General features: G+C 47.2%; 1 protein-coding gene and 1 non-coding gene across 2 annotated transcripts; both read left to right on the plus strand.

The window, feature by feature from the left end:
- The first annotated feature begins 25,966 nt into the window (after positions 1 to 25,966).
- Positions 25,967 to 57,085, plus strand: LOC146785331 (zona pellucida sperm-binding protein 3-like). Its single transcript, XM_085636455.1, has 9 exons — positions 25,967 to 26,397; positions 29,087 to 29,208; positions 38,106 to 38,209; positions 38,290 to 38,467; positions 39,299 to 39,419; positions 39,504 to 39,595; positions 39,725 to 39,819; positions 56,185 to 56,280; positions 56,923 to 57,085. Exons 1-9 carry the CDS (start codon positions 26,014 to 26,016, stop codon positions 57,060 to 57,062), a joined length of 1,332 nt encoding a protein of 443 aa, XP_085492581.1. The 5' UTR covers positions 25,967 to 26,013; the 3' UTR covers positions 57,063 to 57,085.
- LOC146785332 (U6 spliceosomal RNA) lies at positions 34,261 to 34,367 on the plus strand. The gene has a single exon (XR_014971185.1). It is a non-coding gene; the product is annotated as a U6 spliceosomal RNA (small nuclear RNA).
- Positions 57,086 to 72,089: the final 15,004 nt, after the last annotated feature.

Genomic DNA, 72,089 nt, shown 5'->3' on the forward strand with positions numbered 1-72,089 from the left:
GTTAAGGAATCACATATTTTTTTTGCAATTCCTACATGCTTAGCATTTTGAGATCCCCAAATAGCGAATCGGTAAAATTCACTATTTGTGAATCGCAAAATGCAGGCTTGATGCATGTGCCCCTAAGTTGTTTATTACATTTCACCAGTGGAGTTAGCTACCAGTTCTACACAGCTCTATGAGCCTCCTACATTTGCACAAACTGCCTCAAGCTACTTTGTCAACTTTGATGACTTTTCTTCAGATTCGTCTGACCCACTTTCACAGAGTGGACCAGGGGCACTTTTAATTTGGCTTAAAAAGACATACTTTATCCCACCCTGGGTAAACATTTGATTTACAATTTTGTTACTTTTCCTATTCCTTTGGATTGGTTTTTTGACTGTCTTTATCTTGCCTCTGAATGGATACTATCTCCCCGAACTCTCTGCTGTTGAACTGGTAAATGAAGTTTTGAAGCCTCATTCTTCATCACACAAAGTGCGAAGAGACCTGCTGTCCCTTGTGAACATTTTAGCTGTTCCAGTTAATGATGCAATTGTTTGGGATATAGTGCCCTATGATATTTTGAGACCGACAGAAACTTCAGAAGTCCTTTATGTATTTCGCATTATGTCATAACTCCTGCTGGTATTATCTCTAGATGATGGGGACATTTGTCTATTAAAGCAAATGCTTGATGATTTATAACATTATACTGTATTTGAAAGTGAAGATATGTATACTGTTACATCTATTTATGATGACATGTTTTGTTTTCACCTTTATGGTCACCATTATTTACACAAAGGAGGTACTACATGTACAGTATTTAACTACACACAATGGGATGATTGCCTTACACCGCCAGTGGGTAGTTGCACAGAAATTTGCATATTTTTTTGGTCACAATCCTGCAGACCCAGAATCCTATAAGCTTCCCCATCCCTGGCAAGGAAAAATATACTACCAGACACAATGCTAATTTATTAGGCTCCTTTCATTTCATAGTTATCAATACAAGGGTATGCTTTTTGGAAAGATAGCATTGATTTGAAATCCATCTAGGGAACTAAAGATTGGCAGGTAGAGAGAAATGAGGCTTTGTTTAGAGCATGCCTTAACCAACAAAATAAGTGATTTTCCTGCATAAAACAGTGCAGCAAATGTTCTGTCTCAACATGGCCAAGATAAAGGATGAGAATACATCAAATATTCTCACAGTTGCACATTTTGAGAATTGGAAATAATTCACAAACTACATGGAAGAAACATTCAACAACATGATTAGGAATAGCACATACAATTCTTCTAGTTTCAATCCAGAGTAATGCCTAATGTTCACAACAGAGGCTAATGGACGTCACAGACATTTTCTTAACAACATGAAAGGGTTTAGGATCAATAGACTAGACCCACGTTAGAATGGAGTGGAGTGGAGTCACGAGTGGTAACAACATATAGCGTTGGAAAGTTATGCCTAGACTAGCTAAGACATTCAACATTAGATGAGGTGATACGTGTCTCCAGTTGCGGCGGCATGACTTGTGGGTGAGCGGGCGGGTGGGGGGGTCACGCGGTGGTTCGCATGGGTGGAAATTTAAAAAGAAAAGGAACAACTTTTCTTAACGGGTCCTGCCCCGCATCCACTCATGGATGGGTCCTGCATTTTCCTGCTGCTTTCCTGCTCTCCTGTCTCTGGCAGGAACAGGAAGAAGGCAGCCTCCCTCCCCTCCCCTAAGCCAATCACAACACTGCAACGGACCCCTTTGTGAATGCATCCACAAACATTTTTTCAGAGCAGGCAGTGTTCCCAGGGACCACTACCTGCCCTTAAATAATTAAACAAAAACATTTCTTTTTTTTGTTTTAATGCATCCCATTTTCCTTTAAGGAAAATGGGATGTATTTGTTTTTATAAACAACTTTATTTAAAAGCAGTTCCAGACATGGAGGTCTGCTGACCTCAGCAGGCCACCATCCCTGGGAGTGCCAGCCATTCCCAATGGGGTCGCAAATTGTGACAGCCTCATTAAAATGCATGAGGCATGCAATTTACGACCCCATTGGGAATCGCAAACAGTGTCTCAGACACTGTTGTACATTGGCAATTGCGACTCCCAAATTGCGACTCGCAATTTGGTGCAATTTGCGAGCTGCAATTGCCAATGGTCGTACATCCGACCCATTTGATAACTGGATCTTGTGCTTTAGGCCTGTCTGGTTATACAGCATGCAGCCTGTGTTCCTCTCTCATGTGCACTATCAAGTGTGCCCTGGATATAAACTTTGGAATGCAACCAGTTCAACCTATGGACATTGGATTGCTGGTGGGCCTGTTAAAAGCTCACTTGCGAAGTTGCCCTGACATATTATGCGCCTCCCTAGGATCTTCCAGGTCCTGGAGTTCTGGATCTTGGCTCGTCCTCTGTGGATGCACTACTAGCTGTCACACCTTCAGCGGCTGCTGAGGGGGGTGGCTTGGACCATGTTTGTCCATTGAAACTTGTGAGATGGGGGCCAATGGAAATATCGTCTGCAGCAGGTGGGAACAACTTTTTTTGTCTGCTTCTCGGAGCATTTTCACTATCTAGCAGTTTCGAGCAGTGAAGATTTTTTTTTAATGTAGCAATGTTTTTATTCACAAAATTGCTTTTAATGCAGCCTTTTATGCACTTTTTTATATTATCTTTTTAATATGCTTGGCTTTCTTTATGTTTTTAATATTAAAGGAGAGTTTGACCTTATATTTTAGCACATGTGTTAGGAAGCCACGTAATTCCACTCCACATATCCACACCACACAATTCCACGCCACACAATTTAACAACCAACTAATTCAATTCAACCCACACAATTCCACTCCACACCACATACATACACTCCATAACACATATGTAAAAAAACATTACCATTTAGAATACCAATAGCTCTAATTCAAAGAAATGCAAGACCTATTGAATTTCCAATGCTTGTTTTATTTTCCTATGTCTCAAACAGACAGAACATTTCTGGATAGGCTGCTGAAGTAATTGGGTAGAAAGAGCTTTCTGCATCTTTTCTTTTACAGTTTCACAAACTTTATTAGAGGGAACAGAATAGGTTTTAGCGGCAGTTAAATCATCTAGAACATTATTCTTACCCTACGAAGTTATGGAAGCTGCCTGTGATATAGAACAAGGGGATGCAAGTGGTGCCTCTTCTGTTATTTCTTTACTAGCAGAACTTAATGTAGTGTAATCCCTAATTGATGGGTATTTAGGTGTATTTATTGGGGTTGCATGAATATTTATTGATGACTTCAAGACAGAGATTAAGATATTCTTTGAATGTTCCTGTACAGCTATTTAGTGAGTACCTTAACGACGGAGGATAAAGTAGACTTCATAAAAAAACATCATAGTAGAGATGGCTGGATCCACTATCTCAGGCTGAGCTTCAGTATCTCAAGCAGCAGGTAGGTTCCAGTTAATCTAACAGGGAAACATGTTTCATTAACAATAAATTAGACTCAGAAGCCATTCCTGGTGCTAGTGGTCCAACATCTCATTCCTCCCAGTTATTTCTAAGTGGCATGTGGTAGCAGGAGAGATAAGGATGGTGTTTGTGCTTCGCAAGCTTTGTTCAAACTTGGACATGACAATGGACCTCTATCTTGAACTGAGGCTAAAATCATACCTTCAGAAACATTAATGAGAGTGAAGCAAAATTTGCCCCCACAGGAATGACAGAGACATTTTAATGCAAACCATAAAGGTGTATGAACAAATGTGTAAAGCTACAATTTCAAATAGAATCAGTTACGCATAAATCAGTAGTCACCTGAATATAAAATATATATATCTCCCACGTAATGACTTATTGTATAATAGGGAAGTGGGATCCTCTAGTGAGTCAAGAGCTGCAACAACATTGAATAAGACCAATCAGAAAATACGCCTCATAACCGCATACAACAGACAACATTGACAGATCAGGGCTATCATCAATAAAAATTGGCCAATAATAAGAACAGATGTGATACTAGGAGAGGTATTTCCATCCCAACCCGCTCTGATGTTCAGGAAAGCCAAATCATTGCATAAGGCCCCACTTATAACCAGTCCGGAGATACCATTGGGGGATGCCAAATCTAAAACCATGTGGTTGGGACCAAAAAATGGCTTCTTTAAATGTAGCCCATGCAGAGCGTGCAAATTTGGCACCAACACGACTCATTACTCTTCTGTGTTTGGCCCCAATATAAACCAGCTCAAAGAAAGATACAACTGTTGCACAGAATTTGAAGTTTATGTTTTAAGTTGCTCCTCCGGGTTACAGTACGTAGAGAGCACAAAACTGCAAGTACATGTGCGAAGCCTTCAACATCTTAGAGCTATATTTAACTCGGACATGTCCCATCTAGAGGCTAGGCACTTTAAATCATTGCACAATAACGATTTAAGTTGTTTGAAATACTATGATATTGGTGCAGTGCCCCTACTAAGAAAAGGAGGAAACAGGGAGAAACTGTTGAGAAGGTTAGAATCCAAATTAATTTTGGAGTTAGACAGACGGGCGCCAAATGGATTGAATAATGGGAAGGAATGCCACAATTATTTATAATCACTATGATCTAAATTCTGGGGTCCAAATAATTTCACACATTTTTTACCCTCATGGATATGAGATATAGCCAATGGAATATAACAGTTGTACAAGGTAGTACGGTATTTTTTATTCAATAGTATTTTTCATTCAAAATTATTTTTAGAAGTAGTCGCTGAGATCAGTACACCAAATAGAGTAGTAAGCTCAGGGAAGTAACATATTATCTGCTGCTTTCCTTCCCATCTGTTATAAATTACAAGATTTTAATCCCAAGCACATTTGCACAAACCCATTCACTTAGGCACTTTTTTCCAAAATGTTCTTGCAAAGATTGTTTTAAGCATAATATTTCAGTGATATGACCTATAAGAGATTTATTGTTATACAAATACAAATTGTTCTTAGATTCAGTGGTTAGGACCTATATTTGTCAAAATCTTTGTTGTTGGGGCTTATTGAATGAACAGGAATGTTTAGGAATTCATGCATTATGCACTTTACTAAAATCTCAGGTTGAAAATTGAACTGTATATACAAAGGATATATCTGCACTATGCACTTTAGTATAAATCTATTGTATAATCAAGGGGGAATTTTTTATTCGAAGGACACACAAGAAGTAGCCAAAGCAATATGTGTTAGGATTTTTTGCACTTCAAGCAAGAATGGTGATGTGTTCCTGCGTGTTTAGGCAATGTTGATATCCATATGAACTAATATATTTCGGCAACTATGTTTCAATCAGTTTAGAATTTTTATTAGCACATGTGCACTTTATTCATTAGTGAAGGGTTAAATGTATGTAAACCCCAGCATTCTGCTGGGAGAACCACATATAAAACAGCATTTATATATATAAAAATTCGACTGTGACTAATTTTTAGCTTTTTTTTTAGCTTATATAGCCATTTTAGCTTTTTAACTATTGATGTCAAACTCATACCAATATGTGCATTTTTTATTATGGTATATTAGATCAAATCAGGTCATAGTCTGTCTTTCATTATGTTGAGTGGCGGTCACATGGTATGTGTTGCACTATATAAGCTGGCTTTGTAAGTTTGTCTTATGATGCGAAGAAGCCCAGGAGGTGGGCGAAACACGTCATCTTGCCATGAAAGGGAAATTTAAAAATGAAAAGCACAAAATTGGTGTCCGTGTCCCACTATCTGCTGGCAGCACTGTGGGAAAACTGTTGGAATATATATATATATATGTATATTCACTGAAAAAACCATAGGTTTTCAGGGGCGTTATAGTTAGATGGACTTTTCACTCATACAAAACCATTGAAATTCCCCTGTTATAGTTAGTTCAGCTAACTATAACTCGCGCGCCCGCAATGCACTGCTGATGACGTCACATATTACATCACTCATGACATGGTCAGTGACATCACTGATGACATCACTGATGACATCTCAAATGACATCACTGATGATATCACTGATGACATCATCCAGTGAATGTGTGTTTTTCTGAAAATTACATATGTTTTATATATGTATATCTCAAGGTCGATGGAAGAATAAATGGGTATATAAGTGTCTAAATGGATGATTTGTTTTTGAAAAATTGATTGTATAACTGACTGATTAAGTGTATCTTAGTGAATACATGGCTTAGTGAGTAATGTTTAAATATGTAAATATCTGTATCAGTCTCACGCGTTGTGTATAAGTGGCTGCATGGGTTGGTGAGTACCTACATGAGTGTCTATATAGGTTATTAGTTGTTTTTTTGAGTATCAGTATGAATGTCTGAGTGTCTGTATGGTTCGGTGGGGGGTATTACGTAGTGCATAGGTGCATGAATGAGTGACTCACTGTTTGTATGTGTTGAAGACAGCATGTGTGCAGGACTATTGTGACTATTGGTGTATATAAGTGAGTATATGTGAGAGTGAGAGATTGGAAGAGTTCCTGTATGAATAAGTATGTGTTTCTGTAAGTGATTGTTTAAAAGACTAAGTATGTGTAAGTTTCTGTAGAAGTAATTGTGGTGGTGTGTGTATAACTGTATATGCAAGTAAATGGATGTTTGATTCTTTATTAACATGAGTGACTATGTGTGTGAGTAACTCTATGGATGAGTGGCGTTGTGTAACAGGATGTATAGGTGTATGAGTACATATGATGAGTGAGTACATATATGAATGACTGTATAGGACTGTTGGTGAATGAGTGGATGTGTATGTGGATCTTAGAATTACTGAATAGGTTGTTGTAACTGGTATTGGTATGTCCATTGTTTTGAAAATTTTAGTTTCTATTTTTGAATGTGTGTATCAAAGGTTATATTAGGGGGAGAGGAGGTCTGCCACTCTATCACAAGGATGATGTCATCAGTGATGTCATCAGTGATGTCAGGAGTGATGTCACAGACCATGTCATGAGTGATGTAATATGTGACGTCATCAGCAGTGCATTGCGGGCGCGCAAGTTATAGTTAGCTGAACTAACTATAAGTGGGGAATTTCAATGGTTTTGTACGAGTGAAAAGTCCAGCTAACTATAACGCCCCTGAAACCTATGGTTTTTTCAGTGAATTTCTAAGGTTTTTTAAATGCTAATTCCTAACTATAACGTGCCTGAAACCTATGTTTTTTTCAGTGAATTTCAAAGGTTTTTTTAAATGCTAATTTCTAACTATGCCTATAGAGATAGGACATGCGAAGAAAGAAAAAAAAAGGCACAGAAAGAAAAAAAAGAAATGCAGAAAGAAGCAACAGAAGTCCTCAAAGACGAAGAAAAGTGCAGGAAGAAGGATAACGTGCAGAAAGAACAAACAGAAGAGCAGAAAGAAGCCTTGTTGCAAAATCATCCTGTACCCTCAACTTTTTCAGACGGATACTGGTGGTAACTGAGTCTGAGTAACCAGTCCTAGAGCCAGTGCTATGTTAAAAGACACTCAGAATATAGTGAAAACACCTACATACACTAGGGAACTCTATGCGTTGGGGTCCCCCTGTGATTAGCATGACCTCCTCTGTAAGCCCCAAGTATATAATAGGACAGGGGATTAAAACTACCTCTTAAAATGCGCCACAGGGCGTGTTTGCACACGTCTCCTCAGGACCCGTCCCCTCCCTTCCCCACTGTGTAAACACGCCCGGTGGCCGTTTTAAGTTGGGAGATTAAGTCCCCTTGAATCCTGAGGGTCCCTAGGGTCCAACTAGACCACTAGGGACCTCCAGTAAGTGCCACAGAGCTGCGTTGCAGAGAGATGTAAAAAGGGGCATGGCCTAGACCACTTCTCTGAAACGCAGCGCAGTGGCGCTTACTGGAAGCACCTGGTGGGCTAGTTGGCCCCCAGGGTCCCTCAGGATTGAAGGGAAATTATTTCCCCAACTTAGAACGTGCCACAGGGCGTGTTTGCACACGTTAACTCAGGCCCCGTCCCCTCCCTTCACCACTGTGTAAACACGCCCTGTGGCCGTTTTTAGTTGGGAAATTAAGTTCATTTGAATCCTGAGGGTCCCTAGGGTCCAACTAGCCCACTAGGTACCTACAGTAAGCACCACAGAACTGCGTTGCAGAGAGGTGTAAAAAGTGGCACGGCCTGGACCACCTCTCTGCAACGCAGCTCAGTGGTGCTTACTGGAAGCACCTGGTGGGCTAGTTAGCCCCCAGGGGCCCTCAGGATTGAAAGGGAATTATTTCCCCAACTTAAAATGCGCCACAGGGCGTGTTTGCACACGTCACCTCATGACCCGTCCCCTCGATTCCCCACTGTGTAAACAAGCCCTGTGGCCGTTTTAAGTTGGGAGATTAAGTCCCCTTGAATCCTAAGGGTCCCTAGGGTCAAACTAGCCCACTAGGTACCTCCAGTAAGCGCCACAGAGCTGCGTTGCATAGAGGTGTAAAAAGGAGCGTGGCCTCAGAACACCTGTCTGCAACGCAGCTCCCTGGCGCATACTGGAGATACCTGTTGGGCTAGTTGGCCCTCAGGGACCCTCAGTGTTGAAGGGGAATTAATTCCCCAACTTACAACTGGCCGGGGGGTGCGTTTGCAGAGTGCTGCAAGGAGGGGGCGTGGCCTCCGGCGCGATGCCGGTCTTTTATTTATTTTATTTTTTTAAGAAGGAGGGCTGTGTGTCCCCCCTTCTTTTTCTAATTTATTGGCCCTGGGGACCCCATCCCCCAGGGCCTGCACCATAATTTTTTCTGTTGAAAAAAATTATTTGGAAGGGGGCCGCGTGGCCCCCCTCCCAAGGCCTTAATCAGTCCGGGGACCCCAACACCCGGGTCATGGCCTTTTTTTTTTTATTCTTTAGGAAGGGGGCTGCGTTGCCCCCCTCCTCAGGCCACTTATGGCCCCGGGGACCCCATCCCCCGGTGCCAGCCTTTGTTTTTTATTATTTAAAAAAAATATATATTTATAGAAACACCTAGGACATGCTGGACAAACCGTATGTACCTATCACCATGACGATTTGCGTGATATTCATTAAAAGGCAACTATGCATACAATGAATCCACGTGGAATGTATTTACACCGCTAGTGAAGCTCTGACGTGTCTGACGCCCTACCGTGCCTAATACCGGCGCCCCCGCCGGTGGGTAATCTCCAAGTAGACACCCTTGTTGTTTATTTATACAAACATGGGTAGCTATTGACGGGCACATTTAATACACATGCACACCAAGCTATTCAAAGGGGATTCAACAAACATTCGACCAAACTATGCAAGAAACCCCCCTCACAGTTAATAAAACACACATCCACCGCCGGATGTGTAAAACTTTTTATTTTACTCTCTGGAAAGGAGATGAACCTCACTTGAGAGTCACAGCATGCTCCTGGCTGAGCCCAATGCTGTGTTACACCCACCAGTGCCCGCCGAGTGCCACACACCTCTGTGTTGTATTCCACCAGCTAGTGCGTATGCTATGACACTCTCTAGCCCATGTGTACTGTAATACCACCCCGTGAATATGTCATGCCACACTTGCCTTCGCACGGGTTATATTGCCCCATCTAATGTGCCTTCCTCGATGCCAATGTTATAACGCACAGCGCTATGCCATACATATTACAATCTGGGATCCATATCTTTGTCACAGTGCATATGCAACGTTACACTCCCCAGCACATTTTTTAGATTACAACTTTAGAGACTAGTTAGGTTACACAACACTGTCCTGTGCATATTACACTCCAAGGCGCATATCGCATAGCATGCGCTAGTGCCTGTGCTATCTCGCACACTTATCAGGGAATCCCCAATGCAAACCTAAGAGAGGGCAGCCTCACAGCAGTGAGAAACTAAATAGGCTGTATGTCACCACCAGAACATGCCACACAGTTAAGGCACATGTCCTAACTTTTACCTACACCGCACCTTGCCATAGGGCTAGCTAGGGCCCGCCTTTGGGTGACAAAGGGGAGTCACAAACATGGCAAACACTTTATGTGCCATGTCACAGCTGCAGTAAACTGAGCACACAGGCCCTGTAATGCCAGAGGCCTGAGACAGGTTTAAAAGGCTACTTTGGTGGGTGGCACAAGCAGAGCTGCAAACCCACCAGTAGCATGTAATTGACTGGCCCTGAGTATATGGGATACCATTTTACAAGGGACTGATAGGTAAATTAAACCGGTGTAGACCAATCTTTCAAGTTTACCATAGAGAGCGCATGCACTTTAGCACTGAATAACAGTGATAAAGTGCCCAGAGTCCTAAAACCAGCTACAACAGGTCAGACAAAATACAGGAGAAAGGCATAAAGTTCTGGGATGACCCTGCAAAAAGGGCCAAGTCCAACAGTAAGGCACAAGCTAACCCCAATTTAACCTATGTTCAACCCCCAGGTAGCTTAGCTCAGAGCAGTCAGGCTTCAATTAAAGTCAATGTGTAAAGTGTTTGTGCAACACTTCAAATAGTAAAACAGTGAAAACACCACAAATAAAGATCCCACAACAGGTTAAAAAATAGGTTAGAATTTAATAAATAAAACAGGATCAAAACAACAACAATCCAGTCAGTAGAACCAGAGTTATGAATTTTTAAAGAACAAATTGTAAAATAGCTTATAAAAGCATAAAGCACCAACTACAGCTATCTGGTCGCACTGGACTGACTCAATGTCAAAAGTTCAGGTTGACCATGATGGAGTGTGGTTCAGATACAGTCCCAGATGAATCTCAGTGAAGCTTTACCTTCTCAAATGTTGTGCTAAGAGTCCTTGTAGTGTAGTTCCTATTTCCCTTATAGGCTCTGCGCATTGGAATAACATACACTATAGTTGTGGCATAGGACTGAGGTCAGTATGCCCCTATCGAGTACATTAAACTTAATTACTTTGTGTGCCAGCTAACTCAGAGGCCACTAGAAACTCCTTGAATAAACAAGAAGGGAGTAGTTTCTGGCAACTGCATAAACATGACAACTTTGTTTCTCTTAGAATCTGAACATGTCTCAGAATCGTGGAAACAACAGATAACAGTTTCACTCAATCAATCGTGCATGCTTAGTTTCTTCAGAGTTACACAGAAAACAATAGACGGGCGTTTCAATAAAAGGATTTATTGAACAGTCTTGTTTCTCGTTTAGGAGATATAAGCTGTTACAATCGCAAGACAGTATGCAAGATATTATATGTACAGCGTAAGCAGTAAGAAGAAATAATACTGCAACAGCATTTTCTTCTAGCTATGAGATATATTCATATACACATAAGGCTACATGGCTACACTGCTACATGGTTTAGAGGGCCGTTTTGGGTGTATATGCTGTGATTTCGCTTCTCTGGTCCCGGCCAGACCCAGCAACCCCCTTCCCTGTACTTTTGCGACGGTCTTTCTGCTCAATTGTCGCTCATTAGCCAAACACTTTGCTTATGTCCATTACCTCCTGGACTACAAGTCTCCTGATGTCCTATTTCTTACTGAGACTTGGCTTTCAGAAGACATGGTGATGAAGCAAGTACTTGCTCTCCCGGAGGGTTATACGATTCACACCCTTAATAGATCTACGAGAGGCGGGGGCATTACGGTCATCCTTAAAACTGGGTTCCCATGTACTTTCGTTAAGCAGGCTGTTACTGACTGCGAATGCGCCTTTTTTAAAATCACCCTCAATTCCAATTATACAATGTCAGGTCTATTGATTTACCGTCCCCCAGGTCCGTCCAGAGGGTTCAGAGATGCCTTTTCCGAGATAGTCAGCACTCTGGCGGTTAATGCCTGTAACTTTTCTGTTATAGGTTTCCTTAATTTACATCTAGAAAACCTCTCTGATCCTGATGTGCTATCTTTCCTGGCTGACCTTGCTGCGTGTCATCTCGAGCAACGAGTCTCAGGCCCCACGCATTCGCTGTCCATCTACTCAACCCTGTTTTTACAAACATACCCTCCCTTGTGGTTCAACCCCCTGTTCCGATGGACTGGTCTGATCACTATCTAGTTTCCATGGTGATTCACAATATTTTGCCAGCGCGCAATTTAGTAAACACCTCGTCTTTTAAGCGCCCTTGGCATAAATTGAATTGGGAACATTTTCAAATACATCTCGCTGCCACCTCCCCGGTTGTTCCGGCTGACCCTAACGAGGCCCACTAGATTTTTTCCAATTGGATCACTCGGCCTTTGGACGTCTTTATTCCTGTTAAGCTGTCCATGAATCGGCATAACAAATCCCACCCCTGTTATAATGCTAAACTAGCTGTCTTACGTAAGACCTGTAAGAAGCTGGAGAGAACCTGGCGACGGGACTTTGATCCTACATCCAAGGTTCTCTACCGCGCTGCCGTTAAGCGATACCACAGGGCCCTCCATGTTGAGCGTGCCGCATTCTATGCCGAGCAGATTAGCGGGAGTTCCAATCCGGTTAAGAGGATTTTTCTAGAGTGACGAAGCTTAAAACACAAAAGGACGCTGAAAGTTTAGTCATTACCTCTGACTTGCAATGTGATGAACTGGCCAATTTGTTTGTTAAGAAGGTCGAGGATATTTATAAAAGCTTTTCTATGGTCCCTATAGGCCCTCTTGAGACCTCTTGCAACCTCATTGATGGTGTCCTTGAGGTTTTTCCCCCCATCACTCAAGAGGTTTTACTGACACTTTGCTCCAAGGTGAAGTTGGGCTCTCCTGTTGACCCTTTGAAGCCTGACCAATTTCAAAAAATCCTACCTACCATCATACACCTTTTGGAAATGGTGATTAATGGGTCCTTGAGCGCAGCGGTTGTGCCCAGGGCTTGGAATCAGGCCAGGGTAATACCGCTGCTCAAGAAACCTTCTTTAGACCCCCAAAAACCTGAAAGTTTTCGACCCATTTCCCTGTTACCTTGGATTGCAAAGATCACAGAGGCCTACATTAATTCCCTTCTCACGGAATTTCTTACTGTAAATCAGAGGCTTGACCCCTCTCAAAATGGGTTATGGCCCGGCCACAGCACTGAGTCAGTGCTCCTGGCCGTGACTGAACATCTGTGGATGGCTTTAGACGCGGGGCAGACGTCGGCACTGATCCTTTTGGATCTCAGTGCCTCGTTTGACACGGTGTCTCATGTCATTTTGCTGAATCGTCTGTCTGAGGCTGGAGTCACTGGTTCAGCTCTTAAGTGGCTGTCCTCCTTCCTCGCTTCTGGTACTTTTCCTATAGGCCAAGGGGTCCCACAAGGCTCGTCCCTGAGCCCTCTGCTCTTTAATCTTTATGTTCAACCTCTGGCGGGTGTAGCCAGGAGCAGAGGGCTGACCATGGTCTCTTATGCCAACGATACTCAGTTGGTGGTGGCTCTCTCGAGTGACCCCGAGCAGGACGCCAGGAAATTTCAGGGCGACCTATTGGTGGGTGCCGAGTAGATGACCGCCAACTGTCTCCAACTGAATACCAACAAGTCAGAAGTGTTGTTGGTGGGAGGGAACCATGATTGTTGGAGCGAGCTGTGGTAGCCCAAGAGCTTAGGTACGGCTCCCATCCCTAAGCTTGTAGTGAAGAACCTGGGGGTCTGGATGGACAACTAACTTAATTTTCAGATTCAGACAAAAAAGGTGGCGGGAACATGTTTCGGTTTGTTGCGCGGGCTCAAACCCATCCTGGCCTTCTTTGATGCTATGACCAGACAGATCATTATTCAGGCCCTGGTCTTGTCTAGGCTCGACTATGCTTGCTCGCTGTATTTGGGAGCTAATAAATCTGAAATACAGAGGCTACATAGAGAGAAAAGAATGCAAGATCTCTTCTGGGCTTGCGCAGAACTTGCACAGTGACCAGTGCCATCCGTCGCCTCCATTCGCCTCCATTGGCTGCCTATGGCCAGGCGAATTGAGTTTAAGGCACTGTGTATTGCCTTTAAAAATTTGAAATTGGCATCCCCACAAATTCTGCCTGATCTTCTTTTACCTTACACTCCTACACGATCACTTCGATCCATGGGACAATGTCTGGTAGTGATCCCCCAGGTGAGAAGAGTCCATGCCGGCGGGCGCTCTTTTCGTAATAGAGCTGCCATTCTGTGGAACTCTTTGCCGGCCCACATTCGTGGGCTTACTAACTATCTTCACTTTAGGAAAGCCATTAAGACATTTTTGTTTCCTCCCTTGTAGGCCTCCTTCGCTTTTGTGTGTGCTACTCTCTTGCTGCTTAGCGCCAGGACGCCTCTTAGCTGGGGCAGCTGTTGTGCTTTACAAAACTCTTAACATAACATACATAAATAACATAGGCTAAAAAGTGGATACTCGTTTTGTGCTTCTAAATAGTTCTACCCCGGTGTACCTAACCTAAGTGTAGTACAAGGTAAGAAGTAGGTGCCGTATTCTATGGTATGGTAAGCTATAGTTTTGTATATGCCAAGAGTCCCTCTAGGGTCTAGTCAGCTCCATACCTTAGAATGAGAGAGGTGGGAAGCTCTTTCCGGGTCTCTAACTCCAACACCCCGCGAAGGGAGTCAGATCACTGGAAGCTGGATTCTCTGCGAGGAGGGATGACAGCGTCTGGTCTGTGCGTCAGGCGGGGACTCAAATTCTTCCGTACTTGCCGTGGCGAGCCGTATCAAGCTGTGCAGCCGAGCCGTGGTTTGCCATGGTAAGGGAAGGTATATTTATACCTGGAAGGTGCTTAGGAATGTTAGCATTGACGTAAAGTCAGGCAGAGGAAGACGTCATGAATGAACACCTAAGGAATAGTAGTTCATGCATAATAGATGAGTTCTTGGAGAAATCAATAATCCTAGCTAGGGAAAGATCCAATGGCTTAAAGGTCTGGTTTCTTAGAACTCGTTGTGAGGTGGGGATGGACGGATGTAGGTGACCATGCCTATATTTGGATAGCATAGCTAATGCCTAAATAAGGACAGGGATTTTATGCCTAAATAAGGACAATAAAAATAGCCTTTGTATTATCCATAAAAACACATTAGAACACAATCACATATTTCACACTGTGACACTGGCACTTGTCATGACTTTATAGGCATTATATAAACCACTAGGCCAATCGGGTCACTTTATTAATCACATAAATCACAGTTAGTTATGGCGACCAGAAACTTCTGGTAAATTAACTTTAGCATAACACCTTATTCGCATAAATCATCAACAGTACACTATGTTAGAAACCGGTAAATTGCACACATTAGAAACACTTCCCCACTGGAAATATCCCTTCAAAAGGCAACAGTACATCAGGGCATAACACAGCACAGTATGGCACTAAAGTGAACACCTTAAACACATGTGATCAGGACCACACAATCATGACACTGTACCTGTGGTGCAAGAACCCATGTAATGTATCACCGTACACAGTAGTGCACTTCAAAACACCTGTCGCAGTGGACATATTAGGCAAAAATATAAGGTAAAAAACCTAACAACAGTGCACCGTAATAACCACTTACAAGGTGTGCATACTACTGCATCAGCACACCAACCAGTGAGACACCTGCTCTCTTCATTAAGGTACCTGGTGTCCTTTGTATAGGTTTCTGGACCACGTGCCCAACTATACCAAAACAATGTGGAGATTCTCGTCCCTGGGGGCCTCCCTCGAGGTCGCACCCCGTCCTGGGGTACAACGCCTCAAGCAGGGGGGCATGGGTACAACTCACCCTGTCTCTGACGAAAAATGAATGCCCCGGTGCTGCAGTTACGAAGGCAGCTACCCGCAACGATACTGCGCAGCTGCGACAATGTCAGGAAAGCAGAGCAGTCCTGCTCAGGGGCCTCAAGGAAAGGAAAACAAAAGGGGGATCCAAGTCGACCCGGGACCCAAACATCAGCACGCTTTCTCGGTTCACGGGCTGGGGTCATATTCAGCTGCTGCAGGGTCTCCCTCACTGTGGAGGTGGGGCGGGGCGGGCCGGCCCTGGTGCAGCTGACACGGGTACACAGAGCCCATCCGGCCTCACGTTGCACTGGAGCCCTGATAACCATGGTAACCAGAGGTCGGAGGCCACAATGCTGAAGGGAGACTTCAGGCTGCAGGACAGGATGGCCTCGGAAAGCGAGGCAAGCTTTATTCTGTACCAATCGGCAATCTCAAGCCAGGTTCAATTCCTGCTCTTTTCTGCCCTCGGGTACTTTTTTGGCAGGCAGTGGGGGCTCAGTCCAGCCTCCAGCACACAAGCTTCCACGAGTAAGTAAGTAAGTAAGTAAGTAAGTAATTTTATTAGCATAGTTACTTAAAACCATTGCTATACAAAATAGATTAAGAGCAAGTATAATAAAAGTACAATTCTAAATAGAATCAGAATAAAAACAATCGCATTTCCTTAAACCGACTGTACACACGGCAGCTTCTTGAATATAAAAGTTTTTTTTTTTGTTGTTTTTTTTTTAAAAGATTGATCAACTTCATGTTAGTGGGATTATTTCTTCTTTCCCGGTTTCCTCATGAGCTCATAGGGTCAGTAATGTCAATCGACAAGCAATGTTAAGACGATAATACAGGGACCAATATAGATTAATTTTTGGCATCTTTTTTCCCACTGCCTTCATAAATTTTACGAAGCTGCAGTTCAAGCGAGGATTATGGGGAGAAAAGCAAGCGAGAACTGCCTTCCTTCGTGTGCGGATCCCTTGCTGATTGAAGTGGTGTTTCAACAAGTGTTTCCGTTCATCGTGTAGTTTCTCACATGACCAGATCAAGTGCAGCATGTCCTCTTGCCCCAAGCCACATAGCCGACAAAGAGGATCAGTTTTTATTTTAATCCAGTGTGGAAGGTTTTGAATGCAGGGGAGCAGGCCCAGCCTGTGCTTTAAGAAGCACATTTTGGCGGATTTAGAGAAACCCTCACCAAAATAGCTCTGTGGTGCCTTCGTTGTATACGAGTTTAGGATCATCCAGCCATGCGTTCTTTTAGAGAGGGCTGCCTTGTCTAGAACCCATGATAGTTGTTTGATCGATTTCTTGACCAATTTTTTGAATGTTATGTGATCTACTGGGGTATCCCAGAGCTGCTCTAATCCCGTGTTCTTCAGGCTGTCCCGTAGGAACTTGGCTGCTGCTGAGGACGGGTGTTGGGCTAACTCCATCCACAGATGTTCATTTAATGTTCCTTGTTTCGATTTCCTCACTTTGTCCCAGGCTATCATATAGGCTCCCTGCCTTGCTAGGACCTGTTGATCAATGCCAAATTCAAGCCTGATTTGAGCTGGTGAAGTTTGCTTGGGCAGGCTGAAGATGATTCTGTAGGCAGCTGTTATTGTATTATCAAGGATCTTGGCGTCCCTTCCTCTAAGTGCCTCACTCCCGTAGGTAATCGTTGGGAGAAGTTTAGCGCGGATTACTTGCGTCAAGGGCAGAAGAGACGGGCCAGAAAGTTTGTTGTTTAGAGACTTCAGCAAAATTGCCAAAGATATCCCTTTCCCTCGAATGCTCATTCTTTGGGTGAAAAACTGCCCTCCGTTGTCAATCTTCACTCCTAAATATTTATATATTGGAGTATCTCCAATTCTTATCTTTTCCCAGTACCATGATGTTAATTTGCTTCTTTTCTTGCTGATGGTCATTGACTGGGTTTTCTCCAGGTTTATTGTAAGCTCATTTTTACTTGAGTAGCATTGTGTTGCATTCAGGAGGTGCTGAAGTCCTACCTTGGTATAGCTTATACGGACGATATCGTCAGCATAAAGTAGACAAGGTAGTTGCAGTCCTCCTAATTTGGGAGCGTGGGATTTGCAGCCATTTAAAATGGGGACAAGGTCGCTTAGGAACAGATTAAATAGGGTGAGGGCCAGGACGCAGTCTTGTTTCAGGCCCTTGTTGGTCGGTATGCGCCTGGACAGGACGGATCCATCCCCCACCTTTATCTGTACCCAAGTCTCTGTGTGAAGGTTAATTAGCAGGTCCAAAAGGGGTCTCGGTATCCCCCAATCGTTCAGTTTAGACCATAAAAGGTTCCGATTTATGTGGTCAAAAGCGGCCTTGTAGTCAATAAAGCAGAAGTGAATGGGCATTTTGTTAGATTCTGCCTTGTCTATTAGCATGCCCATGCTCAAAATGTTAGTCATTGTGCCTACTGCTTTGGCAAAGCCTGTCTGGTTAGCCGGGATTAAGGATCTCTCTGTTGCCCAGGCCATCAGCTCTTCTAGAAGGATGCCTGCAAAATATTTTGCCTCATTCTCAATTAAAGCCACCAGTCGATAGTTTTGAGGGGAAGCCTTGTCTCCTGCCTTATGAATTGGGGAGATAATTCAGCCCTTCCAGGAGCTTGGCAGGATGTTGTAATGTCTTATCTCCAGAAAAAGCGGTTCCAGGGCTGCTGCCCAGCCTACCACATCTTGTTTATAGAGAATTGGCGGGATTCCGTTCGGCCCTGGTGCTCCCTCACTTCTTCCCTTCTTGATTAAACGCTGAATGATGTTTTGTAAGTTCAGCAGATTCTCTCTATCGTTTCGAATCTGCCATTCTGTAAAGCTTGTATTATTGCTCGTTAGAGATTTTTGAGTGTCAAACTCGTGGTCCTGGTTGTTTCCCGCAGCCTGGTGAAAATGGGTGCCAAGATAGTTTGCCCATTTTTCCTCTGTGTTGTTGGATGAGACCCCATGGTGCGTAGGTCTTATAAATGAGTTTATTAATTTCCAGAACCTTGCCCCGTCGTTCCGTTTGATGTCAGAGTGAAGTCTCGCCCATAGGTTATCCTCAGCGGATTTATTTGCTTCCCATTTTGATTTTTTCAGTGTTAATTTTAATTTCTGTAGTTGATCACGCTTTGCTAAGTCCGTAGGTTTCTGTTGAAGTTCTCTCATAATGCAAAAGATTGAGGTTTTTATGCCTCTGATTTTTCCTTTATGTTCTTGAGAGAATTTGCTCGATCTTTCATTGCCTAATTGTGACTGTGGCTTAGGTCTTGTAGCGTACGTGGACATAGTATTTGTAAATTGTTCCCATTTTGTGATTTCGCTGTATCCAGTGCAACTCCCAAAATGCTGTTTTGCTCTTTCCACTAGAGTTCCGTCTATTGCTGCTGAATACTTAATTTATTTGAAGTTGACGGTGTGGATTGACTCTTTTGGTTCTTTCGAGAGCTCAAAGTTGGGTTTTGCAATCTTAAAGGTGGTTTCTTGGGGGCAGTGATCGCTGTCTCCGCTACGGCCTATCCGGTATGATTTTAAAAACTGGAATAATGGTAATGAAATGAAGGTATAGTCTAGGATGCTGCTTGTTCTTGTTGAATGAAAAGTTGCGGCTGGGGGATTGTCTCCAGAGGTCCTTCCATTTAAGGCCCTGATGTTAAAGTGTACCAGATCTTCCAGAATCTTATTACCTAGGTTTGTTTGCTTGGAGATTTGTGAAGTCGCTTGTGATGGAATATCCCAGATTGCATTTTGGATTAGTGGCTCGTCTTCTTGCGTAACACCCATTAGGTTAAGGTTGAAGTCCCCAGTGAGAACAACATTTGTTGTGGGTCTTTCCCTTATGCAAGTCTCCATAAAACTACAAAGGTTTTTAGCTGCTTTTCTTTTCCTTCTCGGGTGAATGTAGACGTTAATTAGAGTAAAGTCATTTTCAACGGAACCTGTTATAAGTTGTGGCAGGTGAATATTTACCGCCAGCAAGGCTGTAAGAGTTGGTCCGACTTCTTTTGCCGTCAAAATGCTTGTGGCCGCTATATAAGTTGCTAGACCACCTTGAAGGTGCCCGTATTTAGCTGACCTTTTTGCAGCGGAAAAGAAGCGTAAGTAGCCATGAAGGTGCGGGGGGTCTGCAAGCCATGTTTCTTGGAATGCCATGACATCGAAGTTTCTAATGTATGTCATAAACTCTGAGTCAGATATTTTGGAGGCCAAGCCATTAATGTTCCATGAACATGTTCTCAATGAGTCATGTGCGGCCTCCCCTGGCTTGAGGCCAGTTTGTCATTCGTTATTATTTAAAGTTCTGGCTATCCATCTTGAGTCAGGCAGTCCAGATAGTTGTATGTGTTCGTCTACTATACGTCGGGCACTATGATTATGTTGATTGACTTTATTGCCCCCTGGCCCTACCGCGCCTCTCAGGACCGAATTTCTAAGGCTTTTCGTGGTAGCTAGTTCTGCCTCGTTTTCCACCGGGACAAGAATTTCAGGGTATCTAGGCTTTATATATGGTTTTATTGTGATCCCCCAGTTTTTAAAGGTTTCAGCTTCAGCATATATTTTTTGTGAGATTGCCAAGGTTGTCCAAGTTGCTTTTGTTTTTTCTCTTCCTGTGTACTCATCGACTGCAAATTCAATGGATACCAGGTCTGAGCTTTTTACTTCTGCCAAAGAGGGGATATGAGATAGCAGCCGTAAGATGTTACCCCTGTTCAGTATATCATGTCTACCTTGCGAGCAGTAGTTCGGGTTGAACCAAACGGCGCCTGTTGCATTTCTTCCACGAGTAGTGTTGGACAATGCGAGAAGAGCTCCTCATGTGCTTGGACCCGGCACCAAATAGTTTAAAGGAAGAGGGGTCTCCAGACTCTGTACAGCGCTCCCCCTGCACTTATAAATAACAGGGTGGGAAACCACAGCACTCACCACACACTGCTTCAAGTCACACAGGGCAAGACACAAGGCCCTGGGAGAACACTGGGGGTGCCGAGCAGGAAGCAGGCTCAGGCCAGCACACAAAGGTAAAGTCCAGGTGTTGGTTCTCTGCCAGCACAGCAATCCTCTTGTCCCACACAGTGTCCTCTGTTCCAGTTCCACCAGTTCTAGTAGCCTCTACATACATGGGGTCACAGACCCAGTACTTATAGTACATGCAATCTTTGTTCTACCCTGTCACAGGGCCCTGAGCCCAGTTTAAATCAGTTCTGGGAGCACTTTACAAATATAATTACAAGACTCCCTATTCAAAGTGTAAGCCCTGGTTCCAGACACACCACAGGGGGGCAGAGCCATCGTTGTGGAAGGCAGGCACAGCCCTATTCAGGTGCAGGTGCTACTCCTCCGACCACTCCAAATGCAGACCAGACCTATTCAGGTGCCAGGGGAAACCACTCCCGCTACTCTAAATTCAGCCAAGGTTTATTCAGCCTAGATCTGAGTCACCCAGGCAGGGCAGGACACACCTCCCAGGCAAGCACAAAGACACATAGCACATAGAAATGCCCGCTTCTAAAAGTGGCATTTCTAAAATAGTAATAACAAATCTGCTTTCACCAGTAAGCAGGATTTATCACTACTATTCCAAACATACCAAACTTGATCACACTATTCCTCTCATGTTAGGAATTACCACTGAAGCACATATCAGGGAATCCCCAATGCAAAACTATGAGAGGGCAGCCTCACAGCAGTGAGAAACCAAATAGGCTGTATGTCACCACCAGAACATGCCACACAGTTAAGGCACATGTCCTAACTTTTACATACACCACACCTTGCCCACAGGGCTAGCTAGGGCCTACCTTAGGGGTGACAAAGGGGAGTCATAAACGTGGCAAACACTTTATGTGCCATATCACAGCAGCAGTAAACTGTGCACACAGGCCCTGTAGTGGCAGAGGCCTGAGACAGGTTTGAAAGGCTACTTTGGTGGGTGGCACAAGCAGCGCTGCAAGCCCACCAGTTGTCAGGGCCTCGGATCCGCGGAGACGTACGATGCTCTATGGGTTTCACCTCCTGATAGCTCAAAGGTCTGAATATAGCCACAGACTCTATCGAGTGATCAGTTGAGGGAAGGAAAGGAAAGGGTCTGCACGGAGGGAGATCTGAAATGAGAAGCACACAAAGATAAATACACCCTGCAGTGAAATGTACTTTGGCAGACAACCATATGATACACACAGTAATAAGTCCCCTTCCCAAATACCTGTAAAGGAAAATAATGGCACGTTTATCCAAGATATAGTCTCTGCTAAGCCACTGCCTCTACTTTGATCTAGAGATAGAAGAACAACATTACTACAGACATGGTAGCGTTGCCCAGCATGAAGTTAGTATATCTTTCATAAACATTGCATACTTAGAGACGCTTATTGGCTTGGGACAGGGGATTTGGAGCTGTCATCCGAGGAGCTCAACAAGCCCCTGCTATAGAAGGTAATAAACAAACAGTGGTACAATTATCCTCGGTCCGATAATAGATACAGCACATAGTTAGAATCAAGCAGTCTATGTCTCTCCTATGGTAATCAGCAGTTTAAATGTTGTGCCTTCACTATATGAACGACTACCAAGAAGATATCACAGCGAAAAAGATGGTTTTCAAGCTCCACAAGAAACCAGCTAGTGTGTCACATGTACGTTTACACTGTCCCGGCTGTATTACTATCATACATGCCCAGGCACAGAAGATGCTACAATGGCAGAACAAACAATAAAGTAAGGGCCGCTGTGAGGCTGCACGACTGTTCCTTTCGTGCGAGGTCCCTCTGAAGTCGAGGGCTAGATCAAAAGGACGGTATAAGTAACACCTCCCAACCCCGCAAGAGCCAAACCTAGCTCATCCAACGGGGTTGCAGAGCCCAAATCCTGATACAGACACAGGGCACGCTGTTCCTAGCGCTTACGGGAACTGTCACGAACGGGAGAAAAACAACCCCGCAAGAGCCAATCCCGGCTCGTCCAATGGGGCCGCTTAAGATCAGCTTCCGCTCAAGAACGGAGCGAAGCACAAGGGGAGAGTGAGAAGGGGAAATCGGAAAAGGTGCAGGCGCACCCCTACCAGATCCTTGACGCCTTCTCCGCCGCAGGTAACATCCAAGAATTAACGGCACAGGTCTACAAAACCAGGAAGTACTTATCCCAGCATCCAGCATGCGTCGTGACATCACCGACTGCACGTTCCCCCATGGTATCATGGGATGTGTAGTTCCGTGCAATGAGAGCACTGTAGGTGGTTGTTGGCGTGGCGCGTAGAGCAGGCCGGGCATACAGGACGGGTGGGGTAGCGCTTCTTGAGCCACATCCAGGTCCAGGACCTGAGACGCACCACTTGGGGGTCAGGAACCCACTGCAGTTGAGTCCGGGAGCTGGCTGGGAAGCCTTTTATATCCCTGAAGCTCAGATCAGGAAGCAAGCAGACTACCCATCTGAGTCACTCTGAGTTCCTGGGATCAAGATGAAGTTGCAAGTCCAGTGCTTTTTCCCCAGGCAAGACAGCAGCAGACAGCAGGCCAGTACAGTGGGCAGCAGTTTCTTTAGAGCAGCAGTCCAGCAGAGTAGCAGTCCTTGTAGCAGCACAACAGTCGTTCTTCCTGGAAAAGTTCCACAGGTCCAAAAGTGTACTGAATTGTTGGTTTCTGAGGTCCAGTATTTATACCCAGTTGTTACTTTGAAGTGGGGGGAAACTTGTAGAGGTTTCCATTTGAAGTCCCCATGCATCCTGTCTTCCCTGCCCTGGCTCTAGACTAACTAGATGGTGTATGCGGCTCTTTCTGTGGAGGCAGGACACAGCCTAGACCAGTGTAAGTGCACCTGTGCCTATTTCCTCCCACCCATCCTCTAGTGATGGCCCATTCAAGCACACCTAAGCTCCTTATGGTGTGTGGCTGTTTAGGAGGAATTCACAAAGCTAAGCTGTCAGCTACTCATAGGCATGTGACCAGTGAAAGGCTACAGGCACTATATGGGAAAGGCAAGAAAATGCCAATTTTCCAAAAGTCCTTCTGTCGATACACCCACTTTGAATGAATATAATTAATTTTGTTAATTTGTCTTCCTGAAGCCACTAATAAGGGCTTTATAAATGTATTTATTTGAGCCAAGAAGATTTTTTTGTTGAAAAAAATACATTGTAGGCACTTTTACCAAATATTGATTTAGATTTACACATGCCTCCAAGGGTGTTTTTGGTTGCCCAACTGTTTGTCAGTATTAATTTTCCAAAAGTGGCATTTTCAGAATTGCACTTTAAAATCCAACTTCACCATAAGTTAGGATTTTAAATTGTGATCCCAGAGACACTAAAAATTAACTGGTTATCTCTTCCCATCTGGAAATTACACTTATATAATGTACTAAGACAACTCCAATGTTATCTTGGGAGAGATAGACCTTGCAGTAGTAAAAGTAGTAAAAAACTAAATTAAGAGTTTTTCACTACTACAGCATGTAAGTCTTAAAATGTCATGTCCTACATTGCAAATACAGTGCCCCCTGCTCTTTGGACTGTCCTTGTTCCTGGCAAATAAATGACATGTACTTGATGATGGTGAGTTGTGAAGCTATCATGGGTTCAACCAGGAAAGACAACATATGCATGAGTAATGCAGCCCCAGGCACCACGGTCAACTTGCACACTGTCAGAGTGACAGTGGTGTTGACTGGTATAATGGTATACCCTGTGCCAGGGTGGCTGATTTGCCACATGTGTATGTATATGCATGTTGGGTAAACATGTAATTGAAAAGACTTCACAGCCAATCTCAGCCTGTCCTGCAAAAGTAGTGGCATAGTAATGTATTGCTTAGGCTTACTAGTGATGTATCTCATTGCCTGTCACAAGAAATGGGACTGGCTGTCATATGAGATGCTAGACATCACTCCTGGTCCTCTAGAAAAAGTTCCCTTGCTGCACTGCGTTATGTGAAATAATATTAAATATGCCCCTTAGTTCTACTCTTGCCCCTCCCTTTCTGGAGAAGATACTCTCCATAATCCTCCATGATTGGTGGGCTGCTACAGAATGTGTGTGAATGATGTTAACAAAACGCTCACCCTTCTTAGGTCCACGTGTAAGCAATTCGGGCTTTTTCTATTCTGGAACGTGTCTTCCTCATTTATAAATGAGCTTAATAAGAATATATATAGCTGAATAAAAATAAAAAACCTAGACTGGAAACGCTACTCGCCCATGAAACAGGGAAACCTGAGTGTTCTGTTTTAGGAAGCTGTTGACCTAATACTATAAAACGTGTCTCACTACAACTTTGAAAAGAAAACGCGTGCGTTGCGTGTATTCGAATTTCTCCGTTCTTTCTTATCCACGCCTTGTTCATGCACCTTTGTATTAAATTTCTTGGAGCCGCTGAGCTCTGTACCTAAGGCCAGGAACTCAGCCCAGTGCTCAGCCTATCATAAAGCAGAGCATGGATCCCAGCAGACTCCCTGAGTTCCGAAATGGAACTTAGTGAGCAAGAAGCAGAAGGTCGTGGTGCCCATGCCCTCATGCATAACTGCAGATAGGGCCTAAGCCAGGTTTTAACGCTTCAATCCGTTCTGATGTTTCAGCCTACAACAAATTGCATTCTGGGACATGTAGTTTCGCTAGCAACGCTGAAAGCATGACAAATTATGCTAGCTATGAAACGTTTCATTGCTAATGATACTACACATGTAGTGGTTCGTTCAAGTAGTTCTGCCCACAATGCCCACCTACACACCGGTGTCTGCATGCAACAGAGTGCCAGCTGCAGCCTACCATCTCTGCCCACATGGCGACAACACCCAGACACCAAGGTGTTAAAATAGTAGCCTTTTTAAAGTCTGTTTTACCATCGGGCCACCTTTCCGGTGTTTTCCAGTCTTTTAATGGCCCCTCCGTTGTGATATTTCAGCAGTGTGCTGTCCAGCCGCTCATGTGTTTTTTTCCCCCTCTTTTCATTCTGAGGCCTGTTGTTCTGCTTGAACGTGCAAAGCAGTAAAGTACTAAGTGTATCAAGGAGTAATTAAAAAGTCAGAAATGGCTGGACTACTCACACTTGGCAGGTGATAACTCGAAAGCTCTTTCCCAGCCGCATTGATTTTTGTAACCGGTCGGCTGGGACTGGAAATCTCCACAGAGCTTTGTTAACAGCATCCGTTATTGGTGGTAATTGTTCAAGTGTTAGCTAATATGTAATCTTTCTTTATGAAAGACATCGTCTCGGTTCCCACTGTCAATTACTTTTGGAGACAACACTTTACTTTCAGTGTTTCTCAGCTCGAGAGTCGAGATCCTTACTGTGACCTGGAACTACAAGGGCCGGGAGTGACCTGGGCGCGTGTGAATTGGCGCCAGGTGAGGGCTGCGCTATAAAGCTGGGTGAAAGGCAGGCCCTACTCTGTCCGAAGGCTCGGTCTGTTAGTGCCTCGCGCCGCCAGCATGGGACAGAGTGTGCTCCCAGGGGTTGTGTTTCTGTGCTTGGCGTATGAGGGATTCTGCGCTAGTTCCTGGGGGGAGTCTTCTGTGGGAGGCTGGTCTCAGCTGGGCCTGGCAAGGAGCGGCCGGGCGGCTCCAGGGGTGTTCTTCAATAACCCGTGGAGCCTGGCAGGGAGCCGAACTCTGCCCCCCGTGCAGCCGGTGTCTGTGCGGTGTAAGGAGGCCAGTATGGTGGTCGCTGTGCAGCGGGATCTGTTCGGTACGGGCAAGCTGGTCCAGGCAGCTGACCTTAAGCTGGGGACCGCTCTGTGCAGGTACACGTCCCTCGGTGCGGATAACACGGTCTCCTTCCGGATCGCGCTCCAGGCCTGCGGTAACTCTTTACAGGTCAGTCGCCATGGCACCGCGCCGACCCTTGGCCGATTTCGTAGATTTAATTTGCATTCTGGCAATCGTAGTTATTTCTAAAAGCTCACTACAATTCCCAGAATGCCTTAAAAAAAGCTCGTTTTGAATGAGCTGCTTGCGTATTGATCCGGAAAACTTAAGACGCATGTACTCTCTTAAGTGTTTACCACGCCATGTCCTACTGGCGTAATTAAAATTTACGCCAAAAGGGATGTTGAAACGCGACTCTTGTCAGCCGTGGATTAGATGTATCGGTACCTGCTCAGAATTCCCGTTAGCTCTTAAGTACAGACCTAAATATGCTCTCTCCAAACTGGAAGAAATAAAACTAGTTAACGTCGGTGGTTCTTAGCTGTCGCACTACTGTGCAGCCTGGGGTATTTCCTTCTTTGTAAGAGGGCCCCAGATCTGCTGGCTACGGCCCTGGGCCTCTCTCTCTGCACCCTGGACCTGGCTTGGTACTTTTACTTAGACATGAAGGCCAGAGTGACGATTATGTATCCATAACTGCTCCAAGTCCAGCTCAAGTCCCATAAAAGCACCCCTCTTTGCAGGTAAAGGCTGCGGCTATCTCTGTATCCATAATGTAACGTAGACCTGGTTTAAGAGTTACCTACATTTCTAACTTTATTTAATTACTTGCTTAATCAACCGTAAGTCAGTTATATCATGTGACTTTGGGATAGGGTAGGACGGCCCTATTATAATCAGTCACCTCTTGATACTCTTCCGGAGTCCCATCTGACGAGTCATCTCTTCAGTACCAGCAGGCGCCAATGGCTGCCCAAGTTCGACGCCCAAAGAAGCCCTAAATGGAATCGCCAGAATGATAAAATAACCCCCACCCTCCCCAACCTGATTCATAGACCCGTCCTAGAGCCCTCCCAGTGGTCTTGTGTGGGGTACTATCTGTGTGCAGGGGAGCTGGTGGCTGATGTGCAATATTACTAGTGAATATTGTTTATTGAAACTGCTTTAGCGTTAGCCATCCTCTTGGTCTTAAAATGGCCAGCCCAATCTCCCTTTACTTGAGCTATTGGCGCCTAAAACTAACTAAACCGTGTGTTTTTTTTTTTCTTTCTTTCGGGGGGTGGATCTCTCATCCGAGCGTGGGATAATGGAAGTTTAATCTTGACATGTTTCTCTTACATGGATTGTTATGTTCAGGGAGGTGTTCCCCAGGGCTGCCATTTGGAAGGGTACCCACCCTCATCAGCAACCTTTCACTACTTGGCCACCTGCCACCCTCAGAGGCTAACACGTGCTCTGGAGCTTTCAGCACTTGCCCTAGTCGTCGTTAGATACTTTCGGTAACTGGGGCTAAAGTATTTGCATTACTTTAAAAAAAAAAAATAAAAAATAAAAAAAAAAATGGGTTAAATATAAACCTCGAAATAGTTAATTTTACTGTGTTGTAAGGATGGACTCCTAGATAAGGTTACCATCTGGCTGGTGACTCGGGGCTCTAGTGCATCTCGGATGTGTAAATTGGTCACCAAGTGGAGCTCACATTAGTGAGTCACAAAAGTAGACTGCGCCATTGCAACCAGCGTGTCTCCAGTTGTATTGGTAAGGGGCGGGTAGACAGGTCGCTTGCTTTATCAAGAGGCAACAGGCTGATGCGGACAGCCCAGAACTGACAATAAACTCGAAAGCCAAGAACAGCGAGTAAGAAAATCAAAAGCCGAGCTGTACATCACAAGAGCAGTTGCCAAGACAGGAGGCAATAGACGGGCCATAGTCCCCACTAGGAGAAGACGTCAAAGCACATGCTTATTGAATAGGCCGCCAGGCAGCAACTCGGCTTCACAGTTCTAGTGCAGATCTCAAACCATCTAAGAGCCAAAAAGCCAACAGATGGCCCTAGCCAGAGCTGGAGATGGGAAGCCTGAGACATACGGAAACAGTCTACAAAGATACATAACTGACTGTCTAAAAGCAGATGCAAAGCACACATTCTTAAAGACTCTTGGATAAGACTCCCAAAAACCTTCTTTGCCTCTGAAGGCTTTCCCAAAGTAGGAGCAGATGGGGGCCCTTCCTTCCTGGAAAGTAATAAAGCCATAGTTGGATGTTTGAATTAATCTCGGCCACTAATAATTTTGCGGAGTGGCTTCCCAGATTTGTTTTCTTTTTTTTTTCCCCACCGTGCTCTGTTGGATAAACCCAGCCATATTCTGTGTCTCATGCACCAATAGGAACGGTCCGGCCCCAACTGCCAAGCCAGGTCCCCTCTGCACTGGAACTCGAGCAGCCCTTCAGTTGGGTGCGGTTGGTTCAGTGAGCACAAGCTGGATTGGAATTCTACTCTAGTGATTGGACTACCCTCTAGCATTCTCCTGTAACCTTTTGTGTCTAATGCTTACACATGCATCACATCATACTTTGTGAAGGTGCATGAGACACTTTAACTTGTGTAACCGGTCCACCTTTACATGGGCACTGGCTTCTTGCAATCTGTTCAAACATTAGGACTACAGATTTTCTAAAAATGAATCAGCTCCTGGTTTAGTTGGATTTAGTATTTAATATCTGAATTGGGTGATTTTTGGGAGAATTTCTTTCTAGCAAGAAATTGAATATCTTTTCATTTCATGACTTTGTTGCAATTGTATAATTGACCATAATTTAGAGTTTTAACTCCTTCCATGTTGCCCACTTTGTCCAGGTGACAGCAGACTCGTTAATTTACACCTCAATTCTGTCATACAATCAAACTCGGTCTGAAGGCAGCGGAGTAATCACCAGAACCAATCCAACGTCAACGGTCATTCAGTGCGTGTATCCAAGGTAAGAAACTGGCAGATGTCCTACACCCAAAGCCGCAGTAAGATTTCAGATGCCTACACTGCTTTGAGTCAGGCAGTCACATTACTCACTCTTCACATGCTCACATAAGTACCAAAATAAGATTCTTGGACGTCTCCACTCTGGTGCTCTAGGGCACTGGTCTAGAGTAGCTTATGATGTCTTGCTCCAGTTGAATGAGGGATGCTTCTTTCATGTCGGACTGTTCTTGAAGAGTGAGGTGAGGGCCCGACAAACTATGACTGCCTTTTAGTACTCTGTTTTAGTGGTATTGAGATATGGTGACTGCCCTGATTTTACTGCCTTGAAATGGATATGATCTAGAGTATAACTCTGTTTTGAATCATTTTAACCATTTTATTTATGTACTTTTATGGCTACTTGTGTGACCGACTAAAGATCTGTGAACTGAACATTGCAAAGACCATCAATATTTGAGCAGATCTCGCAACTCCCTGAATAAACTCTAACACTATAAACTAGTAGCAGTAACTGCTTTGGGCTTGTATTTGTTTGGTTTCTTGAAGTGCTTTTTGAACCAGTGCCACCATCACCTGGGAGGTCTTCAACATGCCCTCCCTCCCCCCCCCCCCCCCCGTCCTCCTGCAATCAGAGGAGGTGAAACCTCCAGGATATCCTCCTATGAACAAATGCAAACACAACTACTTGAGGCTAAAGAAGTCACTGCAGTACGATACCTGATCAGACTTCTTGAGCAAAGGGTCCAGATTTTTGAGAGGTTGTTTCACCCTGAACTTATCCAGGCATGCCTCATCATTTGACCTCTCAAACTGGAGTTGGAACTGTGCCACTTCAGTGGACTCAGCCGATGGAAGCTGATCTTACTCCTGGGACTTCTAATACAGGACAATACCTTGGGTCCTCTTATTTTGGCATGAAAAACTGGCTTAAAAATATCTAAAAGTATACTCAATATTACTTTATTGCAGAGTACCTCTGGTATGGTTAAACAGTGAATCACTTGATTTCAGGGAAATAACCAGCCAAAACCATAGACCATGACTTTACCTCCTGCTAACAGGTGCCGGTCACACTAAGTTATACTAGTCAGTCCAGAGGGACTCTTGTACCCAGACATCTCAAACTAGTGTTGCTCAAACATACTACAGGTGTAACCTCTATGCAACACCACGGCTGAAAGACCACCTGAGACGGAGGGGTATCTACAGGCACTTATCTTGCAAGGAAATGACTGAAAAATGTGAGATGAGCACAGTCTGGACATATAGCCTGGACTGAACGCAACAGTTAAAGATTCACTGGTGAACAAAGTGTGATTATATACCACTGAAGACCAGTGGCGTTTCCTCCATTGGGGTGTCGGTATGTCGCCACACTGCTTTCTCACTGTGTGAGAAGCAGAAACCTAAAATGGTAAAACTACTGGGGGGGGGGGGGGTGTTGGAATGCCTAGCCCACTGTTGTAGGCCCTAAGAAGGCCGACCAAACCAGTCCTGTGCACTCCCTTTTTCTGTGTAGGCTGCATGCACCTTGCATAGAGAATGGCCTCCATACAGGTGCCCGACTAGGCGCCGTCTGCACCAATCACAATGCTGCCATTGCAGCGTTGTGATCGGATTACGGGAGGAAGGCTGCCTGTGGAAAATGGAACTCAGACCCAGGCAGGAGCTGAGGTGGCGCCACGTGATCCGGGGGAAGGTTTATTTTATTTATATATAAAAAATGTTATCACAGCCACTGTCAGTAAGCGTACTGTCTCTATTGTGCCCCCGGGTCCCAGATGCCACTATGTGGGAATAAATGAAGCTGAGGCAGTGGCAAGCTCTGTGGGTGGCGAACAAAGTGTAAACGTGGCGCAACAACTCCCTACCCTACCCCCCCCCCCACCCCCCCCCCCGAGCTCAGACAATGAGAAACACATTACCACTTTGAGGCTACGGAGAGCATGGACCTCCAAACCACATCAGGCATCATTCCTTTGCGCACCAAAGACCCAACTGATTACCTGTCCCGCATAATGACTTCATCTTGCAAAGATATTCAGAACATAACGCTCACTCTGGAAATAAATGCCTGTTAGTGTCCAGCTGCCTGCTCCTTCAGTCGGACAGCAGATTGAAAGGGCCTGCAGATGTGGGGAGCAGCCTCCACGCAGTAGCAAAGGAGCCACTGCTGTCTCAATCTGACTGCTGCAGCTTCTAAGCGCTCTAAATGGTAAGCGGCATTGCTACTTAAGTTAATTCTTTTTATCTACGCAGACTGGCAGGATAAGTCTATTTTGCTCACACTCTCACAGTTCTCCTCCACCATTACATCCTTTTCATGACCCTGCTATAATCCAAGAACTTGTACCTTTTGGGAGGCTATTCCTTGTAAATAAAACTGTCTAGATTCTGATTTGATTCTTGCCTTACTTGACTGGCATATAGAGCTGACCCAAGGGCCTGGCTTGGCACTAAAAGCCCTAACCGGAGCAGAGTCAACATATTTAGCATGTAAATTGTGCAGCAAATGTCAAGTGTGGTGGGAACTATTCAAAATTCTAAAACCTAACAGGCATTTCACTTTAGATCATTAGATTGAAATCTGTTTTGAGTGTTATTTAATAAGTGATAGTTTCTAAACATGACCTTAGAAGCCTTCATAACCACCCCATGGTCCTTTTACAATGCCGTTATTAAACCACTGGGCAGATCCGTTCTCATGTGTCCTCTGACACAAATTGTCATTATAGATGGAGCAATGTAAAGTCTAGTAAAACATGGGTTCTTTTCGGCTCACGCTATGAACTCATGTATTTCAAGGCACTCTTATTCTATTGGTGAGATGATTCTGGCACATTTTGAAAGGTGATATCCTTTGGCACGTTTACCTTTCTAGCGTATATGAAAGTCTCTGGTGCGTGTTTTGTTCGGTGGGGCCTCTGGTGCATATATTGTTGAAAATGCACCATTTGCCCAATTTTTTTTTTCCAAAATTTACTGGGGGGGGGGGGGGTCAACTTCCCAAACCCCCTGTGGGGGGTTCGCTCGCTACAGTACAACTTTACACCCCGCCACTTTCAAATGTCACCAGATGCCACTGCTGAAGACCCACTGGTGTAGGTTGCCATAGGAGTCAAAACATGTTGGCAATTGCTGTATCTTTTGAGGATAAATGATTGGTTGTTTCGACCTACAACTGTTTTTAACCATACCAGATGTACTCAGCAATTTAGTAATGTTTGGGTATTTAAAGCCCCTTTTTCATGCCAAAATTAAAGGACCCATGTATTGTCCTGAAAACAGATTTCTTAGAACTCCAGGGATAATAGCTTTCATTGGCTGAGTCCACTTGAGTGGCACTGTTACTACTCCCGTGTGAGGTCGCCAAATGATGAGGCTTAAGTTAAGGGCGAGACGACCTCTCAAATCTTTTGATCCTCTCCTAAAGGAAGTCGCATTGGCGATCGTACAGCAGGGACTTCATTACCCTCAAGTAGGCTTGTTTGCTGTGGTCATTACCTCCTCGTTGGTCTTCCTCGCCACATGACTAACACAGTGAGCTTCAGCTCCACAACAGAACCCTCAAAAGCAAAAAAGTCAGCATCCCATGCCTCCCATCCCTTCCCAATATGGCCGCCCCATTACGCCCATGACCCCTATAAGAGGCGGGCCGGCCCAACCCATCAGCCTGTTTTTTTTTTTTTGTTTTGCACTCGCTCCAGAGCGCATCAGGTGAGTGGTGCCTGCTGTAGCAGGTGCGTGGGTCCAGGGTTGGAGGTCCTGCTCTAGCGGACCCTAGGGGCATGGACCTTGTTTTGATTCCCCTTCTTGTTTCCCCCGGTGTGTGTGGCGGTTGCTGTGCTTGTACCGGTGAGGCTCTGCCTTAGCGAGCCGTGGGTTTTCAGGTAAGGGGGGGTTTGCGTGGGGGCTGTTCTTTCCGGTTCCCTTGTGTGTGGCATTCCCTTCGCCGCCCGCCTTTCGTTGTATTCTGCGGGCAGCAGCTGTACGGAGCTTTGACTTCCGAGAGTTGCGGGCGGGTGCTTTACATTTCATTTATCAGACGCTGTTGTCATCTCCTGCCCCAAGCCGCGTATTCGCCTGCCCGCCTGCCCCTCGTGGCGTTGGGGGAGGCGGCGGCTCTGCGGGGCTCGGTCCGACTGTGGGCCGCTGTGCGGCTCCAGGCGCGAGGATTTCTGCGCCGGGGCAGCCTTGGGGAGACGCATGCTTACCTGTGTCCAGGTACACTCTTCCGGGTTGGGAGCGCTCCGGGGTCGGCAGCGTTGCTGGCTGCACGCTGTTGATCCTCGCGGCTGTGGGCCGGCTCGTTGTCCCGGGGGCGGGGCTTCATTGGGGGTGTGTCCCGCCGGGTGTTTCTCCCGCCTTCCTTGCCTTTTTGGGCGCCGAGGGTTTTCTTTCGATTTGTCTCGCTGTTCCTGGTGTGTCTTCGCTTGCTGGTGTACTGTGATTCTCGCGCTTCCTGCGTATTGGATGGTGGGGATGTCCTTCCCTCCCAGGCTCCTCCTGACACGATTGCCCTGCGGTCCTTTCGGGACATGTTTCAGACCGCTGTTTTGGCGGCTTTTGCGCTGCGCTTGTTGACAGGTCCCTCCTCCCCAATCCGTCCTCTCTTGCATCCCTCCTTGGTCTTGGTCACGGGTTCAGTTCCCGGCGGGTCCGCTCGGTCCTTTCTTCTGTCTGGGGTCGATAAAATAGGTGCCTTTAAGTTGGGTGTCACCTAAACAGCTGTTATTCAGCGCCAGCATTCCTGTAGTGGTGAACGTGCGCTTTCCGATTACGCAGGTTCTGTGAGGTTGTCCTACACGGGTCAATATCCGTGCATAATGTTCTGTGTGTTGTTGTGCGTTTGCTGCTTTTCTTGCGCTGTGCCTCTGGTTATCGGGGCTCTCACAGGCCAGGGGTTCGATTCCCGCGCTCGGTTTTTAAGTGTCATAAGTTGGCTACTCTTGCTGGCTCTTCTTTTGTGATGGTGTTTGATGTACGCTGTCCGCTCTTACTGCTCGGAGACGCTGGTCGTCTCACTTTTTTGTGATCCTTCTGTGGTTGGTGAGTGCTCGCTTCGGCAGCACATATACTAAATTTGGATCGATGCAGAGCCGATTTGCATGGCCCCTGCGCAAGGTTGACACGCGTATTCGTGAAGCGTTCCATGTATGCAGTTGTGTTGTCCTGCTTCTGGGGCTTCTCGGATTCCATGAACCAGGAGCTTTAGCTCTTTGATTGGTCTTGTGCCTCCGGTTATCGAGGCTGTCTCAGGACTTGGGTTCAAGTCCTGCATATCGCTGTCAGTGTCATGGGTTGGCCGTATTTCGAAACTCTGCTTTGAGGCTTTGCTTCACTTTTCCGGTACGCGCTGTCCTGGTGCTTGGGGGTGCTGGCTGAGTGCTTGCCTCTTCCTCCTCCGGTTCTGTTTTTCCCTCTCTTGGCTACTGTGCCATGCGGGACTTGTCGCCCCGTTGGGTGCGTTGTTGTGTGCCGTTGGCCTGGTGGCTTGGTGTTCTGTTGCGTCCGCTTCGGGCGCCTCTGTTTCTCCTCTTGATCTGTCTGTCGCTGTGGCTAGGTGGGGGTGGGATGCGCCGCCCGCCTTCCCTTCGGGTGCGGGCGGTGGAGGTTGTAGGCGATTGTCTTTTTGCTTCGCTGTCGTCCTTCCTGCGCGCTGGCGATGTGTTGCCTTCCCCCTCCTACTGCTCTTCCCCGGTTGGTTCAGGGATCCCGGGTGGGGGCCCTGCTATGTCGGGTTCTCTTGCTGGTTCCTCCTCCTTCTGGCCGTCGCGGTCCTGCCCTGCGCTCCCCCCTCCCCTGCCGCCTTGTGCTTGATGCCCTGCTATAGCGGGCTCTGGGGTTTGGGTTTTGGCGTTTGGCTGCCCCTCTCTGTGGGGGCGGCTGTGGGCTTCTAGGTTTTTCCGACTGTTGCGCCTGGGTGCGTGTGGGTCCCTCGGCCCCTTCTGTCTGTTTGGGGCGTGGGGCTCGGTTGGCTTTCGGCTTGCCGGCGGTGTCCGCTCTGTACCCTCGGTTCTTTCGTCCATTTCCACCCTGGTTTCGCATGGCCTGGTCTGCTTTCTGCAAAAGGTGCTGTAGCTCAATGGTACGTCTTGTGCCTCTGGTGGCGCAGGTTCTCCCATGACTAGGGTTCAAGTCCTGCCAATGCTGTCCATGTGACCTGAGAGGGTAAATTTTAGTTGTGTCGGGCCTGGTTTGTGCCCGGTTGGGGGCCCGCCTGGGTCTTCCGGGTGCTGTGGGCTTTGGGGTCCTTTTTGGACTCTCCCTGTCATGTTCGGGTCTGCGGCTGTGCTGCTCCCTCCTCTTCATGCTCCCTGTCTCGGCGGTTGGTTCTTGCCCCCCTTTTTCTGTTGGACCAGGTGCTATGGCTCAGTGGTTTGTCTTGTGCCTGTGGTTGTATGGGTTCTCGCAGGAATGGGTTCGTGGCACGAACATGCTGTCTATGTGTCATGAGTTGGCACACTGTCATCTTATGAGGTTGTCTGACTTGGTTGGGGCCTTCCTCGTATGGTGTTTTGGGTTCTCGCTTCGGCGGCTGGTGTACTCCGCCTGGTACGTTTCGGTGCCTTTCGCATGTCCCCTGCACTCGGTTTCCACGCGTTTTCGTGTGACGTTCCTTGCAGTCTTGTTGCCTGGCTGTTTTTCTCCTTCCGGTTGGTCTCGGTGCCTCTGGTCCTTCCTTGGTTCAGTTTGCCCGGCCTCTTCCCGCTTCTGTCCTGGGACGGCTGGGAGGTTTTGGTGCTGCTATGGACTACTGCGTCTCCTGCAGGGGCCTGGGTTCGGTTTCTTAGTCGCAGAAGCTGATCCTGTTGAGTCCCCTCTGCCGTTCATCCGTTTGTGGTTGTTACATTGTAGGCCGTTTTGTTGGTTGACGCACTTCTGTGTTCTGCTCTCCGATTCCCGTATGGGTTGTCGTGAGCTTTTTTTTGTTCTGGGCTGGGTCTGTGGTTTTCACTCTGGGTGATTTTCCAGTCCGGCTTCTGTTTGCCGTTCCTTGGTTGCTCTGGGGTTTTCCCCTGCCTTGCTGACCCTGCCTTGTGCTCCCAGGTGTTTGCTGGGTTCGCCCCGGTTTGTGGCTGCCTGTGTGACGGTGTTCTTCTGGGTCCCTTTGGTGCTGTTTGCTCCCTTTGGGTCTCCGGTGTTGGCTCTTCAGCCTTCTCATTCCAGAAACTCCGGCAGAAGAAGGATCGCCCTGCCCTTCTGCCCTTCTCGCCTTTGGTGGGTGCTCGTTTCGGCGACTCGCTTGGTCCCTGTGTGGGGCGGGCTGGGTATGTGGCGCGGCCTTTCCCTGCCTTCTGTGCGTTGGTGGTCTTGTGGGTTCTCCGCTTTCTGCGGTGGCCTGGTTGAGTTCCCTTGGTGGCCAGGTCTCTTCGGTGTCGTTTCTGTCACCTTCCTGGGTCTTTGTTCCCTTGTTCCTGCCTGGGTTCTCTCCTTGGGGTCGCGGTCCCTTCCGGGGGGTCCTTTGTGTGACTGGGGTTCATTTACCCTTCTGTTTCTCTTCTGCACCCCTTTTTCCTTTCTTGCGGCACTTGCCAGTTTGCTTACGTCTGGTTCCGCTGCCCCGTTCCTCTTGTGGTTTCGGCTCTCTCGCGAGTGGTGTTCTCCCTTGCGGGGTTGCTGTGTTTGTCATTCGGCTTCTCCCTTTCTGCTGTGCCTTTTTTGTTGGGTTGCTGTGGTGGGGTTGCCCTCTGTTCGTTCGGTTTCCCCTTTTTTTTTTTTTTTTTTTTTTTTTTTTTAAGGGGGATTTTTGTTGCCCTCTTTCGGGATGTCCGTTGGCCGGCTTGATCTCTGTTTTCTGTGGCCTTTGGCTCCGTGCGGTCTGGTCTGGAGCTTTTATCTGTCCCGTTTGGGCCTTTGCTTTCGGCATGGTTCCTGCCAGCACTTCGTGTCTCTGGGGTCTGGGTTTTTGTCCTTCCCGGTGTCTTTAGGTCCCGGGCTGGTTCTTCCTGCTCGTGGTTGCCTCTCCCCTGGGTGGTCCTTCCGCTCGTTCTGGCCTGTTGGGTTTGGCCCTCGTTCGTGGGCATTCCCTTCTGGTCTGTTGGTTTCTTGTGAGTTTCCATGAAGCCGTTTGGCTTTGGTATGTGCTCACTGTTAGTCATGTGGCGAGGAAGACTAACGAGGAGGTAATGCCCCGATTACTTACCGGTAATCTTCATTACTCCGAGTATAGTCTTCCTCGCCACATGAGTTTCCATCCCTCCCTCCCTGTCTGGCTATCGGCTTCATGTTGTGCTTGGTAGTTTCAGGCTGATGGGTTGGGCCGGCCCGCCTCTTATAGGGGTCATGGGCGTAATGGGGCGGCCATATTGGGAAGGGATGGGAGGCATGGGATGCTGACTTTTTTGCTTTGGAGGGTTCTGTTGTGGAGCTGAAGCTCACTGTGTTAGTCATTTGGCGAGGAAGACTATACTCGGAGTAATGAAGATTACCGGTAAGTAATCGGGGCATTACCCTCAAGTAGGCTTGTTTGCTGTGGTCTTCCTAGACCAATTGCAGTGCTTCCCTACAGACCTATCATGTCCTAGGATCATACGGAACTCCTTTCTTCAATACTGTATCTAGCACTGGATGTTGGGTTTTCATGTCCTGAAAAGTCTGTAAGGCATCAAATGTCTGCAGCAACTGTAACCAATTTAACACACAGCACCTTGCTCTTCCCACTGCTATACAGTCTAGTGACCTGACCCAAGAGTGGATAAGTGTCCTTTTGCTTGCTCACAAATTGCTGCAACGACCCTCTCTCCCACTGAAGCAATCCTGATGGTGTAGCTTGGTGCCAGCAATGCAACCTTCCCAAGTGCTTGCACAATAAGATGCTTAACTCAAGTGCTTGTGGTAATGGGTGGTAACTGTACTTATGGTTCCTCCCTCCAACTTTTCTAATCTGTGTTCTAGGAGTGGTAATGTGAGCAGCAATGCAATCCAGCCAACATGGATCCCTTTCAGCTCCACTGTATATGCGGAGGCAAACCTTCTATTCTCCTTGAAACTGATGAATGGTAAGTCTGGCAAAGGGCTGCATTAGGACCAAATCGGGTTAGCTTGTTGTCCCTGCTAAATTCATGTGTTTGGTTTCTAGATGATTGGAGTGCTGTCAGAACCCTCACCACCTTCCACCTGGGAGACTTCTTCAACATAGAAGCCTCAGTCGAGTCTGGCAACCATGCTCCACTCAGGGTCTTTGTGGATAGCTGTGTGGCCACCCTGACTCCAGACAGGAAGCTCACTCCTAGCTATGACCTCATTAAATCGAATGGGTAAGTGTAGGGGAGGGAATAAATCTAGGTTCGTTTTTCAGTTTCAAGGAGCCTCGTGGTGGGTTTTTTCTTCACACCTGAATTATTTTCTATGCTGGTGTTGGGTTGGTACCAAGCCACTTCACTGAAGTACACTCCAACCACTTGCATACAAAGAGCATTAAGTGCACACGAGTGATAAAATCAAAAGGGATCTGATTGGGTCGACTGTAAACTGGGAATATTGTTGGCTCAGTTTTGTTGGACTGAAAAGTCAGGTCTGAAGTTGTTTTTTGGTACTACACATTTCCACACATGTGAATTTGGAGTAATTCTCCCAGGTAGTCTTGGGAGAGGCACAATTACTTGGTGTGGAATCACTTTAACACCTTTCCTCCTTATTCATTGCCCACACCATGTTAAGCCTATTTTAAATTTGGGAATTCTGATAAACCTTTGGTTACCACAGAGGTTTAAAATGAAATGTTCTAGGTTATAAATTGTACCATGGCAGAGCGAATGGTAGTTACAATTGAAATGTTTTCTTCCACAAAGCTCCTGCTAGCCACTGACCTTTTTCTACTCTGACATTAACCCAGGATGAATGGTTTCACTCTGCAGTCTCCTTTTGTGGTCTAACTTGCATCTCTGCGTGAAATATCCTTTGCGGTTCAGCCGATTTCATTGCGGAGTGTATTTGTGTATCCGGTTTCATTTCTGCCTGCTTTTTCATTACCAAATGCGGAGTATCTCGGGAGGACATTGTTTGGGCCTGTGCAGACATTTTTGGTGTTTGGAAGAATGGCTTTTCTTTCTGTGGTTCTGGAAACTGTACTTTGTCTTTGTGTCTAGATGCCTGGTTGATGGGAAGCTGTCGGACTCCTCTTCTGCCTTCAGAACCCCAAGACTCCAACATGACCGGCTGCAGTTCTCGATTGATTCTTTTATTTTCATTGGTGATGCCAGGTCCTCGGTGAGCCTATAGCATGGCTGGCTTTACAGCTCTGATCACCCACTTTTATTGTAAGCATGATCGATGTTTCTCTTGTCTCCTTAGATTTACATCACATGTAACTTGAAAGCTGTTCCTACCAGCCAGGACCCAGATGGCATGAACAAGGCTTGTTCGTACGACAAAGGGAGCAAGGGGTGAGTACTGTTGAGTGGCCTGATGTCTTCTCTACCAAGGAGCATGCTGATGCTATGAGTTATTTTTTTTGTTTGTTTTGTTTTTTGCTGGTGGTGGCTTTTGTAGTGTAATGATTTTTGCTTCTCCAGATGGTTTTCCGTGGAAGGTGCCAGTGACATCTGCAACTGTTGTGATGCGTCCAGTTGCGCTCCGAGGATTAAGAGGGACGCCCGCTCCATACCAGGTGAGTGACTCTTGGTTCTAGTTTGAAACACCACTTACTACCAAAATTTAATCTACACACTAGCCAAGTTGAGGTTGCCTTAACTTGGCACTGAATAAATACAGTAGTGCCAATGGAGACGGATGGGTGTTAACCACCCATCCCCTGTAGCCTGGGGTTGTCTTGCTTCCGGAGTGTATCGAGTTGGCACTAAACTCTACAAGAGCTGTATGCCATCCTGCCTGGCGAGTAGAGGGGTAGTCGTGTGGTGCTTCACATCCTCGATACCCTGCAATCTGGCTCGCCTTTGGACTCCCAGAACCTTAATGTTTTCATAAAACTGTAAAATGAATGCTGGTACTAGGGTGGTATTTATTCAGTGACTGACTCATGACAGGCTGCAAAAGAAGTCTTGTGCACTTTCAAGAACTTGGGTTTAGATGAACACCATGAAGGTCCCAGCTCCCGGAACGAGGGATGCATGCACATCAATTCGCCAAAAAGCCAGGGGGAGGGTAGTGGGAGTGACCTCGACCCAGATGACATCACCGGAAGTGACCTCATCGTACCTTTAACCTTAGTACTGCTGAAAATGACTCCTTATGCTCTGCAGTGCTTTTTATTGGTGCAAGGATCAGCACACTGACCCTTACAACGGGGGCTTCGAGTGATGTTGTCAAAGTATTATTGTTGGCATTTTAAGCTGGGCAAGAGGCATATTTTCTTTTTTTAGTTTATGAACGTTAATGGTAAAGCACAATTATCACCTGCATAATCCTCCAAGTATGAATGCAGCCTTTTGTATTCTTGGAATCTGGCGAAACTGCATAGTGCCAATATCGGCAACTGTTGTCACATAACACATAGTAAATACATAAATAAACCACACGACACTTTTTGTAAGTGGAGAAATATTGCTGCAGGTTTATTAGCATAACCAATATGCAAACATGGTGGGTTATCTTACGGGCGATCTGATCCCAGGGCAGGCCAACCCTTAGCAGCCTGCCCGTCTGATAAGCCTAAATTACACCATGGCAGACGCCGATTGGTGCATACCAAACCTTGGGAGGGGCCACCCCTCCCATTCGTGGACCACCAGTCCACGTGCTTACTCACGCACCCCCCCCCCCCTGAAAGAGGTGGGCGGAGCATATGCTGGTAGCCCCCGTTTGCTCAGACCCACAACCGCCCGTAGGACTAACGGGGCGCCGTAGTTCTTCCAGGGGACACTAGACATCCCTGGGTATCCTGGCTTAGCACCACGCTGTGCTGCTGCATGAAGTACCCCTTGGTATTTGCAGACTCTGGATCGCCCTGTAACTCCTCCACAGCCTTGGGAGTGGCCACCGTTACTACCAGGGCCCCCCACCAAGGTAGCCTATTTCCTTACAACCTGCTGCAGCCAAAGCTTCCCCTCGGTCCAGAGGAAAGGATCCATGCCTAACTAGAGAGGTGCACCCCATCTCCCTCCAGGCACCCTGTGGACTCGGCGTGTATAAGACCATTCCTGATGAAGCCAAAACCTCTTTGCTCTGCGCAACTGCGCATGGCTCCCGTTAGGCCTTTATACCTACAGCATACTGATACCGGGCTTCTCCCAGGTCCAGCCAAAACAAGTCTACGCCCAACCGGGCCGGCGGCCAGCGTGCACCATCAGCACAGGTTCCCCCTTTCTTTCTAAACTCTCCCGTGGATTTGACTGAAATGACCATAAACCTAAAATAGGCGATGGTCCAAAGTTGCCTATGCATGGCTAAAGAACAATCCCTTTGACAAGACACTCCTGCCTGGCAGTGCCCATGCGGGGGGAGGTAAGAGTTGACAAGCCTGCCTTACTTCCTCTTTCACTCCGTTGGAGTACGCCCATCGTATTCCATCAGTCACCACCAAATGTAAAGACTTGCCCTCCCAAAATTCTGCTAGTATACCAGGGAGAGACAGGTCAGAGTGACCACAGAGGAGAACAACGTGTAGAGTTCTTCTCTATTTGAATACTGGGAAAACCAATTGTTCTCCTGCTGATTTATAGCCCAAAGTGTTACCCCGGTGTTTCCCTTAATCATATGGACCATAAGCCCCTGATGGAAGGCCACTTCCACAACCCACATAGCTGCCAGCCAGTGCTGGAGGGCGGGAGAAGTTACCTGGTACCGATACTCTCATCAAAGGTACCTGTTTCGTCGAACTCAAGGGCGGGCTACTAAGTGAGCAACCAGGCTCTGCCCTAGTATCCAGAGGTCAAACCCAAGCCCCTCCAAGTTCTGCTGCTTCACCTGCCTGCTAACACGAATCCCAGGGCAGACCACCGGCCTATAACCCATGCTTGGCCATGCCTGAGCTAAAACACCTCTGAATAGCCTGGCAACAGGCTAACCACCAGCATTGCGTTCTGAATGTTTCTGACACTGCCAAGAAACATGCGCATAACTAAAGCAACTGGTACCATGCCATAAAAGTAACAATTCAGCCTTCTATGAAACAAAACGTGCCCTTGTGGCAATCCCAAGTAGTGCTCCCTCCAAGCCAGCAGCCCTACCCAGGCAACCCGCACCCTCTTGGCACTGGCACACCCCCGCCCCAGCTGCCCTCGAGTGCCTGGTCGTGTGCAGCCACAACCTATGTTTCATCACTGCGTCATACCGGGGTATGATGACACATCTAACTCTACTGCTGAGTGCCCGTTGCACCATCGCAAGTATGCCTTTGCCTGCTCAGAGTCTAGCTGCAAAGTTGGATGACATTGACACCCCAGCCCAGGGCGAAAATGGCAGCTTACCCTGATGGAACAGAATGCAATTCCCTTGCTCCTGTTGAGCACGAACCCAAAACCAATTGCTCACCATGGTTCAATACCTTCCTGCTGCTAATCATTTCCTAGCTGAATGTTGACAAATCCATGTTCTGTAATGGCACTACTTCGCAGCCAGCACCATTCTGTCAGTGCCGAAAAGACCTTCGTCATGCTACCTGGCCTAATCAATCTTGCCCTGTTCTAGAAGCGCCCGCTTCAGCCGTAGAGCAAACAACTTGCCAGTAACCCCAAACTGGCCCTGATGCGAGACAAACCGAGCCAAGGCACAACAGTGAGTGTACTAACTAATAGCAGGTCTAACAGCGTCAACAGGCATCCTCAGCTTACAATAGGCGTGATGGAGTGAGGGTATCCAGTGAGAATCAAGATGACAGCTTCCCATCTGGCCAACCGTGGTGGGAACCACTCCTGTATATTCTAGTACACATGGTCCCAGTTCACCTGTCACAGCCTGATGTACGTGACCTAGGTACATGGTCCCCCTGCATGGCGGCATGCCATTGAGACCAACATCCAGTCCCCGATAAGTACCACTATCTGCCTACGCTACAATCTTGCCTGGCGTTCCTTCATGCCCAGCTATACCACGCGATGATTGCTCTCCTCCGTCACTTGCCCCGACCACACCTAGAAGAACAAACACAGCGAGAGGAAGCAGCCTGACCTGCCCCAAAAACCACCATCCCGCATCAAACCGACCCAATGGAAAGATAAGCGTCTAACGCTCTACACCCGCGGATGACCCAGGAAATAACCAATCGTTTAACAATCGAGTAAAGAACAACGGACATCCTTTCAGCATCTGAAGGCCTAGCCCTTCAGAAGTAACCTGGGAGCCCAACGCCAGGCATCAGGACATGCCTCGGCACCTGTGGCGTGTGTGATCTTTGCCCACTACCGTGTGAGCCAGGGCCCCCGTTCCATTTTTTTTTTGGTCACTGAAGCACACAACCACCCTAGCTGTTCCTTGCCGCTAGGTCATCCTACCCTCAGGAGGCCAAGAACGACCAGGCAACATTAACACTCACTCAACACTAGGCGTAACTCTTTGCTTCGCCTTGGTGCTGGATGCAAAGTGACACCTCCCCCTGCTCCCGACCCTAGTGGTGAAGATTCCCAGGAGTGCTCGGCTAATATAAAAGACCTCGACAGCACAGAGGGCGCCCTGTGCAGCTACAAGTGTTTTCCCAGAGTAAAACTGGACTGCAGGGCTACCCAGCATGCTCCGGCACTGGCTATGGCATACAGACCGGCCACCAACACACCGCACATTTAATAGGTGTTCCAAGTCCACGCGGCCTAATTTGCCAATGTAACAAAGCATTGCAACCAGGCCCCCCCCAGAACCGTGGAGGCAGGAATACTACCAATCAACCTCCCATCTCACATCAGTACTGGCTAGACTAAGCCTCTCTGGTGCATAGGATAATGCGACATCATTGTGGCTAACAAGCATATCCTCTTGAAAAATGCCTCCGTTCAGGCATGGTAAGGCCGGGTCACCAACACTACTGGCCAAACTTCCTAAAGTTCTACACTCCCAAACCCTTTCAGTGTGAATATTTTTGAGTCAGAAGGCACCAGGGATACCACGGGCCCCGAGCCCATCCCGATGAAGGGTGTGCATTACACACAGTGAGCCGTAGTCATTATTGGTGAGCCCAGGCAAAGTCAGGCAGATCATTGCTTCCCCAGGTCTATTTACAACATCTACTGGGTTACCAAATACGTTAAGGACATCTGCAATGCATAACCACCAGAGTACGATGTTGGGCCGGTGGCGATGAACGATGTACACAGAAGGCTGGTAAAGCAGTGGCCACCAAGAACTCACACAATAGGTCAACCTGCCTGGCCCACTGCAGGCAATAACCGGGAAATCACACTTCCTTCAGGGACAAGGGACGTTGACGGACACAACAAAACAGGCCCCTCACCCTATGCCATTGACCGACTCGGGCCCATGAGGTAATCTACAGTGGCGGAGGACACCTACCTCTGATGGATGCTGTTTACACATTACCCCTTCAGGAACATGCCTCCAAGGTGGCCGACTCACCGCGTGCACTCCGAAAGTTTTCAGCGCGGTAGAACTCAAGCAACGTCACCCAATCTCTAAGACAAGCAACAATGCCATGACATGTCAATGCATAGGAGGAAGGCAAATCAACCACCGCTAACCCAAACCGCCACCAGGGACATTTGACCTGGCTATGAATGCACAGCACATGTGGTAAAAACAAGTTTTAAAGGCGTATTTATTGTCCATTCACCACCAGCCCACTAATTTAGAATAGAGGCACCATAGACCTAAACTGTTCCTTAATTAATGGAAAGTGTCAAGACAAAATCGACGTTAAAATCCCAAGAGCATCTGGCCATCTTGCACAGCTTCTTCTACTTGCATGTGGATCAAGTTTGCCAAGAGGTCAGGTGATTCACTAAAGGTCCCGAAAGCGAAGTACGAGGCCATGTTCTGTATTGAAGTTCAACTTTTGGCTCTTAGCAGCACTTGCTGCATAACACAAAGTTCCCCCCCCTTTCTTCACTCTCCCAGTATTAAGGAAATTATGGAAGCTAGTACAAGGTTTCCTCTCCAAATCTGTTGGATTCTCCCAGGGATCTTACCAATGAGCTATTTAAACAAATGCCTTCCTACTCAAAGCCCCTGCATGGAGCTGCAGTTCACCGATTGTGCTGCGTTGCGACTACTTCAGTACCAAAATGTGTGATGCAGCCCCTATGTTTCATTAAGCCATATATCGCATTTCACAAAAAACAAGGCAATGATAAAGATGACCCCTACCTTCCTCCTCAAAGTTGTTTCTAATTCGTGCCAATCAGTCTGTAATCCCCTAAAAGCCCTTTTCAAATATCTCCTTGCCAGATGAAAATCATCTCCCACACATGAAGCAGAGTTATTAAACAGTGCCTAGTCCAAACTAAAGACTTGAGGCAGTCTACTCAACTATGCTCCTCTCCATAACATGACTAAAGTGCTGTAAAACTCTCACACTCTCGTGGAGAAAACAGCAATGCTGTGGCCAAGGGGCAGGGCTTCACACAGTACATACAATTTCCAGAAATGGCCATCTTTCGCCTTAAATGCCCTGCAATGCACATGAAAGGGGGGGGCAGCGCGTATTGTCAGAATCAATGGGAATAGAACCTGTGACCTCGAATAAGAGTCTCTCTCAGACCTTAACTTAACCCTTGGGCCACAGTGCCATTACCCGCGCTGAACCAAGGGGGGGGGGGGGGCCGGATTAACTGAAACCAGAGCACACGACTGTGACGCGACCACTATGCTCGCAACTTGCATTCGCGCACTTTTGGTGGCAGCGGCGTCGACGGACCACCAACTCCAGGCACCACCCGGTCACAACTCGACGCACAGGGGCATTTACCTTCAATAATTTCTCAGGAACACAGGATGGTGCCGCCACCACAAGGCTCGCAGCCTGCAGCACCGCACCTTCCGTGGCAGCGCCGCCAACGGAACCCATCTTCGCGGCCCCACTCGGACCCGCTCGACGGCCAGTGAAATACAATAAATGATTTGCCCAGGATCACCGGGTGGTGCTGCCAACCTATAAAATCATTAGGCTGGGACCGATTGTCACACACTTCCGCCCCCCCACGTGGCCTGCATACTTCCTGGAAAAGAAAGCCAGCATCGTTGATTCCACATTATGCCCCCAAGCGAATTACCGGAGGTAGCGCGGCCCGCACGCGTTCTCTCCGACACATCTCGGAGAGTACGGACTATCCCCATGGCGCCCCACAGGCCCTCCCAAAGGCAGCAATGAGACACTTAAAGTCAGCCCGAGCTGGCATGCACTTGCTTTACAAGGTGTCAGATACAACCTGAGGACCAAGTAAAACTATCAATTGCTTCACATGGCCTGCCCACCCGAAATTAGCCACATGCCATCGCATTGAAGCTTGGCCCCTGTGGCGCCCTTCTACGCACAGAAATAGGGGGGGGGGCGGTGACAACAGCGGAGGGGGCCCGAAGCGAAACTCGTTCTATTGCATGTTTAACATAGCGCTAACTCGACCCGAGAGTAACGGAGCGCTGCACATGCGCACCGGATATACATTACATATTCAGGCACACGGAGATAAGTGATTAGCCATCATCCCAGGAATGGACGCGAGCTCGAGGATCGAACCCTGGTTTACAGGCCCAAGGTCGGCAGCGCAGCCCGCGGACAACATCTCCTCAGGCCTCGCCGATTGACGCTAGCAGCTCGGGAAATCGTGCCCTCCGCTTGATAGCTAAAGCGGTGTGTGGAATACAATCGTGCACACAACATAACTCAACGTGGCAGCATCGTGCCAGGTGGGCGTCGCTAGAGACAGTATTTCAAGACGCCATGCACTCTCGCGGCCAAAAAGGCACCACCGTGGCAGAACTTCATCCCGCCCGACTAAGACCTATTCGAGGGCGGCCCCCCCCCCCGGAGATAACCTACTAGTTTACCCCGAATCCCAGGCTGAACGCGACCACGCAAGGACAGTGCCGGCCGACCCGCCGAAAATGAGGCAAACTCTGGAGGGGCCTGCAGGTCTGGGCTCTGGACAACCAAGCCGGGCAAACTTAGTCCGCAATGCACACTAACCGGCCACCGGCATCCTGGGTGTTGTGAAGACACCAGCAAGCGACGCTCAGCTGTGAACACCCCAGATGCAAGGCGGCTGGCCTACACTGCAAAATTAGATAGTAGTACAGCCTAAACACGACTCACTACCGAAGAGATGCAGATGTACATGGCCCACACCATTGAGTGGCCGAATGATTAAGGCGGACGATAACCATTTCACACATATAAGATAACGGGCAGAAGAGACTGTTTATTACTCTGTAATATAAAGGTCTGCTCTACCAAATGGGATCGTATCTGCCGGAAGTGTCCAAATAGGATACCCAGAATCACGGGAAGTGGACGCGACCACGAGGCTCGAACCCTGGTTCCAGCGCCAAGTCGGCGGCGCATCCACCTCGAGCCCCGGTGCGTGGGGCAGCATCCCCAGACGTGGCAGCCCCCGCCCCGACTAGAAACACCTCCGGGACCAAGCACAATCAGCGCACCGGACTAGTGGCCATAATTTAATAAGCATCTTGAAAAAATTTAATTGTATTGCCAGAAACACAGGATGTGGCCTATTTACATCAGACGCACTCTGTTATCTACTTGGCACACGTTCTTTGCAGCAGGCGTATTAACCCCTGCACGAACTTCACTGAAGTCAAACCCCCAACTATACAAAATCCTGCTCGCTCTCCAGGAAGATGATTAATTACACCAGTTATCTTGACAATTATGTGAGGCCTGGTAATAGCCGCGCAGCATCCGGAGCTTCAAAAGGCATAATAAACTTCCAAACTCGGAGCCCCCAAGAAACCAGCACTCGGTGCGATGACCTTAAATCCGGCCCTGCTGGGGCCTCCCACACGCAATCGAAGAGCTCTGCCAACTGAGCTACCCCCTCGCATTATGACCACCGAGCAGCGCGAGACAAATTCATTTGTAGGGGGTTCACACTAGTCGCAAACAGACTCACCGATGTGAACGCACCCCCGAGGCTGAAACACCAGGTTCCTGCACCGAAGTCGGCAGGCCAAGCTGATGTGCCACATCCACTAGTGCAGCCCGGTCCCACAGCGCAGCGCCGGAGTACGTCAGCCAGGCGCTCGGCGTGATACAATTCACACTAACCTCGCTGTCCCCAACGCGACGGCGGCGAGGGACCAAGACGAGACGAGGGACAAGAGGGCGAGGAAGGGGCAGGCACAGCCTAAATACCCTTGCCCCTTCCCCCACCGCCGGAAGTACCCCTCGCCGGACGTCTTCCCTGGCTGGGCCCAGGGACTAGACCGGCTGCCCCCAGTGCCTTCATGCGGCACTAAGGCGGCTGCCCTGTTAGGGGGGCTGCTGCGCAACCCCCCCCCCGGGGCAGGCTTGCAGAGATCTTTTTGCAGAGTTATTGGTATCAAAATACGTTGTACGTATTGATTTCCGCTTTCGAATTAATGAGAAATTATGTTTAAAATGTGCCTCATTGCAACATCTGATGGTTTTACCAAAGTCCTTACTGTCTGTCATTTTTCACATGTTTATTGCAGATGTTGCTTTTATGTTTGAAATATCTCGCATGTGGACACAATTGCAAATAAAATGCACCTGAAAAACTAACAAATACGAGGTAATGGGCTGGAACAAGACTCCCATAGAGCCCTCTTTAATCGGTTTCTGCTCAGCTCGGAGTCGGGTGTCGCAGGTACATCCCATAAATGAAGGCGATGGGGTTCAATATGGTGGCTTCTCTAATCTAGCATATGCCTTCCCTTCCATGTCTCCTGCTGGCCGTAGCGGCTCTCTAGCACCAAGCTGGTTGACTACTGATCCCTCTTCCTCCCATAGACTTGAACACCTGGGGCCCTATTACAGAAGGTGTCCCGGGGTGCAACAGCTGCTTGCGAGCCCCTGGGGCACCTTTGTATTATAGAAGGGGCGCAGACATTGCATGCCCCCTTCTATAATACAATAGCACACTTAATGCATCAGCACTGCCTTCAGCGGGTGTTCCAGAAGTTGCATAGGGGCGTGCCCTATGCAAATGAGAGAATTCCTTTGACTCTGAACCTGTGCCATATTGCAGGCACAGAATCAAAGAAGCCCTCAGGAGGTGCACCATTTAGAAGGTGGCACAATATCAGTGTGCCTCCCGACAGCAGCCCTCTGCAGGGTGTAAAGGGGACCCCATGGACCCCCTACACCCCCCCCCCCCCCCCCATCCCCTTGCAGTCAGGTGCAGTCACTGACTGCACTCACCTGCAAAGGGAGCTCTAATCCCCTTTGAAAGTACAGGCGGGTGCCACACATGAATGCACTGTCCTAGGGCAGTGGGAGTTCATGCCTGACCTGGGAGCAGCGCATAGATCATAATAGGGCGTATTGGCATGGTTTGCGCCCAGCGCACCTTTTGAAAGGTGTGCCAGGTGTAAACCATGCCAATGTGTAATACGACCCCTGGTCTCAGTAGTCAAACTATGGTACTATTCTAACACTGTTGGTTTGTGTTCTGTGGCTCACACATACAAACACGCTTTTCAGGTCTCGCCTGAGACCGCGTTTTAGCGCTGCTCTCGCGAGAGCTTTTGTAAAAGGGGATCTGGAAGTGCAAACCAGTGCTTTCAGGCCGCCAACTACAGTGCATGTGCGCCGGGCGCGCGCACCATTTGGCAGCCTGCGTGATCATTTCGCAGCCCCTTTGATGTTCTCAGTGAGCCGCGCGGCCACTGAACATCAAAGCGGCTGCAAAATGATTACTTTCACTTTGCGTGCGTTCTTTCGTTCTGCCGTGGCTGCCTGGTGAGCACTTGTTTTACTTTGAGAGGTTTCCCTAGTAATTTGCACGTGACTTCCTGCGGCAAGATTAAATGCCCACCTTCATTTCCCGCAGCGTTTCAGAGGCATAGATCTGATGGGAACTTTTGGGCTTTGTATAGTGGCTTGTGTGTGTGAAATTCCCCATTTTCCAGCCCTTCCAAGCATTCAGTGATCGACCATTGCCTTTCAGATCATTATTTCCTGCTTTCCCTATCGGCTGTTTGTACGAGTTAGGCTGCCCTCTGGCTTTAAGAAGCACAGGGCGAGCTGATTTTCCCCATGGGCCTATCTTCCTTACCAGCTCATCTGTGTAACAGATTGGGGTCTCTCCCTGTGACGCTAGAGATCTGAATTAAATGGAGACTAGGGCATGAAAACAAGCCCTACAGAAAAGCTTCAGTCTGACACAATCTAATGGTAAAAACACACTCTGCGCTGCTCTCCCCAAGTGCTGCTTTGCCGCCGGAGCCCTTCGCCCACCTCCTGCCGACTCGCTGGAACCACCACCTTGCTGGCGAGGTTGCCGAGTGGAGTGAGGGCAGAGGACTTCATCTCCCAGCTACCCCTGCGGATACACGCATCATTCTGCAGCGCCAGGAGGCGCTTAAAGTTGTAAGCCCTGCCTCGCGGGACGCCGGGCAAAGGGCGGGCCCTCTTAGGCCCTCTGAGGCCGGGCAGGGCCCATTCATTTCCATTCTGTTCATCTGTATTCCTTGATATTATTGTTTGTCATGGCCCAGAGTCCCGACAGTCATCCTTGAAAAGCCGGGGGGTGTTGATAAATGGCCCTCTTGATAAATACTTTACAAGAGTCCTCCCGGACGAAGACAGGGAAAACATACTGGCAGGGCAGAGCGTCGACGCTCAGTTGAAAGTTTGAAATACAGGGCTCCCATAGATCTCACGCTCCACGCCCTTTCCCATGATGGAGGGAGCCCTAGTGGTAAAGAAGACTTTCTTTCTCAGGAGAGTGTCCCACTTTTGCTGCGAGATTGTACTCCCATACCATGTGTTCCCATTGGCCAGGACATAAGTGACACTCCTCTTCCCAGTCCTATCAGTACAGCTGTCGACCTGACCACCCAGACCCTTATCTGTAGCAAACTGGCTAGGAAGAAGCCGAAGAAACCAGTGACTGTTAAGATTCATGGTACACCATCAAGATCAGTCATTTCGACTTTGGTAAGCACACAAAGCCTGTTGCTAGAACTGTTCTGGCGACAGCGGCTGTATCAGCAATTTTGCCAAATTTGTGGGAAGGGCAGACCAGCAGGAGGCCTACATGTCTGGGTAAAAATTGAACTGAATTGGGATGCTGCCACCCACGAATCGGCGAGTAGGGATATCAACACCTTTCATTCGCAGGGCAAAACAAGGGCAGTAGGATAGATTTATTTAATATCTATTCTAAAGGGACCCCGGGGGATTCAACCTCCTGTACATTAGTGACCTTAGAACAGGCACTAGCCAACTGCCCCCCAACCTCTAAAATTATCGTGGGAGGGGACTTTAACTGTACATTCGAACCCCTCAGTGGGGATGATCCCTTGGGCATAGAAGAGGAGGATTCTAGATGGTCCATTCCAGTCCTGTCATTAGCCCCAATCAGAAAATGGTCAGCAAAGGCAATACAGATCAATGCCCTTACCATGGAATTCAACTTAAGAGCGCTAAATGGCAGGACACCCTCTGACCGTGCTGGAGCGATGACCTTTAATAGGCTTAATGGCCCGTCTAGAATTGATTATATCTTATTGGATGTCACATTGTGGTGTGATCTAATGGATATGGAGGTGGTACCTTCGCAGGATAGCTACCACAACCCCTTATGTATGAAGCTAAGGTGGGGTAAACTAAAAGGATGTGTGAATAATGTCCCTTTGAGGTCAACCAACGAGGTCGTCCCTTATAATGGTAATTGTAGGATGAAATGGGATAAGGTTCAATCCCAGGAGGGTAATCTTGCGAGGATCAGGGCGCACGTAGCAGATCTGACTGTAGAGCTGGCGGATCTTGAACTGGGAAAATGTAGTGCCCAGGGGCCGTCCTTCGCCTTGGCTTATAAAAACGTAATAGAGGAAGTAGGGCAATACTTTTTAATCTAGGGTAAAAGTGGTAGAGTGAATAATAAACTGCCCAAAGCCAGTAACCCTTGGTACTCGGACCAGTGTAAGGTAAAAAGGAAGGAGCTAACAGTTGCCCTGCTTAAAAAGAATCCCTCACTAGTTAGAGTGGCTAGGAAGGATTATGCGAGGGTAATGGTGTTGGCCAAACAAGAGTGGGAGGAACAACACTGGCAGGATCTCAAATCTGCAGCTAACACGAAGAATGCAACGCTGTTCTGGGAACTGATTAACAAGGCTAGGCAGCGAAGCATGCCACCAATAGCTAACCACATAACAAATCAACAATGGTATTCCCACTTCTCTGCACTGTACGGCGGGATAGATGCGACACGTTCATCTCCTTCTGATCCAGCTAGTAGGGCCCTATCTCCACTGGTGTTTGAGGAGCCATTTCTGGCCTCTGAGGTAGCACTGGCCATTAGACACCTGACCCCGAGGAAGGCTGCTGGCCCTGATGGGATACCGGGGGACCTCCTTTTGGAAGAACCTGTAGCCTGGGCTAAACTGATTGCCCTAATAATGAATTTGATTTTCAAGGGACACCCTGTGCCAGACTCGTGGAAGGGGGCTGAGGTGGTAACTGTGTATAAAAAGGGTGCCAGAGATGACCCTGCTAATTACAGACCGATCAGTCTGATCGACGTGATCCAGAAGGTGGTTGGCAGGGTCATCATCTCGAGGGTGGGTGTCTGGATGGAAGAGTAGCATGTCCTTTCTCATTTCCAAGCAGGGTTTCGACAAAAGGTGGGCACGATGGACTAGGTCTTCCGCTTCTTTGCGATCTATTGAAGTCTGTGACCATCAATAAAGGTAGCCTGTACCTGGCTTTCATAGATCTCAAGACTGCGTTCGACCTGGTCCCCCGTGCAATGCTGTGATATCTTAGAGAAGATGGGCTTCCCAGGGCCACTTTTGGGTTTTATTGTGAAGCTCCACAAGGGGAATTATGCGAGGATTAGATGGGGGCACCCAGGGACAACTGACAGAGGGTGCCCGTGAGGAGTGGAGTCTGCCAGGGATGTGTTATGGCGCCAACCCTGTTCTCCCTCTTTGTGAATGGAGCGGTGGACCACCTGAGAGAGGAATCGGCAGACGCGCCATCCCTGGCAGGGGAAAAAACACCTACCCTACTCTTCGCGGACGACACCATTTTGATCTCTAAAACCCCCGCAGGCCTCCAAAAGCTCTTGCACCATTTTAGTGCGTTTTGTACCGATAGAGGTCTTACCATCAACACCTCTAAAACAAAGCTTATGGCCCTATCACCCTCCAAGAGATTTAGGAACAATCTCTCGCTTAATGGTGCACCCCTTGAGTTGGTAGATTCCTTTGACTATTTGGGTGTTAGGGTAAATAGCCGGATGAGTTGGAAAGATCACTTGGCCAAAATGTTATTAAACCATAAGTCTCAGGGGTGGTCTTGAGAGAACAGCGGGAGTCGACGAGTAAAGCTGTGGCACCGACTCTCACAATTTGAGGGCCAAGTATTACCGGCTGCTTTATACGGATCCGAGTTGTGGGGGTTTGAGAATACATCAAGTTGGTTGCATCTGAAAACAAGTTCATGAGAGATCTGGTAGCCCTTCCAGTTTCCACCCTGCTAATCCCACTACGGTTAGATTTGGGTAGGCGCCCCCCTTAAAGACTTAGTGCGCCTGCGCCCACTACTTTTTTGGGTTCGATTGAGAAGGACCCGGAAGCTTCATAACTATGCAGCAGCTCTAGATGAACTTATTCTGCTTAATACAGGTAATAAGATCAAGTGGCTGTGCAATCTGAGGCAGATGGTTGTGCAATTGAGTGAGTGAATCATGGACGAGCCAAACACCGCCCCCCAAGTTAGTGATCAAGAAGTTGTATTGGGACTGGGTCCAGGAGGAGGCCACATGTAGAGGTGTTGGGGGTCCTCTCACTGAGCGGTTCTTGGAGTTTAAATGGACAAGGAAACTTGAACCTTTCCTTGACTTCATAGGGAAACCCCTGGATAGATCACTCTACCTAAAAGTTAGGCTCGGGACTCTTCCGGTGAATGACTTCACCTCCGGGTGGAACAACCTGGGTGGTCCAATGAAAGCTTGCCCTGGTTGTGCAGCCCCTAACTAGTCTGTGGCGCATTTCCTCTTTGCCTGTCCAGCATATAGGGTTGCCAGGAAGATATGGTTAAAGCCATTATGCAAGGGGCTGGGTCTCAGATGTCACAAAATGGCCCTGCGGGTTCTTTGCACCGACACGACATCTACTGCTATGGTGTGTGGAGTAGCTAAATACTTGGGTAGTGCATGGCAGACACGCATGAGGAGGGCCAAGTCCCTCCCCACTCCACCTAATTGCTAGCGGGTTTCCTGGTAGGATGTTCCCATGGTTCCTCGTACCTGTTTTTATTGTGTATTTTATCAAATTAGAATTTGTGTAGTATGTGAGGTTGTATGTATTTAAGGATTGGCGGGTTCTTGTTTTTATCCTTTTTGTACTGTGTAAATTGCATAATTTTTATGATTTTTTTTTTTTATCGAATAAAGTATATAGTTTCACTCTGGTGGGGTCACCGGCGTTTATTCATGCCTGCCGTTTTCGAGCAGGGCACTACAGATCAGGTTGCAGGTCTGTGTTGGGCCAGTACTCTGGCAGTGAGGTGGTGAAAAGGGTCGATATTCAGGCAGCCCACCTATCAAGACATCAGAGGGCTGGTAGCCCAACGTCAGGAACAGTACTTCCGGAGCGTTGTGGTTTAGAGAACCATAACGATTGCAGAATTACTCGTCCGGTTGAATAGTCCAGCCTATTTCGCTGCTTATTAGTCATTTCTGACTGGAGTCACAAAATACGCAACAGCTGTAACTCTCCGAGAAAGTGGAGAACACTGATCCCATTACACAACAAGCATTTGGAATACAATAGGATTTCAATTTTCTAGAATTTAAGCTATTGGCATTGTAAGTTGAAATACCTTTTATTTGTGTTTTGAAAACCAACACTCGTATAAAAGGCATTATCATTTATAATGCCAATAGCTCAAACTCTCGCAAATGTGAGACCAGTTTAATGGTGTCCGTGCCCCTTTCTTTAGACGCTGTTTGCTGTTTACAGGTTACAGCGAGCCGCATATACAGAAAGGGGCTCGGCTACCATTAAAGTGAAAGTACGTATGGGGCTCCTTCACCCCCCTCTCAAAACAAGCATTTGCAATGCAATAGGTCTCGCATTTGCTAAAGTTTCAGGTATTGTCATTGTTCATGACAATGCCTTTTTTATCCATTTTATAAAACAAACCCATAAATAAATGGCATCATTTACAATGCCAATGGCTAGTGTTGCATTATTATTAGCTATGCCAACTACTCACACTTTTATAATGCGAGACCTATTGCATTGCAAATGCTTGTTATGTGCAGCCTCCCAGAGATTGCACAGTTGGAACCTTACTCCCAGCTCTAGAGGCCCTCACCAAATTGCAAATGGGAAGAGTCCCTATCGATAAGTTTTCCTGAGCATACCCGACCATCTCAGTTTTGCTGTACATGGTTGCCAGGCTAAATCCGGATCCTTAAGAGATTACCCAGCCTTGCATAAAGGCTGCCTCCTGCATACCTTTCAGTCCTATTTAAAGCTGTAGGAAAATGATGCCCTAATCTTTTATAACTCCAGGTTGCATAAATCAATTCTTTCTCTTGCCTTGCAGATGTCTAAACTTCTACTTCACTTTTTTTGGTTGACTGCTACTCCATTTAGTGAAGGGTCATATTTCCCTTGTGTATAGCATGTTGGCATGATTTTTGTGGGATAGGACAATCGCCCAACCTCAGACCTCTGTAGTTGATGTGAGGGTGAATTTATAACGTGACTGAGGTCAGCAGTCACCTGGTAGGTGTCGTCCTTGGAGGCTTACACTTGTGGGCTTTTGCATTTGTCCCACTGTTGGCTACTACTTCAACAATGAAGGTTATGAACTATTCGCATAGGATTGCTGCAACTCTCTTCCCCCCCCCCCCCCCCCACGCCCCATGTCGTGCTCTCAGAATTTAATTGATTTTTATTTTTCTGCTTTAAGCTAATGTTTATGAAGAACTGGCAGTCCTCGGACCCTTGGAAATCTTGCAGCAGGAAAACGCCCGTGGCCTTATGGGAGATGTGACTTCATCTCATGGTATGTACCTTTTTTAGATTACTTTAAAGGGTTTACTGTCCGCACTCTAACTCTGGGGCCCAGCCACCAACTATGCAGCTCTTCCACATTACGGATTCAGCTTAGCAGCTGTGTGCACGTTCCACTCACCATAATATGAGGGCATCCCTCTGGAATTCTGCATACTTTCATAAACCGAGTATGAAATTCTGCCAATGGGTTGAAACGTGCATGTCATGCTGCTATTTTAGCACCAGTATTCCTGAAAAATTGGCATGATCTGCACCATGCAGAGCGCACGGCCATGTAAGCTGGTTCAACTGCCAGCCTAGTAAAAAAAATACTAGAGTAGCAGCTAATCTACAGGTGAAATTAAATATCCTGCCTGCCCCTAAGAAGGATGGAAGGTGGCTACTACCAGTCATAATCCTATTGGTGACCGGGGGATGGGGGGGAATCATCATTTCGCACACCATATCTGGTTAAATAGAGTACAAAAGGATGAATCTCTTGGCGAATGGCAATAGATTAAAGTTTGTGTGGGATGAGGGGCGGGCGGGCTCCCCCCCCCCCCCCCCCTTCTGCCCCACCCCATTTTTTTTTTCTCCTCCCTGTACTCTTCCATCCTGGTCGTCCTGCTAAATTTGCCTTTTTCTCTTCCAGGTGCTGATGTGAATGCTTGGATGGCCCTGGGGCTAATCTTGATTGCTTCTGCTCTAGCCCTTTTCTTAGTGGTTTTAGGAATTGTTATGTACAAAAAATACAGAGCTTCTAGTTCAGCTAAATTGTTACTTTTTGGTTGAATAAAAGATGGACTGGAACTTTATTTGGTATATTTTGCATTTGATTCAACTAAAGGAGTTGCACATGGGAGCAAGGGTGTTTGATGGTTATCAAGGGGTGAGAGGGAGAGGAGCAATGGTCATGGTTTGGGAGCAGAAAGTGACATTACCTTAAAATGCAAATGGTAAAGATGTGGGTGCTTGTTGTGAGATGGATCGTCTGGTTGATGTTTGGGGATCGCCCCATGCGTTGTCTTATTCTATGGCAAGGATGCGAATTTGATTGGTTTTGTGTTGTGTGTTTTGTTGGTGTTAAATCCAGTGTTACCTAATGAACAGGTTGGGTGATTTGGGTCCAGGTCTCATTCAGCCTCTTCACTCCATAGTTTTAGGTCAAGTAATTTTGCAAATCTGGACGTGTGGGTACCAACCTTGTATTGCGTAGGAGGTGCTCCATGATATTGGCTGCATTGACATGACCAGTTCAGACATGGCCCACACAGTTTACAGTTTTGCAGATGCTAAAGATTTGGGTTTTGACTTGCCAAGTCCTTGTGATTGACCATTTTAAAGGCTACAAAATACCATCTGTATATAGCAGTTTCTTTTGAGGAGCACTACTGAAATATATACCCCCCTCATCCAATTATCACTACATTGGAGGGTATTGCATCTTTCAAGACCTCATTTGATCACCATTTGCCATGCTTAACTGGGCTGTCCAGCATCACCCGTGCAAGGTGTGACCGGATGGGCCACTCATTCACAATCCAGCAGGGCAGGACATAGTTGATTGGACTAGTGTGGAGGAAAAGGAGTCCAATCGCCTGTCCTTATTTAGAGGTTGGAAAGTAATCCCTGCACTTGACCATGGTCTCATGAGAGGTCGTTTTGAGAGCATCCAAGAATCCTTTTTTTTTTTTTTATTTTAAATTCTTGAGGTTGTAATATAAGCTGATAACCGCTGTCAATGCAAGAAATGACTGGTGGTAAAGGAATGGGCTATGATCAGTGACCACAGCTTCTAGCTTCAACTTCGGTATACCAGTTCTAAGTCTCTTCACTTTCATACCTTGTGAAACTGGTTGAACATAATTCCTCCCACTTAAGAATGGCACAATGCTTAACCCCGTTATCCATTGGCTTAGAGCAGTTTCTGAAGATGCTAGCTAGTGGACAAAGGAGGGAGGACTTCACTGGAGACATGAATAACTTTGTATGTACTAAAATACATGGGTGGGGCAGGGAGAAATGAGCATGGTTTGCTTGACGTGTGCTAGAAAAATGTCAAAGGTTCTGTGAACACTGATGGATAATTCTCCTTTTTAGGTCTCACCTGACCCAGCGCATGCACTGGTCTGGCGAGACTTATTGAGAGGGCTTCAAAAAGTGCTACTAGGCCAGCCTAGATCTACAGTGCGGGTGCGCGTGGCGCTCTTTACCGCGATTACTTTCGCGGCCGCTTTGATGTTTGATTGCCATCACTTTCGCGGCCGCTTGGCATAGCAAATAGGTCTCGCTTTTGGGACCTTATAAGTATTTAGTTATGCAACTGTTGTATGGCTAAACACTTATAAGGTCCCAAAGGCGAGACCTATTGGGCTATGCCAATGCTTGTTACTACTGGAAGTGATCATCTTTGTGTGGACTTAATAACCTATTTGCTTTCATGACTTTTTTGTTTTTTTTGGTGTTTTGTCTGAACAGCTTTGGTTGGCTTTAGGACTCTACCGTGTGGGAGACTGGGTCGGAAATACATACGCGGAGGCTTTATATAGTGTCTGACAGGAGTGGCTTTATTTTCAGGTGGCACAAACTGGATGCTCAAAGTATCAGGGATTGCTTCTTCTGTCCTGTTGGGGTCCTCGACGGGAGAAGGCGGTGTGGTGGTCTGGGTCTCATCGCCTGTATGGCCGGTGGCCTGATAGAGTTCCTTCGCTCCGTCCGTCGTGGTGTTGTGACCGGAGGCTCCGAGGAAAGAAAAAAAAAACAATAGTGGCCGTTTGTGAGTTCTTGTGTGAAGTGATGGCTTTAGGTGCTGCTGTCACCAACACCCGGTGTTTCGGTAATTTTCTGTGCACAATCTGGGATAGTGAGGGGGGGGGTCACGGGAATAGTGAGGGGGGGTCACGGGAATAGTGAGGGGGTTTGGAGAATGTGTTTACGGTGAGTTAGACACTAGGGAAGTGTGATTTCCAGTATTGCTACGCTGACAGGTACAGTTTCAATATGGTCTGGAAAACGGGGTGTTAATAACTCTGGTCTGGACTCTACACACTAGATTTCTCCCTGGCTTCTACAGCTACGAATGCCTCTCCTCCCGATGACTTAGGTACACGCCCGTCTCACGGATTGACAGCTTCCCCGACGTTCCCTTGTACAGCGTTACTCACCGGCCCCGCCGCAACTCTCCCCCGGAGTTGCGGCCGCTCCTCAGCATCCTCCGGAGGACTCCACCATTCCTCCGTCCAGCGGTCGTCTGCTTCGTTGTCCTCTCTTCCGCTCTGGTCGCTGTCAGCGTGCTCATTCTCCTCTCAGCCAATTCGCAACTCCTCCGCGCACGACTTATCTATTCGGGCTCCGCTTTCTCCCAACGACGACCCTTCCTGGGCGGGCCGTGTTTTCACCCCCCCGGGCGCTTCACTTCCGGGATCAGCTCCTCCCCTCTTCTCCGTTGTTTGGTGTTGCCGTATGAGATCTCCAGGACGGGGGCTGGTCTGTAAGGAAACATGAAAAGTAGGTGCTTTTCTGTCCGAGTTGCTAGGTCGCATATGTTGGCTTCTGTAAATCCGTCATCCCTGCCCTGAGGGATTCTGGACCTTGTAGTGGGAAGGGAAGAGTAGTCGTTCTCTCTGGGCTCTCCCTCTCACATACCCCTTCTTAGCATGGGTAACTAGTGCATAGTTCTGCTCCCCAACATGGTAAAATTGCCCTACCATAGGTAGGGGAGGGTGCATGTTGGTCAAAGTAGTACGTATATTATTTTACAATCCTTGGCAATGTGATCGCTCCCATCTGGCAAGGCCTGCCTCCAATAAACGAATACTGGATTATTTTACTGCGTTTAAGTGAGATTTGGTATGCGAGGATAATTTGCTCCTTTTCATTGTAACTTAAATTGGTGCTTAATTTGAGCAGGTGGTTTACGGTGCTCTGGACATAATTGTCAGCAGTGGCACTTATGACCGCTGACACATGGTGATGTGGTTTGTATAGTTTAGAGCTGAGCATAACAGCAATTGTTTAATTCAGTATACATAAACTTCTGCCCAAGGTATTTTTTTTCGAGATTTCAGGCCTCGAGTAGGCTGTACTGTCACACTTGTAGCAGTGTGCTGGTTAATAGCTATATAGGTACTGTAATTGGCAACACTGGCAGTGGCAATGGGTGGTGCAAGCTGCAGAGGCTTCCTGACTGGAGTGCTGACTTTTTTGTTTTTCTTTCTTTAGTGTGCAAAATTAAGCACAGTTTAACCCCCCCGACCACTTGGTAAAATCAAGTCCCAAACTGACTTCAAAGGCCAATGCAGAAACTGCATCTGACTGCTGAGACCTGACTGAATACAGCCCGTGGACTTTGACTGCATGGAGTCGACTACTGTCCTGTGGTTCCTGCCAATGCCATGCTCTGATCAACCAGCTCTTCATGACGACCACTACCGTCTAACGGTGGTCTGCTAGATAAGTGACTGTGCTTTAGGAACTAGTTCTGATAAACATGACAAGATTTACTGTTCCACTCTTGATTTTTGCTATCATTTTTCTCTTGTTTTGGTATGTTCATTTTCAGTTTATGCTGCATCCATACTTAACAAACTGCCTCCTAAGCCTGACTGCTTTTGTGTCATGCTACCAGAGGGTTAAGTAAACGTTTATTTAGTGATATATATATTTTTTTTGTTTACCCAGAGGATTGTGAATATTTGAGTGGGGTTCTCACTACTCCACTAATAACCTAATTGATTACACTAGCAAATTGGTGAGAAATCATTCACTCCTCATTTCATATGCTTAGTGGTAGTGGACATTGTGGATATGAGAAAGTAACTTAGTGAATTGGTGTTTACTACAGGTAGTAAAGAAGCTTCCTGTTGGGTCCAGTGAAAGGCTTCAATTTGAAATGGTGCTCCAACGCCAGTGTTTATGGCACAGAGCAGATGGGCTTAACTAAAAAAAAAAAAAAACCACCGGAGTAAAGCATTCAGAAATACCAAAACAGTTAGTGTAGCACACTTTTTAACAAAAATATAAAACTAGAACACTTTAGTGAATAAAATTACACTAGCTCAATTCCAATAAGGGGCAACTGCAGGGAGAAAATGTTGGATTTTAGCCCAAATGGCACCAAAAAGCCCATTATTGGTCATTGGTGGCAGGAGACCAGGACTTTGGTGTGTTTTGAGACTGAGCACAGGTCCTATACAAGTAGATTAACACTTTAGCATTTCTAGGCCACACCTGTACCAACGCCTCTTTCCCAATCTGAATTTTATTTTCTGCTGAGGGGGACAGGGGGGAGGTTGGAAAGTCTTCATCTGGGATGGATCTGGAATTCAGTTCTGTGCCATAGTAATGCTCCTCTTAGACTTCTCGCACTCAGTCACCTTGAAGCTCTGTAGCCAAACTTTAGAAAATTTGCCAAACAGATTGGGCACCAATCGACCACAGAAGTTAACTTCTGAATCCCACAGTGTGGCAAAGGGCCACGCAAGTCTAGTCTTGGTGGTGTTTGTCTGCTGGATTCTGAACCGAAATGTCCTGGTCAGCTTTGCTTTTGGAGTCATGCAGGGGTATCCGTGAAATCTAAGCATCAGAAGTGGAAGGTGTTGGCTCTCACGTCTTTATTGCAAATGCTGCAGGTTGTCCACCTTGTATCCTTTTGCAATTGTAGCGGTGTTCTATGTTAAGTAAAGCTATGTAGGGAACCAAGCCCTTGGGATGGGTAGGGGGGAACCAATACACTCCTAGTTCGCCTGTGACCAGTGATGTAAAGGTTCTTCTGCCCTACCTAACTTTGCTGTATTTCTGATCTGTTTTACTGTGAGTTGGCCAAAATGCCATGTTGGGGCACTTTAAAGATGTTGGGATTATTTGCCCACACTAAAATTGGTTTGGGAGTGTCATAGGGAAATCACAAGTGTCCTCCAGCTAACAGTAAAATCCAGTTTACAAGCATGTACTGTGCCTGCAACCTACCATAGGACGTCTGGTAGGTCAAAAGTAGGGTGCTTCCACAACTAGTCTGCGTTATGCAAGCATTGTCTAAATTCATCTGACTTTCATGCACCCTCTAACTGTTTTCAGGTGTTTAAAGAGACCTGTCAAGCAGGGTTTGATAGTATGGTGCCACAGGATGCCCACAGCAACTCTTGAGCCTCTGTGGAGCACAGGAGTCATCTTTGCCCATTCAGAACAGCCTACTTGCTCCTGGGTGAAATTCATGCCTACTTCATAGGTAAGCGCTTGGAATTGCTGAATAGATACTGCAAATTACCCTCCTGGCCCTTCAGGGGAGGGTAAAACATTTAAAAGTTACGTTTCCATATCCACAATCTGACCTCATAATTGACTTGGATTTTTACTATAGCCTTATAGCCCACCATAGCGGGTTATACTGGCTATTAAAGGCCTGCTGCAGCGTTAAAGGCCCGAGACGAGGGACTTTAACAAAGCAGCAGGACTTTATCCCTGCTACGAAGGGCTAGAAGGCTATTAGAACATTCTGCCACTAGAGGGCAGAATGTTCTAACAAATAAAACTAATCCTTCAGGGAGTGCGAGGGGATTCAAATCCCTCAGGCTCCCGGAAGCATTTGTTCACAGCCAGAGCTGTGAACAAAAGTATTGGAATGTTGGCGCTCCGGGCTTATACCAGCCATTATGAGCCCGGAGCACTCCATTGTTTTCAATGGAGCTTCCAACATTCCAATGTTCGACTAGTCATTATATAGGTTTAATTTTTCTAGCTAGTTCATTTCTTGAGATGCTGAATTAGCTTTGAGTTTGTATTCAGGTTTTTTATGTACAAGTAGGCCTGCCACAGTGTCTGGGCCTTCTCATTGTAGGAACAGAACAACCATTTTCTGCATGTCCCTCTTAAGTACCATGTAACTTACCTTGTGGGCGACAGTTCTTGACATAGAGGTGACATGATACTTGGGGAGATTTTAACCTATTAAAGGGTTTAATCGATTGCCGTAGGTTTTATGCCCCACCAATGGTGGGCGTGGAGCAATAGTTTTGTCACACTAGTAGATGTTGTCAGTGCTGCAGTCTTTGGATGACACCCTTCCTCAATGGGTATCATCTTGTTTGACCTTACAGAAAAAATATATTGCCATAAGGGATTAGCCAATTTATGTAGGGTTGGCCTGCGATCTGAAAATAGGACGGAGCACACAAATGAGTGGCCCCCTTTAGCAAGCCAGATAGCTAAAGTATTATCTGCAAATTAGGTTGGATTCGAATTGGTAAAGGCACACCGTATGCGTATTTTGAAAAGTATGGAACACTACATGCATTTGCTACAGGAAATGTTCATAGTGCTGACACAGAAATAAACACTAGAAACAGTCCAACTGGACATTAAACAGGCCCACAATGTGTTACAAAAACAACCACACACTGATCTCAGACCAGTCCATTGCCTGATTGCACTATAGGGTAGTCTGACCAGTCTTTTGAGAAAACATAGTGCATGTAAAAGTAGCATGGCTTTGGGGAGAGGATGTGGTAATGTCAGAGCTGGTGGCATTTGGTAAATAGGTTTGTGTCTCGACTTGACAGCCTGTGGTTCTGGACAAATTACTTCATATCCCTTTGCTGACAAATTCAAAATAAATGCGTTTGTTAAACTGCATTCCTCAACACCATTTCCTTTGATTTCTGGCTAGTTCATCTGGCATAACGGAATGCAGAAATGTATTCTGTGCTATATTGGAATATATTTTACAATGTGGCACAATACATTGTTGTGGAAATTTAATTGATATTCTTTTCTGCTCGTGTTGCAGCCAGGGTATTCGAGTGTGCAAGGTTCTTAACCTAAAGTCCAGGTAGGCTTTAGATTTTTGGTCTGGAGACAACCTAGTGGAAATGGTGTGGAAATGGTGTATCTTAAAAGGGCCTAAGATTTGCTGTGTGGGGTAGTTTTCTACATCCGTGGAAAGCCCCATTTATCTGCAACTGTAACTTCTCTAGTGAGCTGTTAACTTGGGATCTTCAGACTACTTCATGGTGTGGAAGCTTAAAGAGATCTACTTTGGCATCGCCGCCCAGCGTACAACCCCAATCTAGGCTCTCGAGTTTACCAGTGTCTTGATGGAGACCAGCGTAATACAGGAGCAGCTAGGGCTGAAAACATCTGCAGCTCCTAGGAACTGCAAACTCCTGGCCACCATCTGTGCTGCTAGCTCTGACAGCGTCCTTGTACTGCCTATTACACTGCTGTTGCAGTCCAGTTCAAGATGGTTTCAACCTTCGGTCTTGCTCTGTGGCCTGTGCACCACTAATTATCTAACACCCACCCCATAGCCGTTGGGTACACAGATGGCATGCTATCTTTAATTGGTAATAACCTAAAATCACTGCAAACTAGTAGTGTGGGCTTTGTTCCTCCAGATCAGTTCCTTTGCTACAATTGTACCAGGCCATGGGATAGAACTCTGTGGTGGGTTAGGGCGGGATGGTATCACAGAAGTGTAAAGTGCCCACTCTCATCATCCTCCACCAGTGGTGGAGTAAGTGCTCCTTGAATGGTACTTTGTAGCCCTGATCTGACCCGTGTTGGGCTTTCCAAGGATAAGTTCCCGGTTTGTCTGGTTTTTGTGGTGCAAAGAGCTGCATTCACTAGCTAGCTTGCACTATGCTTATAGATGTCAGAACAGGCTGTGTTGCTGAACTTTTCTGTTGGCTCCTGATTTAACTTTGGCCAGGTGGTGGGGAATATTTGCACTTTTATGGCATGCTGTGGATTCTGTTGGACGTAAACTAATAAGAGCTCAAAAGTGACTGTTTGCTCTCCCACCTTCCATCCCACACAATGCACCTGCTTTCAGTGGTAAGCCTGGTTTGAAAATCATACGGCAAAAAAGTTAAATGAGGCGACAAAATGATCATTTCTGATCCATCTGAACGGTGAATATGTAGAAGAGCCATATAACATTTTCCCAAATAAGAAAATAACTTTTAGGCCACTACATCACTGTAGCACAACAAGCGATTGCTCACTGAAGTCTTTACAGTCCATCAGAGTCACCTGGACTAATACGAGATTGCAGTGGTCTACCATGGTAGACCATGAAAAAGGGGAAGCGCCTACAATGAAACCTATCCAGGTGAAGATTCATTCTGAGATGCCTGAAGTCAAATGTACATTTTTGGGGGGTTGCTCCTTGCTGTTGTCCAATGCTTTGGCTGCTTGGACATGGGCGGTGCTGGCATACAAGAAAGTTACAAATAAAGTACATCAAGGCAGGCCAAATTACCTTCTGAAGGCAGTATGGGAGATTGTCCTCTACCTTAAAACTCTAATCCCAAAGTAGCTCACTGTGGAGCAAAGTACTAATTTATAGTGTATTGAAACACTGCAACTTTGGCAGAACGCTGAGCAAGCGATGCAGTCATTTTTCCCCTTTCACAGGCTGATTAGTTCCATGCACCATTATGCAAAGGTGTGGCCGTGTCTACCAATTACTTTGGACTGAATGCAACCTTTAGGCACTCAGTTAAATATTGGATGTATGCGGTACAGTGCAGCACACATGCGATGAGTGTTATTTACACTTATGCCTACATCAAAGTCCCGTTTCCCCCCCCCCCCCCACCCCCGTCTCCATGTGAGAATCTTTGTAACTGGCTCTGTGCCGAACCATGGGTGACGTTCCAAGTGTGCCATCCATGGATTCGCCCAATCTCCATCACCTGAGATTAAGGGTAATCCAAATTTAGAAACCGTACAAATGTCCTACGTACCCAAACTAGGATTCTGTGGTGCATTTAATAAATGTATATCTTTTGTTCATACCCGAATTTTATTGATTAGAATTTTCATTATCAATCCATTCATGGTCCCTGTAATATGGCTCTGGGTTAGAAGAGCGCTAGGACTGCGAGGTGTGGAGGGGTGGGACCAAGGAGGGTAAAGGAAATGCCCGGGAAAGGAAGTTAGTTAGAAGCAGGCTATCGACGAAGTAAGTCGCATGAAATAAAGATAGTGAACCCTCACACGTGTCTGCGTCGTACCTCCGCCGACACTACAACTGGCAATGAGGGTCGGCCACGAAGCACGTGGTGCATGCCCGGAATAAGAAGCTGCCTGGAAGAGCTACGTGAGCGTGGAGTGCTCAGGGCGGCGGTTCAGCGCGACACGGGTGTCTACCCCGGTCGCTCATGGAGAGCTGCGTGCTGTGACAGCGCTTGTAGAACCTGCTGCCGGCCTGCGTGTGTGCAGCTGGAGTACCTACCCTTTGGGTGAGACTCCGTGTGGTGGTCCCGCGCATGGAGAGATGTGACGACTATCTGGGAGCTCACCCCAGTCGCGTGCTGCCCGCTCCGATGTGGCTGTCGAGTGGAGGGTCGTCTGAGGTTCCCCCCCCCCCCCCCCCCCCCCCCCCCCTTCGGTGAAGTCACTGTGTGGAGGTCTGCCTCGGAACAAGAGATACTGATCTGGGTGCCCGCCCCCGTTGTGTGCTGCCTGAACTGGGGGACTCGTGGTGAGTGCCTTCTCTTGAGTGACACGTGTGGAGCATTTTGAACTGGCTGGAGAGCTGTGGCCTGCGTGTGGAGATCGAGCCTGGAGGGCCATGTGCAAGTGAGGCGGCCATCTTTAAGTCAGGCGCCAGCACCAATCCCCTGCGAGGCCTCCCCGGCGGCCATCTTTAAGTCAGGCAAAAGCTGAAACTAGCAATAAGCATTGCCGCATGCAAGTGAAAGCTCAGAAAAATCATCAAGCATTGGTAACATTAAAGAAAAAAATATTTAAAGGCACCAAACAGTGGTGAAATCACCAAGGTGAAGCAGACTAGCACTGAGTAATTGTAACCACGCTTGATGAGGGCGACAGAGAAACGGAATAGGACTTTAAGGAATCCAGTCATGACGAGCTCGCCGGACATACAGTTGCAAGTCAACGACACTGTGCTAATATCAACAACCGGTTTGGGTCCTTGCCATGTCGACGTCACCGTTCCGCCCGTCTGGGTCTACGTCGTCCATCACGGCCAAGGAATGGCTCGAGGACTTCTAAGATTTTATGAAAGGGTCGCAGGTGGCGGATCCTGGCCAACAGCTAATAGCGTTACACAACCTGATCGGCAAAGACGTTGGGCAAATAATCAAAGAACTACCGGCTGCGGATGCAGCATCTTATGCCTCTGTGTGTGCGGGGCTTAACAAAGTTCCTTCACAAACGAAACCTAGATTATGAGAGGTACACATTCAATCTTGCTGCTCAAGAAAAAGATGAGCCCATGTGCACATTCATCACCCGCCTCAGACGCCTGGCCCGTTACTGCGAATCTGATTCTTTCTCAACAGAGGATGCCCTGTGCCTGAGGGTCATTGAAGGGTGTCCATCCGAATTGCTGAGCAGGAAATTGTTAGAGTTACTCCCTCGATGAGATCGAAGAGTTGACGCGTGCGCCTGACCAAGCGGAAGAACATGCCAAAAAAATGGAAGCTGGGAGAGGTGAGAAGCGCGAGCAAGCCTTCAGAATTCAGTCTCACAACGGAAGTAGATGCTCACAGGTGAAACACCGGTCGTCAAGAGCCAAGAGGGAACAGCCAGTGCGTCGGAGACATCGCAGCTCCAGTCGCAACAACAGACGGAGAGATCGACATCTCAAGTGCCATCGCTGTGGGTATGATTTTCCTCACACAGATGGGTGTCCCACCATGGGTCAAGAGTTCCGTAAGTGCGGAGGGGAAAATCACTTTGAAAATGTTTGCGGAAACCACCGAAGGAGCACACCAAGAGATCATTACAGGGCTTCTCGATCGGCTGGCACAAGACATCAAGCCAAAGCAGTACGGGATTGCCGGGACTCCTCAACGGGTTCATCTCATTCCAGCTGTCAATCCTACAAAAGCCACAGACAAAGGCACACGTCATCTCAAGATTCCAGGTCACTATCGCCCATCTCGCAAGACAGTGACGAGTATGTCTGCATGGTTGCGGATCCGGACCGGCTCAGAAAATACCCCCGACTCAGCATACAAGTCGGAAAGCACCAAACTAAGTTTGTCATGGACAGTGGAGCTTCCTTAAATTACATGCCAGTAGCAGAATAACAGCGAATTAAGCCTCGTCCACCACTGTGCCCTGCCCATGTGAAAGTCTATACATGGATGTCGAAAGCCACTCCCATGCTTGGGAAAATTTTCAACGCAGCTTGCATACAAAGATCGGACCATTCCCACGCACATTCACGTCATTGAAGGGCCGGAAGCGGCCTGCCTCCTGAGTCTTCCAACGGCGGAACAACTACGCCTGGTGGACATCTTGTATCGTGTGGATGATTAACTTGATGTGACACTGAAATTTCCAAAGTTGTTCAATAGCCTGGGGAAGATGACTTGCTGCCAAATTCGATTACATATCAATGAACAGGTAGCTCCCATAGCCCAACATCACCGACGGATTCCTTTCCACCTGCAACAGGCCGTTGAACGAGAGCTACAAGATCTGCTCGATGCGGGCATCATCGAACGGACAGAGGGCCCTACACCATGGGTCTCTCCGGTGGTTGTAGTCCCGAAGAAGGGCGAACCTGACAAATTCAGGTTGTGTGTAGACATGAGGGCGCCCCACACCGCCATTGAGCGAGAGAGACATCCAGGGCCGCACATCAGTGACATGATTGCATCACTTAATGGAGCCACGATATTCTCCAAATTGGATCTAAACAAGGGGTATCATCAACTCGAGTTACATGAAAAATCACGATACATAATGTTTTCCACTCACGTCGGCCTTTTCCGGTATAAGCGGCTCAGCTTTGGCGTTTCATCTGCGGCTGAAATCTTTCAGGAAGATAATTCACCACATTCCTAATGCTCTCAACTACAGTGATGACATCCTTGTATATGGGTCCAACACACAGGATCATGACACTGCCTTGGAGCGAGTTTGCCACGCATTGCTGGAAGCCAATCTCACCTTTAACAAAGCTAAGTGGGAGTTCAACAAATCCACGTTAAAGTTCTTTGGCCATATCTTCTCGCACGCGGGAATGAGACCGGACCCAGAGAAAGTGGCGGTGCTGAATGACACTCCCAGCCCCCGAGATGCAGGGGACATTCGGTCCTTTCTAGGAATGGCCAGTTACTGTTCGCGTTACATCCAAAACTATGCGACAATCAGCTACCCTCTGAGACAGCTCACGAAACAAGGTCACCCGTTTCAGTGGTCAGCAGAGTGTGAACGAGCTTTCAAGGACCTCAAAACTGCTGTGGATTCTGCCGACAACATGGCATATTTTGATCAAAAGAAGAAAACAGAGATCACGGTGGATGCCAGTCCGGTTGGGCTGGGAGCAATACTCGCTCAATACGAATCAGAGGGTGACCAACGGCATATAATCGCATATGCGAGCAGGAGTCTGATGGAGGCAGAGAAAGCGTACTCACAACCCGAGAGAGAGCTTGGCCGTTGTCTGGGTCTGTGAACACTGTCACATCTTTGTGTATGGCAAAAACTTTACGTTAATTACTGATCATCAAGCCCTCATCACCATATTTGGCAATCCATGGGCCAAAATGCCCCCCAGAATAGACCGTTTGGGGCCTTCGCCTTCAAGAGTACACATACACAATCATGCACAATCCGGGAAAAGCAGAGAATCCCACTGACTACATGTCACGGCACCCCAAGGTAACAACACGGTGCGAATCATCTGTGGCAGAAGAATACATATGCTTTGTGGCGGACCAGGCCCGGCCACCCGCTGTCCCGGTCGACGCCATCATAGATGCTACTCTGGAGGATGCCACGCAGATGGAAGTGAAGCGACGAATGCAAAACAATGAGTGGAGTCATCTAGTAGTTGATGATCAAAACAGTGCGGTCGACAAAAATGATCTGGCTGCCTTCAAGCATGTGAAAGAGGAACTGTCAGTGGCCCCCAACGGGCTATTGTTAAGGGACAATCGACTCGTCATCCCCAGACGTCTATGTCAGGGAGTAGTCAATCTAGCCCATGAAGGCCATCGCGAAATTGTGGCCACCAAGAGAGCTCGGAGGGAAAGAGTGTGGTTCCCGGGTCTCGATCAAATGGTAGAAAGCACATTGAGAGACTGTCTTCAATGCCAATTAGTCAGCAGGCCTGATCCTCCCGCACCCCTGCAAATGTCCAGACTACCGGAGGGTGTGTGGCAGTAGACTTTTTTGGTCCATTTAAGTCGGGACAGTATATCCTAGCCATCATGGATGAATACTCTCGCTTCCCTTTTGCTCACATCGTCTCATCCACCAGAGCGTCAAGCACGATACCTGTACTGGATGAAGTATTTGCTGCCTGGGGCATCCCCAAAACAGTGAAAACAGACAATGGGCCCCCGTTCAATAGTCAGGATTTTGCGGACTTCGCCAAGCACCTAAATTTCAGACATCGCAAAATCACGCCTCTATGCCCGCAAGCCAATGGGATGATCGAGAGATACATGTCCACTCTAAAGAAAGCCATTCAATAAGCAGAGATGGCACGGCATGACGTCCAGACAGTGCTAAATGAAGTCCTACGGGCATACCGGAACACCTCATTCCACGACGAGGAAATGCCCCGCCACGCTAATGCTGGGCCGGCCCGTGCGCACTCGCATACCGATGGTTGATTGGTCTGACAAGGCAGCGTGGCCAGAATCGGACACTGATGACATTGCTCGCACGGATCCACTCAAAAAGGAGAAAATGAAAACGTATGCAGACTATCGCAGGTCAGCTGCCCCATCTGGGATTCATGAAGGTGACTGGGTCCTGGTGAAACAGGAACAGCAAAGAAAAACTGACTGTCGCTTTAGCAAGACTCCTCTGGTGGTTGTCAAACAAAAGGGGACTATGATCACTGCCGAGTCGGATGATTAGAGACTAACCAGGAACGTGACTCACTTTCAGAAATGTAGCCCCAAGATCAAAGAGTCTCTTGGCATTTCCATCCGAGGGGGAAGCCAGTCCACGTGAAACTGAGACCAGTATTCTGACACCGAGTGCAGACTCTAATGAAGGAGACGGGGATCGTCCTGAAGTCAACAGTCGCCCCCGCTGGCACATCAAGAGGCCGAGTCGCCTGATCGAGGAACTGTAACTATGATGATGTTATTTGGGTATTCATATAAATTATTATGATGAGCGTTTGAATTTTGTTAAGAAAGGGGGAAGATGTAATATGACGCTGGGTTAGAAGAGCGCTAGGACCGCCTCGGACTGCGAGGTGTGGAGGGGCGGGACCAAGGAGGGGCAAGGAAATGCCCGGGAAAGGAAGTTAGTTAGAAGCAGGCTATTGACGAAGTAAGTCGCATGAAATAAAGATATAGTGAACCCTCACACGTGTCTGCGTCGTACCTCCGCCGACACTACAGTCCCTACACAATGAAACATCGTTGTGAGCCATGGCTCGTTGTTTGATCTGGGCAACCGGTTTTGAGCACAATGCATCTGTCTGTGATGGGAAGGGACTGGTGAACATAAAAGTAAATAACTTTTGTAGGTTGGTCTTCAGTGCAAAGCTTCGGAGGAGTTTTCTTTTTCAATGATTGTGTTGTTTAGGAAAATTTTGAGTGAGTGACCTTGACCCCTTGCTGAATTCAGAATTGTGGCTCTTTTTTGGAAATGTATTGTTTACAGCAACCAGCCGTGGTTTGCACACTGGTTTCCCCCACAAATTTGAAGTTGCTAGCAACTGCAAAAAAAATAAATAATGCAAAATACTAATTACCTCTTAGAAAATTGCAAGAACAGTGGAAGAATTTCTTTTTTCACACTGCCTCTTCTTGAAAGGGGGGGCTTGAGTAATCGAAGTACAGAAACCTATTTTTGATGGCATTCTTAAGAGCG

Source organism: Triturus cristatus, chromosome 11 (genome assembly GCF_964204655.1).
Source record: "Triturus cristatus chromosome 11, aTriCri1.1, whole genome shotgun sequence".
In the NCBI taxonomy this organism is placed as follows: domain Eukaryota; kingdom Metazoa; phylum Chordata; class Amphibia; order Caudata; family Salamandridae; genus Triturus; species Triturus cristatus.

Bases quoted from the DNA above. Each gene is read 5' to 3' on its own strand.
- LOC146785331 (XM_085636455.1), top strand. From the start codon at position 26,014: ATGGGACAGAGTGTGCTCCCAGGGGTTGTGTTTCTGTGCTTGGCGTAT. The intron at 38,210-38,289 runs GTAAGTCTGGCA...TTTGGTTTCTAG, and splicing joins CTCCTTGAAACTGATGAATG to ATGATTGGAGTGCTGTCAGA. The intron at 56,281-56,922 runs GTATGTACCTTT...TTTCTCTTCCAG, and splicing joins AGATGTGACTTCATCTCATG to GTGCTGATGTGAATGCTTGG.